The sequence below is a fragment of the Scyliorhinus canicula genome, chromosome 7 (assembly GCF_902713615.1).
Source record: "Scyliorhinus canicula chromosome 7, sScyCan1.1, whole genome shotgun sequence".
Taxonomy (NCBI): domain Eukaryota; kingdom Metazoa; phylum Chordata; class Chondrichthyes; order Carcharhiniformes; family Scyliorhinidae; genus Scyliorhinus; species Scyliorhinus canicula.
This window is the reverse complement of record NC_052152.1, coordinates 192646094-192718182: the sequence shown is the minus strand read 5'-3', so window position 1 is coordinate 192718182 and position 72089 is coordinate 192646094.

Sequence of the window (72089 nt, the reverse complement as noted above, 5' to 3'; positions counted from 1 at the left end):
ATCTGCTTAAAGTAACCACCAAGCGGCAGGAAGCCCATTGGTCCCTGACAGATTTTCTGTCATTTCTAAATAGTCTGCAGAGTCGCTTGCTCCATTCACAACAGCAGCAACGTGTTGATTTCACTCGGAAGTCAATGTCTCATTAGTGTACACTAAATCCATGTGGAACATCTTGACTCCAGGGGCATCATTCGCACTATCTGACAGACACAGCCCAATTCCAGAGGGTGTGGGGAACACAGACGCAGGCCATTCGGTCCAACTACTCTCGGTGTCAAGGTCCCCTTTCCTCCCCTTCCCATCTAACCCTGTCACAGTCTTTTATCCTTCTTCCCTCACGCTTTGACCTGGCGACCTCTCAAAGGTGTCCGTGCTGTTCGACTCAACTACATCCTGTGGGAACGAGCTCCACACTCTCTGGGGTAAGAGGTACCTCCTGAATTCCCTGCTGGATTTATTCATGACTGCTTTGTGTTCATGGCTTAGAAAAGCCAAAATAGAGCAAAAGCTGGAAATCTAAAATAAAATCATTAAAATGCTGAAAACACCCAGCAGGTCAGGTAGCATCCATGGTGAGAAACAGAGTAAACGGACAGGAATTTTCACGGCGATGGAGAGTCTCGCCACCTTTGCAAAACTGGTCGGGGGGGGCAGATTCAGAATCCCGCCCCCAATCCTGGCCTCTGCCATTTTCACAGTGGGGCGGGGTGGGGTGGGAGGGGGGTAATGTGGATCGATTCTAATGTGCACATCTGTGGTTCACGGAGGCAGCTACACGTATTAAAATGCAACTCATTTTGGCTAGTGGGACATCCAAAATGCAACTTGTGTACTTTAGACTTGATAGCAAATGTCAAAATCTGTGGAGAGTTGGGGTACCCTTGGGAGTGATAAGGTACCCTCTTGCATATGGTCTCAGACTATCTTTGGGAGAAGTCAAATGCCCTTTGGAAGTGGGACGTGCTTTGGGATTGTTGGAAGTAGACCTGAATGTGCATAAAAAGTGCATAAACCTGGGCAACACGGTGGCTCAGCTGGTAGTACTGCAGCCTCACGGTGGCGAGGTCCCAGGTACGATCCCGGCTCTGGGTCACTGTCCGTCTGGAGTTTGCACATTGTTTGTGTGAGTTTCGCCCCCACAACCCAAAGATGTGCAGGCTAGGTGGATTGGTCACGGTAAATTGCCCCTTAATTGGAAAAATGAATTGGGTACTCTAAATTTATATTTTAAAAACATTTAAAAGTACATAAACCCATGAGAACTCGTCACAAGACATATCAAAAGAACTGTCAAGCTGTCAAGACATTTAAATATCCTGCCGTTTAAATATTAGCAACAAATTGTCTGCAGTGTTAAAAAAGGTATTTGCTATTTTGCTCTGTGCTTTGACATAAGCCTTTATTACAGGATTAGTGTTGCAAAACTGATTACATAACCTATCATATCACAGTGGGTGCCTTTCAGTTCACATTTTGATTGACAGCTTCAAGTGTCTATGAACTCATTGCAGTGGAACTATGAAGACAAATTCTTGTTTTCAGAAGGGTTTAAAGGAAGTTAATATTGTGGGGGCAGCACGGTGGCACAGTGGGTTAGCCCAGCGTCCTCACGGTGCCGAGGTCCAGGTTCAATCCCGGCTCTGGGTCACTGTCCGTGTAGTTTTCACATTCTACCTGTATTTGCGTGGCTTTTGCCCCCACAACCCAAAAATGTACAAGCTAGGTGGATTGGACATGCTAAATCGCCCCCTAATTGGAAAAAATGAATTGAGTACTCTAAGTTTATAAAAATAAATAAATAAAAAATATTATAAATGGGATTTTATCAATGAGAGTGTTTTCTTTGACACTTGAGAACTTCAATTAATTTCAGGAAGGATCCTGAGGTCTGCCCATGGTGGATACTGTGTGAGTTGGCATAACAAGTGTATGGGGAAAGGGTGGAGCGTGGGAGACATGGGTTGGCAGGATTGAGTGCGGGGTCATTCGCACCGAGAAACACTCCACTATTCGTGCCGAAAATGGGATTCTGTTTTTTGGGCATTAAGTCGCGTTGATGGTCAAGTCACATTCTTCTTGACCCCTCCCTGGATCCTTGACTTCCTCACCAGCAGACCGAAATCTGTTAGGATAGGTAACAGCATCTCCTCCACAATAGTCCTCAACACCGGGTCCCGCAAGGATGTGCGCTCAATCCTCTACTGTACTCCCTATGCGCACACGACTGTGTGGCAGGATTTAACTACAATTCAATCTAGAAGTTTGCAGATGATCCGACTGTGGTGGGCGTATCTCAAACAACAACAAATCAGACTTCAGAAGGGAGATTGCACTTGGTTGCATAGTGTACCAAAAACAACTTCACACTAAATGTTGGAAAGACCAAGGAACTGATCATCGACTTCAGGAAGCATAGCACGACACCCCCACCCTCACCCGCATCTACATTAATGGCTCCGAAGTAGAGATGGTCGATAGCTTTAGGTTCCTGGGGGTCACCATCATCAACAGTCTGTCCTGGTCCACTCAAGTTGATACAACAAGTAAGCCCAACAACGTCTCTACTTCCTACGGTAGCTGAAGAAATTCGGCATATCTGCATCGACTCTCACAAACTTTGCCATAGAGTGCATCCTATCCGGCTTGATCACAGCCTGGTATGGCAACTGCTCTGACCAAGATCGCAAGAAACTACAGAGTGCGGTGAACTCAGCCCAATGCATCACACAAGCTTACCACCCCCACATTGATTCTGTCTACACCTCCCGCAGCCTCAGAAAGGCAGACAGCATTGTCAGACACCCCTCCCACCCAGGCTTTGCCCTCTTCCAGACCCTTCCATCAGGCAGAAGATTAAGAAGTCTGAAAACCCGCACATCCAGACATAGGAACAGCTTCTTTCCCACAGCTACTAGACTCCTCAACAACTCTCCCTTGGACTGATCTGTTCCCTATAAGAACACGACTCACAACGCCCTATGCTGCTCTTGTTTGCCCTTTGTCCCGCACTATTTGTTGATGTACCATTTGTCAATGTTCTCTGTCGATTATTCTTTTGTCTACTATGTGCGTACTATGTACGTTCCCTTGGCCACAGAAAAATAGTTTCACTGTACTTCAGTACATGTGACAATAAATATCAATCAATCAATCTCCACAGCAATCAAGACATTTATTAAAAAATAAACAGCTAAATAGCTGCAAAGCACCTGGGGAAATTCTAAGGTCATGAAAGGTGCAAGTCTTTCTTTTATTCCTTCCTGCCCCTCAGTGATTGCATCTAAGTGCAAACAGGATTCCAAGGGACTTGAAGGTGCTTTTGCACATTCCCCTACGGGTGCCAACCTTCGCAGATACCCCTGAGCACTCTGTGGTAAAAATCGGAGGAGAAATTTGTGGCCAGCAAGAATCACAACACACAAATTGATTCTAATCTCCTGAGGTCACTTCCTGAATGGTGCTGTCAATAAACCACACTGGGATGTGGAGCACAGAAAAAGTGCCACATTTATTTTTATTTCTTTGTTCAGTTGGAATGATTGCTTTTGGGGAATGTAACTGTGAAAGCGGGAGGAGTGGCTTCGGCTGGGTGCTGAAAAATCCCCTGGGGATCATATTTTTGATCACTCTCCAGTCACCGCTGTTGGAAAACGCATGCGCAAACACCAACTAATGATAGATCAGCTTTAGTTATGTGATGCCCTCTGCAGCTGAACAGCCTCCTGGCACTAATTATCAAGCCCCAAGCATCGCCACTTCAATGAAACGCCAGAGATTTTCTATGTTCCGGAATCAAATACAGCAGGAAACAACAACTTTGGTAGAGGATGTAAACTTATTTTTATACGTAAAAATTATTTATAACCTCTACATATTAAATCCAGAAAATAAGCATTATTAACTAATATCAGTGTTTACATGATGAAGCGCACACACTTGGACAGAGACTGATCATCAGGATTCGCACTTGTTCATTACACCTCCAAGATTACCACGACTGAAACATTTGCTCGCTGATTAATACTTGACTTTTTCTTTAATAGCCATTCATTTAGACCATCCATTATCCTCTGCAAATGGCTGTGGATTCCACCAATCATGACGAGCCTTTCTATCTCTCGGCTGGTGCTAAATCACAGGCTGCTGTGAGTGTTTTCAGAGGCTTACTTCACCCTGTACCTCTATCAAGCAATATATTGAAAGGAAGCCATTGAGCTTACTAATGGTTATTTCATGTTTTAATGGATCTTCCCCACAGATTGCTGTGATTCCATTGATCTATTTAGGGATGAAGGCAGGTCCGCTGTAAATGAGGGGCAGTGTCGGTCAACTGGGCCCAATTCCCTTTTGAAATCAGTACAGCCCAGCTCTTTTTTATACCAAACCTGCTTAGCAAAATTCAGATTCAACAGCATTTCTTCTCTCTCGTTGATACATGACAAAATGTATTGTTTGCATTTCATTCTGACACGTATCTCACCAATCACAGGGATTCCATTTCACTGCGTATAAGAAGCAATAGCAGACAAATATGTTAACATAAGAACATAAGAACTAGGAGCAGGAGTAGGCTCTCTGGCCCTTCGAGCCTGCTTCGCCATTCAATGAGATCATGGCCGATCTTTTGTGGACTCAGCTGCCCGAAAACCATAACCCTTTATTCGTTTATTCTGGCACTTTGCAGGGAATGCTGCAAAACAAGTCCCACTTTCTGGGCTGGATTGACGGGTTTGGAATCTCGGAATGTCATGGAATCCCGGGCTCTCTCAGAATGTCTCACAAACTTACAATCCATCCCTGAAGTCTGGTGTTAAATTGTTCATGAATGTTGCACTGGTGCAAATGTCACATGGCTGGGAATTGCAGTCAATGCTGTCATGGGAGATGCCACTCTGTCACAGATAACCTTTTAGTTTCGGTCAGTTTGGTAAGTTATGATAACCCCTCTATGAATCACTGGTTAAGTTTCAACTGGTATTTTCCGGCCCCTCCTTCCAGCAGGATCTTCCAGTCCTGCCGTAGTCCATGGACTTTGCGATGACCTGTGACAGCGGAGCCGGAAAGTTGCAGCCATTGTGTCCATTTCTGGGCTGCACAATTTTGGCCGCAGGCTAAGACCTCGAAGAGGATGTGAAGGAGATTTACTTGACTGTTCAGGGTCTTCTTTTATGTGGAAAGTGTGGAGAAACAATGATTGTTCTCCTTGGAGAAGATTCAGGGGCGATTATGAGAGGATTTGATAGAGTCGAAAGCGAGGGGGCAATTTTGAGCCTGCGTTAGCCATGAGAGTAAATAGCGGCACGCTATACAATCCCGTGAGAGTCGGAAAACGAGATCCCATTTTCCATTTTCCCATGCCCTTCGCCAGTGACATAATGAGGTTCCTGTCCAACAAGGATGGGAACCCAATTTCAATAAATTCAATAAATTTAAATATAATGAAATGCCTTCCCCGAAATATGCTCCCCCTCATTGAATATTCATGCCTCGCTGATGTGACCTCAAACTGGGGGTTGCCGGATGCTTGTGGGAGGGGTGGCGACACCCCAATGCTTGTGGGGTGGGGAAGGAGGGGCATCCTGATGTCTGTGTAGTGGGGGGGGGGTGCCCCGATAATTGTGGGGGGGGGGGGGAGCACGCTGATGCTTCTGGGGAAAGGGCAAACACCCTGATGCCTGTGTGGTGGGGGAGGGGGACACCCCAATGCTTGTGTGGGATTGGGAGATCGCCCCCATGCTTGAGGGTGGATTGCCCCAATATCTGTGGGCCTCCTCCCCCAATGCTAGTGTGGTGGGGGCTATACCCTGATGCTTTTGGGAAATGATTGTCCCCATTGCTTGTATTGGGGGGATTGGGAGGGGCTCCACCCCCCCCCCCTCATGCTTGTGGATGGGTTGCCCTGATGTCGGTGGTGGGGTGGGATGCCCCAATGCTATTGTGGAGGGGGGGGGGGGGGTTGCACTGATAATTATGGGCCTCAGCCTCAGGGTGGGAGTGGAGACCCCAATGCTAGTGTGGAGGGGGAGGTTGCCCCAATGATTGTCGTGGAGGGGGGGAGGTTCTACCCAGTGCCTCCAAGGTAGAGGGGGGTCGCCCCAATGCCTGTGAGGAGAGGTCGTCCCGTTCTTGTGGGTGGGGTCCTCCATGTCTGTGGGTGGGGAGCGTGGGGTGGGGGGGGGGGGGGGAGAGTATCAGTGGTGAGAAATTACTTCAGACGCAGGTCAGGGCACACTTTAAAAATGGTGCCCCAATCTCTGTGGGCTCCGCCCCGCCACACCGACGATGAAAACCACAACCCCAGATTCTCTGTGCACAAGAGTGCCAGAGGATCTGGCGAGGAAGCCTGGCTGAGCAGCTGGCGAGCTACACGTTGGTTTTCTCACAGAAACCGACGCTGAGAAAATATCAGATGATTCCGCCCCAAGCGATTACTTCCAATGGCTGGAGGACACAGGTTCAGATTATTGGCAAAAGATGAGATGAGAATTCATTTGACGCATTAAATTGTTTTGATCTGGACTGCACTGTCGGAAAGGAAGCATATTGAATATTACCTTAGAAATGGATACAGTTAACAAGATGCACATTGATACATGAAAGAGAGTACATCCATTTCAGGAATGAAAGCAGACTCCGATCAGGCCTGCGATATTTTGTCCCGTAATTCATCCTTTTTCCCTGCTTTTCCATATAAAGTACATGCACATCGAGGAACAATTTCTGCCCGACTGATTCAGGTCCAGGTACATCGAAATATAATGAACAAGACACTTCAGAATACAATTTACACTCCAATATAAAAACAGGATACATTGTGTCACACTAAACACAAGTACATCCTGATTTAGAAATGCGAATGTAGTAATAGTTGCAGACAGGTGCAGAATGGGAGATTACATTTCTCACAGCAAACAGTAAGATTGGATATAAAATTAGAATGCATCCTAGGGCTTTTGGTGACTTAACACATTTGCCTTGTATTACTCTTGTGAAGCACTCTGAGATTTTTTACAATGTTAAAGGCACTTTAAGCGGCACTTTAGGGGCACAGTGAGCTAAACTGCTGGTTTGTAATGCAGAACAAGGCCAGCAGCGTGGGTTCAATTCCCGTACCGGCCTCCCCGAACAGGTGCCAGAATGTGGCTACTAGGGGCTTTTCACAGTAACTTAATTGAAGCCTGCTTGTGACAATAAACGATTATTATTATTACTTTATAAACGCAACTTGCTGTTGTTACTGTAAAAAAGCTGTGAACTGAATGAAGAGGTTCTACTCAAATGCAAGGGGGGGTCAGTTAACTCAGTTGGCTGGACAGCTGGTTCATGATGAGGAACAGCGGCAACAGCGTGGGTTCAATTCCCGTACTGGCCGAGGTTATTCATAAAGGACTCCGCCTTCTCAACCTTGACTCTCACCTGAGATGGCGATCCTCAGGTTAAATCATCACCAGTCAGCCATCAAAGGGGAAAGCAGCCTCTGGGACTGTGTCGATGTTTACATTTACCCAAATAGAATACAGAGGCCAGACAGAGCAGAATTGATGCCCCACCAGCAATGGGGTTCGTGGCGGGGGGGGAGTGGACAATGTGATGGGAGCCAGAGGAACCATCATCCCTGCACTCAGTCTGCCCAGCCCTGTCTGGAGTCTATGCTTCAATGAGATCCTCTCCCAGTCTTCTAAATTCCAGTCAATACAGGCCCAGTCAACTCAACCTCTCCCTGTAGCAATCCTGCCATCCCGGGAATCAGTCTGATGAACATTTGCTGCACTCCCTCTTTCGCAAGTATATCCTTTCTTAGGTAAGGAGACCAAAACTGCACACAAGGCCCTGTACAGCTGCAGTAAGATATCCCTGATCCAGTGCTCCAGTCCTCTCTCAATGAAGAACAACATATCATTTGCCTTCCTAACTGCTTGTGCAGCTGCATGCTTGCTTTCAATGACTGCTGTACAAGGACAGAAAGGTCCAGGTGTGTCTATGTACATCAACATTTCCCAATCTATCACTATTTAAATAACACTCTGCCATTCTGCTTTTCTTACGGAAGTGGATAACTTCACATTTATCCATGTTGTACTCCATCGGCCATCAATTGCTACTCAACTTATGATGTAAATCGCTTTGAAGCCTCTTAACATCCTTCTTACCACTCGTTCCTACCCAGTTTTGTGTGATCACAGAATTCAAAACATAACATTTGGTTTCCTCGTCAAACTCATTGATGTATATTGTGAATAGCTGGGGCCCAAGCACTGATGCCTGAGGCACCCACTAAAGGCACTGGCCACTCCTAAAAAGACCCTTTTTTTCCTACTCTTTGTTTCCTTTGTCAATTCATGGCAATATATTATTCCCAATCTCATGTACTTTAATTTCGAGAACTGAATTCTTATGTGGGACTTTATCAAAAGCTTTCTGAAAATCTAAATACACCACATCCACTGGTTCTCCATTATCTATTCTACCAGTTACATCCTCAGAAAATTCCAGTAGGTTGGTCAAACATGATTTCCCTTTCACAAATCCACGTTGGTTTTGCCTAATCCTGTTGATATTTTCTAAGTTACCACATCCTTTATGACAGATTCTAGCATTTTCCCTGCCACTGATGTTCGACTAACTGGTCTGTAATTCCCTGTTTTCTCGTTCCGTCCTTTTTTAAATAAAAGCAAAATACTGGAGGTTCTGGAATCGGAAACAAAAACAGAAAACACAGGAAAAACTCAGCAGGCCAGGCAGTATCTGTGCAGAGAGAAAATACAGTTCTTGATTCAAGTCCATATGACTCTTATTCAGAGCTGCTGAATTCTAAACTGCTCCCATTCCTCAAGCTTGCAACTTTTTCTAGTAACTTTATATGACTCCTCTTTGGATCTAATATTATCTTTAAATCTTTTGTTAGCTATGGTTGGGCTACTTTTACTGTTTTGGTATTTTTGAACCAATGAACAATGTGTAACTGCAACAACGCATACATTTATTCCTTAAATATTAGCCTTTTATACCTTTTAATGAAGCCCCCGCTCTATCATAGCCAACCCAACACTCATACCCTTGTAATTTCCTTTGCTTAGATTTAGGATCTTAGGTTCAGACTGGACGACTGCCCTTTCCAGCACGTTATGGTTCCTATCCCTAAAGGACTCAGCACAGCAAGATTATTAATTAACCCTTTCTCATTGCACAATACTAATAGTGATGGTTCCTCGACATCTAAAAAAAACTCTTCTACATATACTTCATCAGGAAACTTAGGAACTTCGGCATGTCCACATTGACACTTACCAATTTTTACAGATGCACTATAGAAAGCATCCTATCTGGCTGCATCACAGCCTGGTTTGGCAACTGCTTGGCCCAAGACCGTAAGAAACTACAGAGAGTTGTGAATACAACCCAGTCCAACACGCAAACCTGCCTCCCGTCCAGTAACTCTGTCTACACTTCCCACTGCCTTGGGAAAGTGGGCCGCATAATCAAAGACCCCTCCCACCCGGGTTATTCTCTCTTCCAATTTCTCCCATCGGGCAGGAGAAACAAAAGTCTGAGAACACGCACTAACAGATTCAAAAACAGCTTCTTCCCCACTGTTACCAGGCTCCTGAATGACCCTCATATGGACTGAACTGATCTCTCCACGCATCTTCTCTACTGTGTAGCACTACACTCCTGTGTGTTCCTGATGTCTACGTATTTACATTGTGTATTTATCGTATGTCCTATGTTTTCCATGTATGGAACAATCTTCCTGGACTGTACGCAGAACAATACTTTTCACTGCACCTGGGTACACGTGACAATAAATCTAAATCAAATCAAATCCTGGAATTTCTCCATCTTATTATTATTGCTAATCGTCCTGTCAATATGCCCAGATTATAGTCACTCAAGATTACTGTCGCACCCTTGTTACATGCATTCCTAATTTCCTGTTTAATGCTGCCCCCCTACCTTATTACCCATGTCTGCGGGTCTATAGATAATGCCCACTAATGTTTTGTGTTCCTTGTTGTTCATTAGCTTCACCCAGACTGATGTTCTGAACCAATATCCTTTCTGACTATTGCACTTCATTATTTCTTTCCTAACAACGTGACTCCACCTTCTTATCCTTTTTATCTGCCCTTCCTAAATATCGAATACCCTTGAATTCATTTCTCAGCATTGGTTACCCTGCAGCCATGTCACCGTAATCACAATCATATTGAAGCCATTTATATCTATTAATGCTGTTAATCCATCTGTCTTATTGTGAGTGGCCCATGCCTTCATATACAGCTCCTTTAGATTTGTCTTTTTAACAACATCTTTACAATTCTTTTTTTGTACTATGGCTCTATTTCCTGCCAGCCTTTGTATCCTCTGCCTTCCACTTTTGTTTTTTATTTTCTGTCGTTCATTTGTATCTTTGTTTCCCTCTCTTGTGTCTCCCCATTCAGGTTTACAGCCCCCTGCCACTCTAGTTTAAACCCTCCCCAACATCACAAGCAGGTTTTCCTGGGAGGATATTGATCCCGGTCCTACTGGGGTGCAACCTGTCCAACTTGTGCAGGTCTCATCTTCCCCTAACCACCCCCCTGCATCGTGCAGTTGTGTCGCTCGTGATGCCAGGGACTTGGCTGTTCCTGCATTCCCTGGAAAAATCCATCTCCCCAGCTATCCAAAACTGAAAAATCCGAAAGACATGGACAGGGAAATGGACCCAAGGAAGTCTTGCACAGCCTGCCTGGTGGTCACCCATACCATTTTCGCCAATCCACTCTTTACCCGCGGTGTGATCTCCTCACTGTACATGCTGTCTACGAAGATCTCAGACTTGCAGATGTCCAACAGTGACTCCAGCCACAGCTCTTGCTCCAAATGGCGATTTTCAGTAGCTGCAGATGGAGGCACATTCTGTGCACTCAGTCGCCCTGGACACTTGATGTGACCCTGACATCCTGCATCGCATGGGATGGGGCATTTCCTATGTGGGATGGAGCCTGTGGACCTGCTGGTGCTGGGGCAGCCTGCGGTTGTCCTGGATCATCCAAAAGGGGATCGCCTATCTCGGGGCTCCTAACGTGAAGATGGTCGAGGTGCCTCTTCGATTCTCAGTCGTGCACTCATACCCGGTGTGAAGTCTGCCGAATGATAGTGCCAGGAACCCACGTGGCGCCATCTCTGATGTTGCGCACATGGACATTGTTGACTGATACAAATCATCTCGGTCGGCCATGCTCAACAGGGCAACGCCCTAGTTGGTCCTGTCTGCGTTGAACTTTTCCATCAATATCAGGCAATGCCAGGCTGGGGCGAGTTCAAAGCCAGTGTCCCAGAAGTTCCGCCGGTGCCACGCTGGTGGCGGCATGCATGGTGCAGCAGTAACAGAAAAGGAAGCATGGCAAACACATGTCAAGGGACCCTGAGCACTGCTTGAACGTTTATTCTGCTCTTTCGGCCAAATGTGTATGTTGCGCACTCCATTCTTCCACATGAAATTGTTGAACTCTGCAGCAGTAAACAGTTCTCCGTTGTCGATGATCAGTAACCCCGGGATGCCGTGTGTGCTAGAAGATAACCTAACCTTCTTGATCATCATTCTCAAAGTCGTTGATGACATCCTGGGAGTGCGTGTCGATGAGAAGGAGGAACATTGACCCCTGAAAAGGACCGGCAACATCAACATGGAGACGTACCCACGGTCGGCCCGGCTACCCCCAGGGATGGAGTGGTGCCACAGGTGGGAGCTTCTGCTGGTACTGGCACGTTCCAAACTGTTGGGCGAGCTGCTTAATTTCCGCATCCAATCTTGGCCACCACATGTAACTTTGGGTGAGCATCTTCATCATAGTCAGGCCGAAGTGTCCATTATGGAGATCAGCCAAGATGGGGCCTTGTGCGCAACCACCACCCGCGTTCTCCAAAGGAGTATACCGTCCTCCACGCTGAACTCAGCGATCTTCCAGGTAAAATTCTTCAGTTCACTGGGCCCCAAACAGCAAGATATGATGAACCCTGGATCACAGGGGGTCAGTCTGTGTCCATGCATGGATCCGGGTCTCCTTGGCTGGCAACGTATTCATAAAATGCATAGTAGCGACAACCTCGTTGGCTCTGGAGGTGTTGGTGGCCTCAGCGGTAGCGGAGCCTAATCAATGCGTCCGCATTCACAATCTGCATCCCGGAGCGGAGGGTGGATGTTCCAGCACGTATTCATACACCACCAACAAGAAAACCCATCGTCGAATTCTGGCTGACGCTATAGGTGGGATGGCCCTGTCCTCTTTAAATAACCCCACAGCAGCCTGTGATCAGTTAATACCGTAAAACAACGTCTGTGGACATACCGGTGAAACTTTTTTATAGCAAAGACCATGACCAGACCCTCCTTCTCTATCTGAGCATAATTGCGCTCAGCTGCAGCCAGCGTCCTCCAGGCGAAAACAATCGGATGCTCCTTGCTGCCACTCATTCCAATGAGACAACACGGCGCCGATGCCATGCGGCGAGGCATCGCAGGTGACCAAGAGCGGTTTAGCGGAATCAAAGTGGGTCAGCAGCCGAGAAGACGTGAGCTGCCTTTTAACCTCAGCAAATGCCACCTCCGGCGGCACCTTCCATGCCCACTCCTGCTTATTTTTGGCCAAACTGTGCAGGGGTGGCCAACGTGGTTGCAAGACCTGGGATAACATTTCCAAAATAATTTACAAGCCCCAGGAACAAATAGAGCTCTGATGTTTCCTTCGGTGCAGGGGTCTCTTGGATGGACCACACTTTGTCTTCAACCAGGTGGAGGTCCTCCCTGCCTATGGGATACCCAGGATAGGTCAATTTTAAGCTACCGAGCGCCTCATCCCGGCTATGCAGCTGGTCCTGTTCAGACGTTCCTATGACCAAGACGTCATCCAGGTAGACCGCTACGCAAGGTAACCCCCGCAGAATATTTTCCATCACGCACTGGAAAAGGGCACAGGCCGACGATACACCTAAAGGGGCAGCAAGGTAGCACAAGTGGCTAGCACTGTGGCTTCACAGCACCAGGCTCGCAGGTTGATTCCCCGTTGGGTCACTGTGCAGAGTCTGCACGTTCTCCCCGTGTCTGTGTGGGTTTCCTCTGGGTGCTCCGGTTTCCTCCCACAGTCCAAAGACGTGCAGGTTAGGTAAATTGGCCATGATAAACTGCCCTTAGTGACCAACAAGGTTAGGAGGGGTTATTGGGTTACGGGGATATGGTGGAAGTGAGGGCTTACGTGGGTCGGTGCAGACTCGATGGGTCGAAAGGCCTCCTTCTGCACTGTACGTTCTATGTTCTATGTAAAATGAAACTTCATGTATTCGTACAGCCCCTATGCATTTTCACCATCATGTACTGACGAGACTCTGGGTCCAGCACCAACAGGAGGTACGTGTGACTCATATCGGGATTGGTGAATGAGTGACTTCCAGCCAATTTGGCATACGGGTCCTAAATCTGCTACATTTGGATTCCGGTCCAGCTCGAAGGCCCTATTCACTGTCAATTTGTAATTGCCACAGAGGCAAATTGTACCACCAGGCTTCGTGACAGGAACCACAGATGCCGCCCAGTCCACAAATTTTACCAGCCGGATGATCCCCAGACCTTCGAGCCGACCAGGCTCCACATCTACCTTTGGCAATATCGCAAAGGGAACTGGACGAGCACAAAAATATCGCAGTTGCACCTCAGGGTCCATGTGGATCTTTGCCATGACACCACGTATCGTCCCCAGCCTGGTCCGGAAAATCTCTGGATGCTTTAACAACACTGCGTTTAGGCCTCCCGAGCCCATTCAGAAAACCCTCTGCCAGTCAATGCAGAGGCCTTTTAGCCAGTAATGTCCAAGCAAACTGGGGCAGTCACCTTTCACCATGATCAGGGGCAAACAAGCGGATTGCTGCTCACAGACCACTGGGGCCACCGTGGTCCCTGCTATGGCCAGTGGTTCTCCATTGTACGGTGTCCCGTAATGACAGGCGCTACACTCCCATCCAAAGCCTCTCAAAAGTGTGTCTTCCGACAACTGAGACGGCTGCACCCATGTCTAACTCCATTGCAATAGGTGGCCTTTGACTCGAACTGTGACCCGAATGGGGTGACTTTGGGCAATGCAATGCAGTTCAATTGAAAACAATCATCCTTGGGTTCTTCCACAAAATGTGCATGGGATTGGGGCGGGCAGCCAGTCCCAGCAGAGTGGCAGGCGGACGGACAATTCTGCGATCACCCCTCCATGCGGTCTCTCCGACCACACGTCCCATAACACCCGGGGCCTTCCTCGTCTGCATCAGGGGAGGGGGTCCCACCCTGTCGATGGGGTCCTAGGCCACTGGCCCAACCCCAGCGGGCTGGTGCCCAGGGCGGAGAATCAGGGTTCCCCGTCCGAGGGGGCACTGTGTTCCGAGGAGGGGCTCGACCCAAGCTAAGGAATTCCATTCCTTGCAAATCCTATACGTCGTGCTCTGCGCTTTCCTGCGACAGGGCAATTTCTACAACCGGGTTGATGCCCAGCACTGCGTACACAGGTTCCGGCAGTGACTACCGCACCTGCCTCACACTCAGACCGAACTTAAATACTCTGAACTCCTCTCCCACTGATAAGGAGGCCCACTCCTCGGCTGGGCAGCCTGTACTCCACGAGGCTCATGAGAGCCTAATCGGCCCTCCCCTATAGGTCCCTTGGGGATTACAACAGGAGTAAAGGAGTATTGTATTATACTCCAATTTTTCCATATTTAATTAATGTTTTTTTTTGTAGCTGAAACTTTACCAGTCCTGTGACTCTGCTCTTCCATGTTTTATTTAAAAAAGTAATTCCTGTCCAGTTATAAGATCAACTGGGATTGTAACACTGCTGTGAACCTGCTCAGTGACACTGAATCCAGATAGAGAGTGTGTTGTTCTCTGCCTTGCTCTATCCAGATGGCTTTGATGTGTAGTGTTCATTAGAGAACAACGAGTCTTGTAAACTTACAAAACTATTTTATTGAACACTAATAACTGGATTCGACACTTATCCCTAAGAAACAAACAGTTGATTGATCACACATAAACTACACTCACTATACTCATCTAACTTCTAACTTGACGTCTCTCTTGCTGCCTCACTGTCTTCAGTCCTTCTAGCCAGCACCTGCTCTTCCCACCTACCCCAACCCTCTGTCCCACAAGGCTGTGCCATTCCTTATATACTTCTCGGATTATCTCCTTCTAGTGGCTGTCTGTATCCATTTCATTAACCCTTACATTACCTTCACGTATGATAATATCACATAGAGATGCTGGATGTGAGTTGGGTCATTGGGTGGGCAGAGTTGCAGGTCAGTTCAACTGGACGATTTGGGAACCCCATCATGTAGTTATGACTGTGTGAAGACTTTTGGTTCTAAGAGGGAGTGAAGGGCAATGGACCAGCATGCCTGGGAGGCTTGGCTCACAACATAATGGGTGCGCACACACTTTAAAACTGACAGTCAAAATAAAAACATATCAGACCTCCTTAAAGTGTAATTGTACATATATCAACAACTGTGCATCAGCAGTGAACAATCAGTGTGCATCCCTGCTACCATAGTCAAATCAGAACTTCTTAAGTTTTGTTACCTGCCATTACATCTCGGTGCTTTCCCAATATAAGGGGTAGAGGCAGCCTGCTGAGCACTTTACCCTGTTGCCTTTTATGACTTTGGGGATGCACAAAGAAGAGAAAATGAGTAGCTACATGGCCTGCCTCCAACATAGCACCAAGCATGGTACTTAGGTTTCTTTGAGAAGATATTAAGCATGGTGCACACTTGTACACTGAACAGAATTAATTCATCAGCAATGCACCCTGATACAATAAATGGGAGGCACCTTTACACGAAGTATAACGAACTTTGGTACTATAAGAAAAGTTCATCCCTCTCCAGTACAGTACATTCTGGTACAAGAGGCAGAATATTGCTCGACCCACAGAGGCAGGTTTGAAGGTGGCAGTGGGAGGAAGGTGGAGCAGGAGGTGAGGCAGTGGGTTCCTGTACCTCTGCTCGATCGTGCCAGAGGAAGGGAGGTGGATCGAGCAGAGGTACGGGACCCCACTGCTGGTTGCTGGTGGATATCTGGGAACCCATAAGGCCTCCCAGGCTCACTCATTTTCCAGAGCTACAGGGGTCAGCAGGTCACAGATGTGTTGAAGAACTTCGCCTCCACAGTGGTGGTCTGACAGCCATGGCCACAGGGCATCTTAAGAAAGTTGAAAATTTGTCAGAGGACCCTTCACGATGGAAACTTCCTCACAGTCCTCCTCCTACAGTAGCAGCATCCATCCTTGCCAACATTGTTTCTTTGGAAATGGCAGGAATCTAACGTTAGCCTCTAACCTTCTGTTTGATAGTCAGCGCATGACGTCCAACACTTTTTGCATAATTTTAAAAAGGCTTGCATGAGGGATTTCTGAACCTGGTTTTAAGAGTTGGTCCAGCACTGCGAGGACTCTCAATCTATCTCGCCCTCCACAGCACAGCTTTAAGTCAGTCATACGCAGCCTCCCTCCACTTCAAGGCCTTTCATCCCATCTCCTGAGCTCGTTTAAGTAAGCGGGCAGAAGCTATTAGAACAAGTTGAACAAGAAATGGACAAAAAGCTTTCACCCACATCTCTCTTTACAACTAAAATAACTCACTGTCCATGGCTCCTTGACCAGTGGGGTTTGTTACTGTGGTAGTCGGTATTAGGGGTATTACGGTACCCTGGACAATGCTGTAAGACCATTGGTGTGGGAGGTACCTGAGACTGCTGTATCACTGGTGAAGCCTGCCTGCTGGTTCCGCCCAGTAAGGCGGAGTATAAGAGCCCGTGTCTCCCCAGCAGCTGCATTCTGTACCTGCGCTGCTGGGGGAAACATCTAGTACAATAAAGCCTTCAATTGTCGTCCAATCTTGCTTCTGGAGTCATTGATCGAGCATCAATTACAAAATGGATATCCAATGATGTTTTCTCTGCACTCTGTACTTCGGTACATGTGACAATAAATCGATCAATCAATAATGCACTGGCTGGTTTCAGCACATAATTGGAGACTTGGAAACAAAAAGTCCCCCTTTCTTCACTGAGCTCAGTTGTAGTTGCAAAGTGCTGCGACTTTGGCACAACATGCTGATCTGAAATGTTCTCTTTAAAAAGGCCTTTTTCTTTGTTGAGCTTTTCCTGGACACTCAAATGTGTAAAGGGAAATGAAATAAAAAGAAATCTGATATTCATGAAATAAGCTGCTAAATGTCCAAAGCAGCTGTGGTAACATTGCAAGCTTGGTGTTAACCAGCATATCATGGCAACAGGTCCGATATGATATAAGAATGGGAGTAAAGTAATATTTCATATAACCTTCCTTATCCTTTTACTGTGGTGCCCACATACTCGGCACCGAATCTGCTTAAAACTGGCAACGAACCAAGCGAAAATTAATGCTGACACTAAAAAATATATCAACCGTTTTGGAATTGAATGCATCGAAGTTAGCAATTTAAGCAAAATAAGGTGTTACCAGAGATTAGTAGCACCTGCAGGTTATGCAGTGGACTCCTTGGCTGACTGATGTCATCTCCCATTCGGTATCCTCCCCTCATGGTGGGCAGGGGGTGTGGGGTGCTGCAGCGGGGTGGGGGGAGGGGGTTGGAACAGTGAATTAAGTTTGCAAGTTCTCACAAACAGCAATGTGATAAACAACCAGGTAATCTGGGGCGGGATTCTCCGACCCCCCCGCCAGGTCGGAAAATCGTCAGGGGTCGGTGTCAATCCCGTCCCCACCGTGTCCCAAATTCTCCGCCACCAGAGATTCGGCGGGGGCAGGAATCGCGCCACGCCGGTCGGCGGGCCCCCCGTGGCGATTCTCTGGCCCGCGATGGACCGAAGTCCCACCGCTGTCAACCCTCTCCTGCCGGCGTGAATCAAACCACCTACCTTACCGGCGGGAGCAGGCGGCGTGGAAGGGCGCCGGGATCCTGGGGGGCGCGCGGGGCAATCTGACCCCGGGGGGTGCCCCCACAGTGGCCTGGCCCACGATCGGGGCCCACCGATCGGCGGGCGGGCCTGTGCCGTGGGGGCATTCTTTTTCTTCCGCCTTCACCATGGTCTTCACCATGGCGGAGGCGGAAGAGACCCCCTCCCCTGCACATGTGCCGGGATGACGTCAGCTGCCGCTGACGCTCCGGCGCACGCGCGGACTTACACCAGGCAGCGAAGTCCTTTCAGCCCCGGCTGGTGTGGTGCCAAAGGCCGTTCACGCCAGCCGGCGGAGCGGGAACCACTCCGGCGCGGGTCTAGCCCCTCAATGTGAGTGCTTGGCCCCTAAAAGTGCGGATACCTCTGCACATTTGGGGCGGCCCAACGCCAGAGTGGTTCACGCCACTCTAACATGCCGGAACCCCCCGCCCCGCCAGGTAGGGGAGAATCCCGGCTCAGATTTTCGTTTAATGATTGTGTTGGTTAGGGAGGAACGTTGACCAGGGCACGGAATGAAGTTGCCCAATAAAGGCCTTGGGTATTTAATAATACCTAAACGGGCAGCCAGGGCTTCATCACCCGAAGGCAAGTGTCTCCTGTGAAGTTGCACTCTTTCAGCACAGCAGTGGAGGAGTCGTTTGAAATACAGTGAGTGCTGTCACAAGGCCAACATATTGCCACATCGGCTGCTGCTGCCAACAGAATGTGGGATTTTTGTTTTTATTTCTGTAGCACCGAACACATCAGTGCTCTTTCTACGGAGTCCATTTTTACAATCGAAATGACCCTTAAGCTAAGACCTATCCGACTCAACTGCTACAGGGGTCCTCCAGCCTAGTAATACTACTCAGAATTATTTTTCGAAGCGGGGGGGCAGGGGGGGGGGGGGGGGGGGGGGGGGAGCATTACAAAGTAATCAATTTGCTTACATTTTTGTTTAATAAAATTTCATGAAGGATCGTTAGCTCTGCCCATAAGAAAGGCACAGGTTCATTCCGACTCCATCTGCCTGTGTCACTAGAGTGTAACGGCTGTATAGCATTATTGAACATTACTGTGAGTTAGTTTCACAGCAGCATGTTGAATATGCTTCAGTCGCCATCATTTTCAGACACTGTCACTAGCAGCAGTCAATACTGCATCTATCACATTAAGTAATGGCAAGGCAAAGAAAGCCTTAGTGCGTGGTATGACCTTGAATCACTGACTGCTCAGGAGAGCCAGTTCTGACGAGAAAAAAAAAACCCGTTTGGCAGCTCCACATCGCACACAGCTACAAACAGCTTTCTCCGAATATTCCCCCTCTCATGTTTTGGATTCTGGAGCTCTGCTTTCCACTGATCTACGTGGCACAAAATTTCCATAAATGTTATAACTATGAGCGGGGTTTTAAGTACATACCAGGGAGCGACATTCAAGGCGTATATTGTACAAAAGAGCCTGTGGTGTAGCTTTTCTAATGCCAGAGAGTGTTCTAGTGAAGTGTATGAGGTATATCAGAAATTATTAGCGGTAGTGCCTTGAGTTATTTCGTAAAGTACGAGAGTGAAAGGTAAGCAATATAACAGAGCATTATTGAGAGGAACATGCATATATCAGAGAGTTTTATAGTTGGAGGTACATCAGGATTTATTGTTTTTTTTATTTGTTCTCAGTCTATGGTGCACAAGCAAGGCTACATTTATTGTCCAGCTCTAAATGTCCTGTCAGGATAGTGAGCTTTCTCCTCAAACTGTGGTACAGCTTGTGATAGTTTAGTTCCCACAATGGTGTTAGGTAGGGAAGTGCAAAATATTGACTCCGTGCTGATGATAGCATGGTGACATATCCCCAAGTCAAGCCGGTTTGTGACTTGGCAGCGAACTTACATTTGATGGTCTTTCCCAGATCGTTCTCAGTGGTAAGCATCGCAGAGGGGGAAGGTGCTGACCGCGCTGACCAGTGGTTTAGCTCACTGGGCTAAATCGCTGGCTTTTAAAGCAGACCAAGCAGGCCAGCAGCACGGTTCGATTCCCGTACCAGCCTCCCCGGACAGGCGCCGGAATGTGGCGACTAGGGGCTTTTCACAGTAACTTCAATGAAGCCTACTCGTGACAATAAGCGGTTTTCATTTTCATTTTCATATAACCTTGTAGAGTTATAGATATAGCACAGAACAGGCCCTTCGGCCCTCAATGTTGTGCCGAGCCATGATCACCCTACTCAAACCCACGTATCCATCCTATACCCGTAACCCAACAACCCCCCCCCCCCCTTAACCTTACTTTTATTAGGACACTACGGGCAATTTAGCATGGCCAATCCACCTAACCCGCACATCTTTGGACTGTGGGAGGAAACCGGAGCACCCGGAGGAAACCCATGCACACAGGGGGAGGACGTGCAGACTCCACACAGACAGTGACCCAGCCGGGAATCGAACCTGGGACCCTGGAGCTGTGAAGCATTTATGCTAACCACCATGCTACCCTGCTGCCCCTAATTGTGCAGTTGATACACTGCATTCTGTAGGTAGCACACTTTGCAACCACACTACATCAGTGATGCAGCAATTGGATATTAAATCCACAGAAATGCATGGCGGCACGGTGGCATAATGGTTAGCACTGCTGCCTCACAGCGCCAGGGATCCGGGTTCAATTCCAGCCTTGGTCTGTGTGGGGTTTGTATGTTCTCCCCGTGTCTGCGTGTGTTTCCACCTGGTGTTCCAGTTTCCTCCCACAGTCCAAAGATGTGCAGGTTAGGTGGATTGCTCATGCTAAAATTACGCCTTAGTATCCAAAGATGTGTAGGTTAGGTGGGGTTACGTGGATAGGTGGGGTAGTGAGTCTAGGTGTGGTGCTCTTTTATAGGGTCAGTGCAGACCCGATGGACTGAATGGTCTCCTTCTGCACAGTAGGAATTCAATGTCTGCATTCCACCTCACACCCGAATTGAGCCTTGACGATCGATGGAGAGGATTTGTGGAGTCAGGGAATAGCCATTTGTTGCAGCCTCCATTATGCTCTTGTAGCCGTGCCATTAATATGGTTGACACAGTTAAGTTACTGGTTAGCGGCCACCCAATGTGATGGAAATTATGTTACAAAAATTGGTGGGTCTATCAAAGGATGTTTTAGCCAAGGTTATGGATTTATGAAAATGGTTAAGGTGGTGCAGTATATCAGATTGCATATTATTGATGGCCAAAAGATGTTAATAGCTGGACACAGCTATAGCAGTTCTGCTAAGGTCAAGGTGAAGATGTTGGGTTTTTGCTTATTGGATCTGGCCATTGCCAGACACTTATGTGGTATGAATGTTTTTTTTATTTAGTGTACTCAATTCATTTTATCCAATTAAACGGCAATTTAGCGTGGCCAATCCACCTTCCCTGCACATCTTTGGGTTGTGGGGGCGAAACCCACGCAAACATGGGGAGAATGTGCAAACTCCACACGGACAGTGACCCAGGGCTGGGATCGAACCTGGGACCTCGGCGCCCTGAGGCAGCAATGCTAACCACTGCGCCACCATGCTGCCCACATGTGGTATGAATGCTACCCTTCAGCCCAAGCTTGGATAGTGTTCCATTCCCTAGGCACCGACTCCATTCCCCTCCCTGGCAACTGTTTGACCTTTAACCAGGCCGGTTTTAATCCTCGGTATGGTATTTGCCCCTGAGATGGGCTTCTAACCACATAGCCACGGGCTCAGTTAGACTGCCTCCTTCCAAATCTCCATAACATCTCCTGACTCTGCCCTTGTCGCAGCGTGAGAGCAAGGTGGAGAATTAAAATGACAGAACACCAGAAGCTCAGGCGTCATGCTTACATTGAGAAAGGACACAGTGAAAAGTCTTACACCACCAGGTTAAAGTCCAACAGGTTTGTTTGGAATCACTAGCTTTCGGAGCACTGCTCCCTCCTCAGGTGAGATTCCAGATTAACGAGCTGCACTCCGAAAACTAGTGATTTCAAACAAGCCTGTTGGACTTTAACCTGGGGCCCAGCCCAGTCCGGCATCTCCATATCATTCAGAAAGGAGGTGTTCCAGAAAGCAGTCACCCAATGCAAATGTGGTAGGGATTATGACAAAAAACGTGGTGGGTATAGCAAAAGATGTTTGAGTAAAGGTCATGGGTATATGAAAGCATTATAGTGGTGGAGGAGATCATTGCCAGCGATGAGACACATTTGAAAATGAACAGGCATGGAGTATATCAGAAAGTGTATTATTCAGTACGAAGGAGACATTGCATTATATCTTAATATGTGCGCATGCCATGTTATATGCCAACCCAAATTACAGTAATGTGAAAATCTGGTCGGGATTGTGTGTAATAGTTGAATGAAGGACTGGGTTGATGTCAAATCAAGGGCACAGGAGACGCTGTACAGGCAGCACAACAACAATTAACAGCCCTTTGATTAACTGAAGAGCCACACAATCAGCAGCTTTGATTAACTGGCTACATATTAACTCTCTCTTCATTCAAAAGCCATTTACTGCTTTGAAATGTCTATGAGACTGCGGTGAGTCAGAATAGTGCATCCTCATTGGCTGCAAATCAGCTTCAAGGTTCTACTAATGTTTCATAGAATGAATCATAGAATGTTTACAGTACAGAAGGAAGCCCATTCAGCCCATTGTGTTTCTGATGGCCCTCTGAAAGAGCAATTCACCTCGCGCCACTCCTCTGCTTTTTCCCTGCAGCTCCGCAACTATTTCAGGGAATGATCCAGTTCTCTTTTCAAAGCCTTTCTTTCACCATACTTTTGTGCAGCGTATTCCAGATTCTAACCATTCGCCGCATGAAAAGATTTTTTTCTGCATTGTGTCACCATTGCTTCTTTTGCCAATTACCATAAATCTCTGTCCTCTGGTTCTCGACCCTTCCACCAATGGGAACAGGTTTGGCCTATCTCCTCTAACCAGAAGCCTCATGGTTTTGAATACCTCTATTGATTCTTCTCCCAACCTTCCCTTCTCGAAGAAGGACTATCCCAAATTCGCCAATCTTTCAAGGTAACTCAAGTTCCTCATCCTGGGACCATTCTCGTGCGTGTCATGTGCACTCTCTCCAATACCTTCTCACCCTTCCTAAAGTGGATGTCCAGAACTGAACGCAATACTCCGGTTGAGGTCAACCTAGTTTCTATACATAATTTCCTTACCCGTGTACTCTATGCTCCTATTGATAAATCCCAGAAGGCCAAATGCTTTATCAGCCGCACTCTCAATCTGTCCAACCACCTTCAGTGATTTATGAACATATACATCCAATTCCCTCTGTCCCTGCACCCCCTTGAGAATTGTATTCTTGGTTTCATATTGTTGTCCTGCATTTTTCTCATCATAACACTGTTGCTTCACAGCGCCAGGGTCCCAGGTTCGACTCCCGGCTTGGGTCACTGTCTGTGCGGAGTTTGCACGTTCTCCCTGTGTCTGCGTGGGTTTCCTCCGGATGCTCCGGTTTCCTCCCACAAGTCCCGAAAGACGTGCTGTTAGGTAATTTGGACATTCTGAATTCTCCCTCAGTGGACCTGAACAGGTGCCGGAATGTGGCGACAAGGGGCTTTTCACAGTAACCTCATTGCAGTGTTAGTGTAAACCTACTTGTGACAATAAAGATTATTAAAAGAAAAAATCGCATCACACTTCTCTGCATTAAATTCAATCTGCCACAGAGAGCCAACATATGTCCTTTTGAAGTTCTACACTATCCTCCTCATGGTTAACAATGCTTCCAAGTTTTGTATCATTCACAAATGTTGAAATTGTGCCCTGCGCACCGAGGTCTAGATCATTTATACATATCAGGAGGAACAGCCATCCTAACACGATGCCTGTGGAACTTCACTGTAAACATCCCGATAGACAACTGTTCATCACTACTTTCTGTTTCCTACCACTCATCCAATTTCGTATCCATGTTGTTTCTGATCCTTTTATTCCATGACCTCGAACTTTCCTCACAAGTCTGCCGTGCCTCACTTTGTCAAATGCCTTTTGGAAGTCCATGTACGCCACATCAATAGCATTACCCTCATCAACCCTTTCTGTTGCCTCATCAAAAAACTCAAACAAGTTAGTTAAACATGATTTTCCCTTAACAAATCCATGCTGGCTTTCCTTAGTTAACCCACATTTGCCCAAGTGGCTATTAATTTGTCTTGAATTATTGTTTTTAAAAGCTCCCCCACCACCGGTTTAAATTTACTTGCCTGTCATATACCCATTTTTGATTAAAAGTGCAACATTTACAATTCTTCATTCCTCTGACACCACTCCTGAGTCTGAAGAAGATTGAAAAACAGTGGTCAGTACCTCCACAATTTCCATTCTCACTCACTTCAGTGTCCTTGGATGTATCTGAACCGATCCTGGTGGCCAATCAACATTTAGTACAACAACCTATCCAATATCTCCTCCTTATCAATTTTAAATCCTTCAAATGTCTCAACTACCTCCTCTTTCACCATAATCTGGGCTGTATTCAAAGTATTCACTTAATACCTCAGCTATGCCCCCTGGTTCATGGGTCAATCCCCTCTTTTGATTCTTAATCAAATAACATGGGGCTAGTTTAGCACAGTGGGCTCAACAGCTGGCTTGTAATGCAGAACAATGCCAGCAGCGCGGGTTCAATTCCCGTACTGGCCTCCCCGAACAGACGCCGGAATGTGGCGACTAGCGGCTTTTCACAGTAACTTCAGTGAAGCCTACTTGCGACAATAAGCGATTATTATTATTGATTGGCCCCACTCTTCTCTTCATTATCTTCTTGCTATTTATATGCCGATAAAATATTTTTAGAGTCCCTTTTATGTTAGCTTCCAGTCTCTTCTCATACTCTCTGCTTCTTTTATTTGCCGTTACAATCTTTCTCTGAACCATCTATATTTGGCCTGGCTCTAAATTATCTTGTACCCCTGACATCTCTGGGAAACACACTTTTTCTGCTTCATTTGGATCTCTAACTCCTTCATCATCTATCAAGCTCTGGATTTGCTTCTCCTACTTTTCCCCTTTGTGGGAATATACCATGACTACACTCAAACTATTTCTTCTTTAAAAGGCAGCCCATTGTTCAATGTCCAATTTATCTGGGCCAGATGCACTTCAGCCCCATTGAAGATAACTTTTCCGCTTTTCTCTGGTTGCTATTTCTGGTGAAGACACTGACTAATATTTCCAGCCATCTGGTGTCTTTCTCGTTGTAAACCTAGACAGTGTGTGTCAGTAGGAAATTCCTTCATGGAGAGTATCATTAAAAAGAACTCAAACCCTGCTTTGCTGGTGTCCACACACACTGAGACAGTCACACCTCTGCAGGGTCTGTGACTCATTTTTCTCATCATGAGGGCAAACTACAGTTCCCAAATCTTAACTCCTTACAAAGAGATTCATAAACAAGATGATATGTTTAAGTTGTACACAGCTCTACACAAAGAAATCTAAGGAAAGCAAAACAGGAAAAAAATCTCACTCAGAGAGTGACATTGGCCAACTAACCATGGTTAGAAAAATATTCCCTGAACACGGGTGCAGTTTAACCTTAGATGTCTTTGTGTAGAGCTGTGTACAACTTAAACATATCATCTTGTGACTTGGTGTCGGGACAAGGCCATTGAAACACACGAAGGGGGGATCCCCCAGGTCATTAGAGACCCCTGGGTGATTGGGGACAGGGCAAGGTGGCACCCTGCCACTCCCTCTGGCACCTGCCCAGCTTGGCACTGCCAGGCTGGCACCCTGGCAGGGCCCAACTGGAAAGGGCACTGCCAGGGAGCCATGGTGGCAGTACTGGTGTGCCCGGGGTCCAGGTTGGCACTGCCAGGATCGGGCTCGGGAGGCCTTACCATGTTGGGGGGTTGGTATTCCCAGGATCCTCCCCCAAGGTTGAGGGGGGTGCAGTACGGGGGCGGGGGGGGGGGGGGGGGGGGGGGGGGGGGGGGGGAGAGATCAGGGTGACCAGACAAAATGGCTCCCTGATCTGCGACTAACCTTCCCTGCTGGGCTCGCCAGTACAAAATGACTGACTCAGTGGTGAGAAACTCCTCAAGGCCAAAACAATTGGCAAAGTGCTGTTGAATAGCGGGTGTTCCTCGGCGCTGCCGCCGCCAAGAAAATCCTGCAAAACGCATCCAAAACCAGACATAGATATTATTCCATTCAATTGCCCCCCCCCCCCCCCCACATCTTTCTCTTGTTAAAACCATTGTTTGTTTCAGAATGCTTCCTGTAAAAGTGTGAATCACAACAAATACGAACATTACCCTTCATTGTCACATCGTTAATGAATTAAAGATTGTAGCCCTGATGTGGAGATGCCGGCGTTGGACTGAGGTGAGCACAGTAAGAAGTCTTACAACACCAGGTCCAACAGGTTTCATTCACCTGAGGAAGGAGCAGGGCTCCGAAGGCTAGTGTTTGAAACAAACCTGTTGGACTTTAACCTGGTGTTGTAAGACTTCTTACTGAATTAAAGATTGGAGGGAACTTGGAGCAAACAGTCCATTTACTCACCAAACGGCAAAGAGAAGAATGTAGAGCCTGTTTGAACAGCGCACTGCAGCAGTCTGCAGAACATATTTTAAAGGGTCCCTGAACTTGGGAAAACACGACCAAAAATAAAAGGGGGAGTAATGGAGCCTGCAAAAGCGGGAACAATGACGTGTGGGGGGACTGAACTAGACAGGTTCAAAATCTCAATTGGCCAATGACAGGTTAAGATGCAGGATATAGGGTGTAATCGAACGAAAGGAAAGTAGAGACCATTCTGGTGGGGATTAGCAGCATCAGCATCGTTCCCCATGTTTTTCGTACCGGGAATGACCCCGCTATCTAACGGCATTCTTGTTTTCAGTTCCCTGCCGGGGGAGGGTGCCAGGCTGGTAGTGCCAAGGCAGGCACCAGCAGTGCCAGGGGGCCTTAGCCGGAGGTAGACCAACCGAGTGCCTCCGATTGGCTGGGATGCCCCCGGGGTACCGTTCCGCCTGATCCCCGTTAGTGGGAACCAGTACTGAATGGTGCCCAGCCGGGGTCTCGTCAGTGAGGTCGGTAGATGCTGTGTAGCCATTAGATCCGGCGGCGTCACACCTAAGTGGGTGCTTAAATTCACTCAGCTAAGCAAGACTGGGTTCCTCCCACTGTGGGAGGGACCCAGTCTCGCAAAATCTTGCGAGGCGGTATGGCCATCGGGAATCCCGAGGGAACCGCTCCCGGGATTTACAGCCACATCTTGCCCTAGTTCTGGCGGTGCACGGCCGGTAGATCGCGTCTATAGTTAACGGCGTGTTTGCAACGTTTCAAGCCTCATACCGGCCTGTGGCAGTTGCATGCCATGGATACTGAGTGGCATAAAACCTTTTCTCGAGGACAACCAACCTTCAGGGTATGTCAGCGATGCATGAAACTCTCTTGGTACCCATTTCACATTTGTTTATTGGCTCTGCGTAGTTGTGCATAAAGTCAGCAGTTTTCTTGATTTAACTCCATGGCACGACGATGGGGACCAGGAGAACAGCAGATTGCTTGGAGGGTTGAGTCCAGCATGGGGGCAGCGGGTGTGGAGCTGGGCTGGGGGCATAAAGGAGTGAAGCTCGAAGGGCTTGGGTGCTGTAGGGGGGTGGGGGCAGTTAGTTGGGGACATTCAATCAAGGTAAGTAAACAAGGGGGCTGAAGAGCGGATCTAAATGTGTTCCCCCCTCAGGATGTTGGCTGCAGAGTCATTATTGGGCTTTGAGTTCACCGACAATATTTCAATTATCCCCGCTGAGAGTGACATTGGACAATTTGTTTACAATGCATTGGGGGACCAGCTGAGCCTGCAAATTCAGCCATTCACACAGAGTGATGAGTACAACACTGGACACTAACATGTGTTGTAATATGCCTTTAAGGGATCGCAGCATAGAATCATCAGAGGGGTAAATTGTCATGTGACCCAGTCTCAGTTTCCCATTGGACTGTGAGCAGAACACATCACATACAACCCTGCTGTTGACGTCACCAAGCTTTCCGTCCATGTATATCTGTTCTCATGTGCTGAGACTTTATAAGTGAATCCACATTGTGTTTACACCATCCCAAATTACTGATTGCTGCTTTTATACCATTATAAAAGCATGGCAACATGAACATTGAGTAAAGCGTGAGCAAAAAAAAAATCACAGCTTCTTCCACGACAAAGTAAGTGTGCCTAACTCCCCAGTAAACATCAGTGTGTGCCAAGCATAAGATGTGCCAGTCTTTTGAGCTCTCTGACCGAGCTAGTCTCAACAAATGACTACGATGCACACACACTCTGCATACAAAGTATTATAACCCTACAGGAGGCCAGGAGACCTGAAACCTCAGAGCCCCTCGGGTCTCAGCTGAGTACGATCTACTCACCTTGGGGGGGGGGGGGGGGAGCTACCCCTTAATCCAGGGGCCTCTGCGACATAAATACCCCGGCCCAAGCATGGGCCGGGTGCGGGAGACCCTTTGGGAAGTAGGAGGTGTAATATAATGGATTTAATAATAATTTGAGTATCTTACAGTCATCATTTCCGAGTGGTGGCTTGCCTGGGACTTTACACAAGGCTGTGGGCAAGTGCTGGAAAATGGGATGAGACTAGTCATGTGCTTGATGTGCCGAAGGGCCTCTTTCCGTGCTGTAAAACACTATAACTCTCGAAAACTCTCTGTGACTCTGAATATAACAAAAATCATGTCATGTAAGGTGCTACAAACAGCACCGTGATAAAGGCCAGGCAATTTGTTTTTGAGTTGCTGAGGGCTTAGATATGGGCGGCACGGTAGCACAGCGGTTACCACTGTTGCTTCACAGCGCCACGGTCCCAGCTTGGGTCACTGTCTGTGCACAGTCTGCACATTCTCCCCATGTCTACGTGGGTTTCCTCCGGGTGCTCCGGTTTCCTCCGACAATTCCCGAAAGACGTGCTTGTTAGGTGAATTGAACATTCGGAATTCTCCCTCTGTGTACCCGAACAGGTGCCGGAATGTGGCGACTAGAAGATTTTCACAGTAACTTCATTCCAGTCCGAATGTAAGCCTACTTGTGACAATAAAGATTATTATTATCGTTATTATTAATTGGCCAGTTCACATGGAAAACTCAATTTTGTTCTTCAAAATAGTGCCGTGAGATCGGTAACGTCCGGCTGGGAGCGCAGTTTAATGTCTGGTCAGTGAGACATGCACTCTAACACTGCTAATCTCTCGATCGTACTGCACTGGAGTGTCAGTCGAGGTTTCGCACCCCGGCCTCCAGAGTGGGGATTGAACCCACAACCATCTGACTTGGAGGCAAGAAAGCTAGCAACCCAGCCAAGGCTGACACTACTGCAGAAGAATGTTTTGAAATTATTTGCGAAAACAGCCAAATGGTAATTGAGAAGGCCAGTTTGAGAACATTCCAGTACATTGATTTCGAAGACAATAATCCCTCTGCTGTTTCGCAGCTCGTACACAGCAGAGTCAATTGCAGTCAGCTTAATTGGCTGTGGGTTTAATTAATTGCCATGGTTGTTGCAATGAGTTTTAATGTTCACAGTTAGGGGATAAACACTGTCCCCAGAACATCAACCAGCCACTTCTGACATAATACAGGAGATGAGATAAAAAGCTCAGTACACACAAGGTCATGCACTATATCATATACAAGTGTTGGGATCTGTTACTTCACTAGTTTAAGATCACATAAAATGGTGCAATCTCTGGTTACCTCCTTCATTGGGAAACAAATGAAGAACTGCATTTATATAGTACCGTTCACATCCTCAGGACGTCCCAAAGCAATTGACAGCTGATGCAGTACTTTTGATCTGTGGTCACTGGAATAATGTCGGAAATGTGACAGCCAATATGCGTACAGTATGTTTGAAAGCAAATTATTGTTTTTTTTACTATTCTTTCAAGAGATGTGAGTGCCACAGGCAAAAGGCCAGCTTTGCTTGCTCATCCCTAATTGCCCTCAGGAAGGTGGTGTTGAGATGTCTTCTTGGACAGCTGCAGCCCATCTGGTGCAGGTACATTCACAGTGTTAGGGTTCACAGTGCTGAAGTTCCAGGGCTTTCGCCCAATAGTGAAGGAACAGTGATGTCATTCTAAGTCAGGATGTTTTTTTTTTGTATTCTTTCATGGGCGTGGAAGTATGTATTGCCCATCCCCAGTTAAGAGTCAACCACATTGCTGTGGGTCTGGAGTCACATGTAGGACAGACCAGGTAAGGATGGCAGATTTCCTTCCCGAAAGGACATGAATGAACCAGAATTTTTTTTTCCCGATAATCGGCAATGGTTTCATGATCATCATTAGACTTCTAATTCCAGATTTTTATTGAATTCAAATTTCACTACCAGCAGTGATGGGATGCGAACCCAGGTCCCGGAGCATTAACCTGGGTTACTGCTTTCCTAGTCCAGTGACAACACCACTATGCCGCCGCCTCTCGATTAGTTGTTGTGCGGGCTTGGAGGGGAACCTGCAGCTGGTGGTGTTCCCATACATTTGCTGCCCTTTCCTTCCAGGTATTAAAGGTGGCGGGTTTGGAAGGTGCTAGCGAAGAAGACTTAGCTAGTTGCTACCGCGCATCTTACAGATGGTGCACACTGCTGCCACTCTGCCTCAGTGGTACAGGGACTAAATGTGGAAGCTGATAGATGGGGTGCCAATCAAGCAAGCTGCCTTGACCTGGATCGTGTTGAGCTTCTTGAGTCTTGCGGGATTTGCCCAAAAGTTATCCACGTCTTGCTGATATGGACATGGACAACTCCAGTACTGCTTCTGATTCAGCAAAGGTAGTCAACATTCTGTCTATATTGCTGTGAGATTCCTGGGACAAGAAACAGCCAGAGGCACCTGGAATTAAAAGTGCATGAGCAATATGATTTATTTTATTCAAACAGCTTCTTAACACTCCCGGATTCTGTTTGCAGACTCTCTCTGCTGGTACAATTCCATGTGGTAGCCTCAAGGGAACAAAACATCTCGGGCGAAATTCTCCGACCCCACGCAGGGTCGGAGAATCGCCTCGGGCCCGCCGAAAATCCCGCCCCCGCCGTGCCAGAGATTCTCCGCCACCCGGGATGTGGCGGGGGCGGGAATCACGCCACTCCGATCGGCGAGACCCTTGCGGTGATTCTCCGGCCCGCGATGGGCCAAAGTCCCGCCGCTGGGAGGCCTCTCCCGCCGCCGAGGTTTGAACCACCTCTGCTGGCGGCGGGATCGGCGGCGCGACTGGGCCCCCAGGGTCCTGGGGGGGGGCCGCGGGGCGATCGGGGCCAGGCCCGCGATCGGGGCCCCCCGATCAGGGAACAAGCAGTGCCCTGGGGGCACTCTTTCTCCTCCGCCGCCGCCACGGCCTCCGCCATGGTGGAAGCGGAAGAGAAACCCACAGCGCGCATGCGCCGTTGGTGACGTCAGCGGCAGCTGGCCGCTGACGTCACCGCCGGCGCAAGCGCGAACCGGCGAAAGCCTTTCGGCCAGCCCCGCTGCCGGGCGGCGGGCCTGAAAGGCCGCTGGCTCCGGTTTTTTGCGCCAGTCTTCTGGTGCCACCCGCTCCGGCACGGGCCTAGCCCCTAAAGCTGCGGAGAATACAGCATCTTTGGGGGGCCCGACCCCGGAGTGGTTGGCGCCACTCCCCTACGCCGGGACCCCCTGTCCCGCCGGGTAGGGGAGAATCCCGCCCCTCAAATGGAATTTTCCATACTTGAGACTGAATATGATGGTGGGTGGAAAAGTCAGCGCCCTGTATTACAGTGATTAGCACTGTTGGTTCACAGCGGCAGGGACCTGAGTTCGAATCCCGGCTTGGGTCACTGTCTGCAGAGTCTGCACATTCTCCCCGTGGCTCCGTGGGTTTCCTCCGGGTACCGGCCCCACAGGTCCCGAAAGACGTGCTTGTGAGGTGAATTGGACATTCTGAATTCTCCCTCAGGAGCCAAACAGGCGCCGGAATGTGGCTACTAGGGGATTTTCATAGTAACTTCATTGCAGTGTTAATGTAAGCCTACTTGTGACACTATAGAGATTATTATTATTGCATCTCCCACTGGCCAGCGGGGCGGGTTGCGGCGCCAGATCATTCGCTTTTCACCTGTTTACTTTTATACATGCATAAACGAGCAGCAGATTGCATCTCTTGGCAGAGTGGGTTGCAATTTATCCTTCTCGCCGTTACCTCATCGGATCGCAGTTCTGGGCACCATATTTAAATAACATCCGCAACTCTCTTCCAAGCAGGACTGGAGGGAGGTCCTTTACAAGTGTGATGGGAGCCTCACAGCACCAAGAACCTGGGTTCAATGTCCGGCTTTGGCTGATTGTGTGGAGCTTGCACTTTCTGCCCGTGCCTGCGTGGGTCTCCTCCGGGTACTCCGCTTTCCTCTCCCAGTCCAAAGTTGTGAAGGTTAGTGGATTGGCCATGCTGAATTGCCCGTTAGTGTCCAACGATGTGCAAGTTAGGTGGATAGGCCGTGACCAATATGTGGGGTTACGGGGCTAGGGCGGAGGATTGTGCCAAGGTAGAGTGCTCTTTTGCAGGGTCAGTGCAGATTCGATGGGCCAAATGGCCTCCTTCTGCACTGTAGGGATTCTATTTTCTCTTCTTCAAAAAAATCTTTGGCATTACAGAGGAGGCCAACCAAGCTCATCGCAGACAACAGAGCATAGTAGTCAACAGGCTGTCTTCCACGGATGTCAGGGATGGATCTCAACATAAAGGTAGGGCAAGAAAAATTAAGAAATGCTTGAGAGCGCAATGGTGGTATATACTTTGCTCATCTGCAAACACACTTTGCTTTTCTGAAAGTCTCATCCAGTGGGTTCTCTTCTTTCTGATGCAATGTTCCAAGGTCATTCAAGTGTAACAGATGCCCCACCACCCTCACCACCAATGACCCCAACCCCAACACCCTCTCTCACCCATGTCTCTTTGTGTGCTCAGGTCTATGGTGTTCCACACAATCTCAGTACAGTGAGTCACCTTTCTGTCCACAGAAATGACATGCGCACAGCTTCTTTCTCCATTGACATGCTGGTTGGGTAATGTATATCTTTGACTTGCGTCAGAGGATCATATCGTGTGGCCTCATGGGGATGGATTTTGTAGTTTTGTCTATTCTCCTGATGCTGCTGCTTTGATGAGTCGATGTGGGCCTTACAGATTACAATGGCCAGCCACATTGGAGTCAAACTAACCCGGTGCATCTTTCAATGACCTCCATGCAATGTCTGTTCGGCTTGAGTGTGGCTTACATTCCAAATAATAGTTGGGGATCTTAGACTCACATGGTGGCCTGTCACGTGACATTGCAACTGCGTGTACAGGTAGACATCACCGCTTTGGCATTTCCCACTCTCCGCCTGCATGATGCAGAGTAATGGACCTAACCAGCACTTGCTGAATCCTGAAATGTCTGCTAGACAGCCATGACTATGCAAAATTAGAGGTATATCTCATCTAGCCTCATGGAACTGGTTTATTAAATGGAAGGGTGCTGGCTTGCGGCTACAGGTCTGGCTAGCATGGCTTGACATAGAACATAGAACAGTACAGCACAGAACAGGCCCTTCGGCCCTCGATGTTGTGCCGAGCAATGATCACCCTACTCAAACTCATGTATCCACCCTATACCCGTAACCCAACAACCCCCCCCTTAACCTTACTTTTTAGGACACTACGGGCAATTTAGCATGGTCAATCCACCTAATCCGCACATCTTTGGACTGTGGGAGGAAACCGGAGCACCCGGAGGAAACCCACGCTGACACGGGGAGGACGTGCAGACTCCGCACAGACAGTGACCCAGCCGGGAATCGAACCTGGGACCCTGGAGCTGTGAAGCATTTATGCTAACCACCATACTACCGTGCTGCCCAATAATTTAGTGCTGTCTCTCCAAAGGACAATCAACATGGTTACCCCATCATGACCATGCCAGTTGTGTCCCAGGATTCCGTGTGCACATCTGAACCTGCTTTATTATCAATGAAGTTACTGGGCACAATCCAACAATCTGCGCTCAAAAAGCTGCTCCACGGCGCAGCGTGGCCGTTGAAAGCCGGGAGACCCTACAGTGGGCGGGATTTAGCAAAATCTGCATATTAGATCAAGGAAGTAAGCCTCACTCTAATGTGCAGATTCCCAAGGCATCTGAGACTTTGGGATTCATCCCCTTTGCCTCAGTGACCTTGGGCAAGTGGTGTTCAGCACCGGTCCCTACAAAGTGGACCGGACGGATCGGCACTCTTGGGGATCTCCCAGGGCTTTGGAGGCCCCCAGCATGCCCTTTGGGTAGGGTGGTGCCCTGGCACTGCTGGTGCTACTCTGGCAATGTCAAGGTGCCCAGATGGCACTGCCAGCTGGTAGGGGCGGTGCTAGGTTGGCACTGCCAAGATGCCAAGCTAGCATTTTTGCATGTGCGATCGGACCAAGGTTACCAGGTGTGGGTGTTTCAATGGCATCCCGATCTCTCGCTACACTGTACAAATGGGACTATGTGCGGTCTTGACCACGTGTTCCCCATTCAGGCCCCTTATTCAACAAGTGTCCTGTTATATAGCCATGCATTTCTGGGCACTGCGAGTGCCAGTAAACACGCGACTAAACGCACTCGCTAGGGAACTTTGTTCCTTTTCGGAGAATTGTAAGTAATGCTTAACTGCTGTGTTGAGATTGATCACCTCATGGTGCACTGCTGTTCTTATCCCAAAACAAAATGGCCACATGCTCAAGACGTTGCCTGACCTTCCAAGGATGAGGCCGTCGAGCAAATCCCTTTTAACAAACACCCTGCTCATCGGAGATGTGCAGCTCCTCCATCTCTCCACGTGGTAACTAAAATCCCCCTTTGGAACGCCAAGTTGTGTAGAGTGCAGCAAACCACAATGATGTGGGACATCAAGTGAAGTGCATGTCAGTTGTATCCGGTCATGCTACACGCCGGTCTAAGTAGCCGCGAGTTAGATTTGGAATGGGAGCGTGATTCCGGGGAGCTGGGTTTTTAATCAGCATTCATGAGGTGCAAAGGAATGCAAATGAGCATCTCAACGTGATGAGTTGGGCAACCGGACCCTCCATGAAAGTCGGGGGGGGGAACTATTTTCACAACAGGGGAAAGTTGACCTTTAGCTGCCCTCTGAATATGCCGGTTCTGTCTGACAAGATGCCCAGAAAGTCTCGCCCATACGTTGCATTTTTCAAAAAAATTAATATGCTGCATTTATCCCCTTCTTAGTAAATGAGAGACATGGTTTCAATGATGTAACTCCAACGTGTAAACAATAAACTTAGACATAACTTGAACATTCAGTTCATTACATATTCTTAACTCCACCCAGTTATGTACAATGAGGTGAGAAATTTGTTCACCAACTGAAAATTGCTCATATAAAAATAGAAAACGCTTGAAAAAGCCAGCAGCTCCGGCAGTGTCTGCTGAGCGGGAGACAGAGTGGGCAGCACGGTAGCATAGTGGATAGCACTGTGGCTTCACAGCGCCAGGGTCCCAGGTTCGATTCCCCACTGGGTCACTGTCTGTGCGGAGTCTGTACGTTCTCCCTGTGTCTGCGTGGGCTTCCTCCGGGTGCTCCGGTTTCCTCCCACAGTCCAAAGACGTGCAGGTTAGATGGATTGGCCATGATAAATTGTCCTTAGTGTCCAAAAAAGGTTAGGAGGGGATATTGAGTCATGGGGATAGGGTAGAAGTGAGAGCTTAAATGGGTCGGTGCAGACGCGATGGGCCGAATGGCCTCCTTCTGCACTGTATGTTCTATGTTCTAAGAGTTGACGTGTCTAGTCCAATAGGACTCTTCTTTGAAATTGTCATCACATATGTTGGGATCGTCCGGTCCCACCAAAGCCGACCCCTCAGGGTGGGTTCCCCAGTGGCGGGACAGGTGAGCCACGCAAAAGCCCATAGACTTCGACGGAACTGGAAGATCACATTGGGTGCCAATGGCTTGCCTCATCCACTACAGCAAAACCCATCACAAGATGGTGGGGAGGGCAGTAAAAAATCCTGGCCATAGTCAATTAGATCTGGTAGACTCTCATGAATAGGTTATCGTCTGGCATCAGGTGTGATATCATTTAACTCATGTTCTTCATCTGAGATTTTTTTTTAATTTAGAGTACTCAATTATTTATTTTTTTTCCAATTAAGGGGCAATTTAGCGTGGCCAATCCACCTAACCTGCACATCTTTGGGTTGTGAGGGTGAAACCCACACAGACACGGGGAGAATGTGCAAACTCCTCACGGACAGTGACCCAGGGCCGGGATTCGAGCCCGGGCCCTCAGCGCCGCAGTCCCAGTGCTATCCACTGCACAACATGCCGCCCCTGTCATCTGAGATGTTGACGTCAGATTCAGATGCTGATGGATGGTGTTTTTTGTGTTTTGAGGAATGACATATTTCATGTGATGAGTCGTGAACCGTGCTCAGCAATAATCATTGATTCTTTTGTGTTGGTGGCAACAAACCGGCTTTCACTGGAGGGCCACTGCGCCACCTGTGGTTTGTCCTGTGCTGGAGATTTATGCCCTTTTTTTCCTGCAAGCAGAGTGTTGTGAGAGCGAGAAAAGGCTTGTGTGGAGAAGAGAGAGGGACAGCCTTTGTACAGGGTGACAGTGAAGCATGGTTTGAGATGCCAATAAAATAAGGATGAATGTGAATATTTGTTGTTCACTTGGGGATGTGAGGAGGTGCCTGGAGAGAGAGGAATGAGTGGAGTATTCAGTTGTGTTGGTCTGAGTGTTGCGCAGTTGGAAGCTGGGAAAATCAGAGTGTGGAATGTGGTGAATGAGATTCACACGGTATTATAAGTTACCAATGTCACTCTGTTCCCAGTATATATATGTACCGATATTGTAAGTGCAGTTGCACTACCTGACCACCAGGGGGAGTAGCTCTGGGAGTACTCGAGAGTTTGTACTGGGCTCCCCCTTGGCTCCGCCCAGAACTCCTCCCGCTGGAGCTGCTGTATAAAGATCCGTGCCACAGAGTCAGCCAGCCAGTTCACCGAAAGTTCAACGGCTAACAGGCTGGCTCTGTTGTAAGTATATTCAAACCGCTATTCTAATCCTACAAGCACGTGTCCGTAGAATTGATAGTTCCATCATGAGCTTGGCACCTGAACAAGTTATCCCACTCATCTTTCCTGCCACCGTGGAGGCCGGCAAAGTTCTTGGGGCACTATCTCTGTGTTCAAGGGACCTCTTCCATCACTGGCTGGTTGGTATGAGAGGTTGGCCTGTTCACCCCATCCTTGACAAACATCACCTTACTTTAATGCCTCAGATGCTACAGTCGGACCTGTAGCTAAGAGACCTGAGGGATTATATACAGTGGCTGGTCAAGAAGCTCAGAAGTGGGATACCAGTACTTCGGCTGGGTTAATGAGCCCTGGTGAAGCCCGCTGATAAAAAAAATATGTTCCTGAGCCACCATCAGCCTTTATACGGCATGTAGATCTGTTGTGATAAGGTTCCGTTCAAGGTGTTAAGCATAATGAGGAGTTTTGCTTAGAGTAAATATGAAGAAACTGCTTCCACGAGGTGGAAGGGAACCAGACCAGTGAACATAGGTTTACGGGTTATTGGCGAAAGAACCAGGAGGGAGAGGAGGAGAAAAATTGCACGGCAAGTTGCTATGATTTGGAGGACACAACATGAAAGCAGATGGAAGTAAATTCAATTGTTGCTTTCATGGGGTAATTGAAGGTGAAAATGTTGCAAGGCTATGGGTAGTGAAGGTGGGCGGGGGGGGGGGGGGGGGGGGGGAGGGGGGGGGGTCACTGGACATCCTTTCCAGATAGCCAACAAGGTTACAACTGTCTGAATGGTCTTTCTATAATAATCTATATTAACCTATTATTCCATACAGTCTACAATGTGACAGATACAAAAACAAGCAAATAAGTACACTGTATTAATATGGTCATGCTATCATATCTTGGTTCCCTTGTCAACAGGAGTGGAGCAATCCTGCTTATTCCTATTGACTTAAGCACTATTCTCAATGAACTAGTCCATTTATCATTACTTGGTGTCATGTGCCAACAGTAAAGGGAGTCAGAGGTGCGCAGACATGTGTTTTAGCACATTAGGAGCTGTTCTAACACAATCAGCTTTATTCCTCGCCAAGTAACACAAGGCATGTGTGTGAAAATGCTCTGTGAGAAAAACACCTCACAATTACCTCAACATTAATGAATTCTTGCAGGTTCATGCGCTTCATCTTTTCATTGTTCCCATGCGGCAAAAAATAAATGAAGCTGATCATTGAGGCACCTCATTCCTGGCGTGTTCCTCCTCCCCCATTCCCAGCACCGCACCAACAATTTATTCTGTTTACTCTCCTCTCCTGAAAGCTTTGATTCTTGCTGAGGCATTATTCAATGGAAGCTTTCAAAGCCGCAGGAACCTCGCTCAAGTAAGCACTTTACACATCGGTGACTCTCAGTGTTGAGGAGATTGATAGCAGGTTTCGAAATACAGCAGCTACCTTCCCCCGAGGGATTAATTAGTTATGATAGCAACAATTAAGACATCCAGATCAGAGAGAGATCCTGGTTTGCTTCATTGGCGGACCCTAGCCGAGGCAGTTGGGACACAGTGGTGGAGAGGGGTGTACACTGTACAATAAGAGCTTCAGTCCCATGGATTGGGGACGGGGCAAACAGCCAGGCTTCCTGCTCCTTTGACAAAGAGTCATCCAGACTCGAAACGTCAGCTCCCTTCTCTCTCCACAGATGTTGTCAGACCTGCTGAGATTGTCCAGTATTCTCTGTTTTTGTTTCAGATTCCAGCATCCGCAGTAATTTGCTTTTATCTTCTCGTTCCTGACTGCTATCTGGTAGTCCTTGTTAGGAGTGCGTCTGTGTGGACATGAGTTGTGGGCAGATTCAGGCATGGCTACGACACATCTCTTCATCGAGCAGCCTGTGAGCACTCTTTTGGGGAAAATGAAATCTTACTGAAAAAATTCTCAGTTGAATTAAACTTAATTATAAATTTTTAATTCTAAGAGAGTTATTCAAACTCTTACAAATTTTACCTCACAGTATAATAAAATCTGTATGTGCAAATCTTTTATTAAATGAAATTCTGCAGTGACCTGCACTAATTGGATGTGTTTCTCGTACAACTGAGTGAAAAAGAAAAAAAATGTTTACTTTCCCTATTTTTCACTCTGTTAATAGTCTCACAGCTTAAGGTTCCAAATGTTCCATGGAGCACTCTAGGTCAAGAGCAGCAAGGATTAATGCACTGTACACATTACTGAATGAGCATCAGCCCATATTCACCCTTCACACATTACTCGTCATGAAAATGACCAGTGGGAGTCAAAGAGTGTTGCCTCAGAAAGTTTTATCCAGCAAATGGCTGAGCTATGTATAGAACATAGAACATAGAACAGTACAGCACAGAACAGGCCCTTCGGCCCTCGATGTTGTGCCGAGCAATGATCACCCTACTCAAACTCACGTATCCACCCTATACCCGTAACCCAACAACTCCCCCTTAACCTTACTTTTTAGGACACTACGGGCAATTTAGCATGGCCAATCCACCTAACCCGCACATCTTTGGACTGTGGGAGGAAACCGGAGCACCCGGAGGAAACCCACGCACACACGGGGAGGACGTGCAGACTCCGCACAGACAGTGACCCAGCCGGGAACCGAGGAAGGTCACAGATTTGATCCCCAGTTGTTCCAATTGCTTGTGAGCCGCATCTTTTATCGATCCTGTCCGACGACCCAAGCTGACAAAGGACTACAGCCACATCCCACTCTGTGCGGGAGTTCCCTCTCCATAATAATGGACTTGGAAATGAGGCCACATTTATTTCTTTTACTGATTTTCTAATTCTTCAGAGGGCACCTCCAACTTTAGCTGTCTTGGCTGTCCCCTTCCTACACCAGCAGCGACCACCACTCCTCGGGGTGGGGGGGCTGTCTGCAGGTCACCCACAGGCTTGGCCAATCCATTTGGCATTCCTATCTCGGGAGCATTTCCCAATTGGACAGGGCTCCCAGAGACAGTGTTTTAATTGGCCGCCAGCAGGACGATTTCCCTGGCAGGCAGGACCTGCACACCATTGGGGTCAGGACTCACATATGTCTGGGAATTTTCTAAGGTCCTATAATTCTGACCACTGTCAGGTCTTGCACATGAATAATGACCAGGAGGAAGAGGTATCAGAATACAACCAGGCTCCCACATACCGAAGAATTAAGTCAATGTCCTCAAGAGAGAAGGAAGGGAAATAGTTGATTAAGAAAAACAAATATTCTTTACTTCATCGTGTGCAATCTCACTCAGTTTGGTAACACTAAGTTTTACACCCATGTCAATAATACCCTTCAATGTTATCATCGGCTGTTCAGTGACGAATTGCATCTTATCCTGTGATAATTCCCGAAACGTTTAGCAGTGGATGGTCCAGTTTATCAGCGCCACAATCACACACTGAAGAACCATGACAAGAAAATAAATTCTGTTGTGGCTGTGATATAAGAAATTTCATGCACTACAAGTAAGGGCCACTGATCAGTGTCAGACAAGACAGATTGGCAGATCCTTGAGGCTGCAATTCGTTCCTATCATTGTGCTGTTATGGTCGAAAGATTTGTTTGATTTTCCATCAGATGTGAACAGAACGATTCTTTAACAACTAAAAAACAACCAACTTAGTCGTCAGGATTGTGCTTTATGTTCTGAAGTGCTGAGTGTAACAAGAGGAAAGCAGAGACCTTAGCAGTTATCGCTTATGTGACTGCATCTCTGGAGCATTTGCACTTTATAGAGAGCAATGCCTGAAAGCATTAGGTGGAAATGTCAAACGCAAGCATAAATTGATACGACACAATCTGAGTTGGCTACCTCTTTGATTGTAATATTGAAAAAATCTCTCTGATGTAAATAGCAGACGTCCACATTCATCTCATTAGCAACAGTCACCTATGACATACAGCATAGGATTTTAATCTGGGCTCCTTGTCTCTCAGTACTCTGGAGAAGGAATATTAGAGACACGATCTGCAAGACGTATTCATGTTGACTTGCTAGCCTATTGTTTGTTGCCGAATGTCAATGAGGACCATTTTCTTGCATGAGAGCAACTTCCCTTTGGATAGCCAGGAGTCTTTCAGAAACTAGGAGATGGAATCTCTGTGGGTGGATGTGTATTGGTTGCTCCACACTACCAACTTAAGAGCAAGAAAACAGTTGTACAGATGGCTGAACGCTGAGGTCCAGGAATAAGCCCACCCCTGATGGTCAGAGAAAGTGCAGGAGATCCAGCAGTTAGCTATCAACCATGACACGCGAGGTTTCCTTAGCTCAGTCAAGACCACCTATGGCCCAAGCATCCAAGGGTCCACTCCACTGCTGGTCACGAATGGAGAGGTGCTCATCAAGAACAAAAAGGTAGTCAGCATCCATTGAAAGGAGCTCTTCGAAGACATCATCAGAGGAGACTCTGTCTTCAACGTGAGTTTCCTCCACTCCATCCTGCGGCACACTACCAGTCATCATCTCAGCACAACCCAAACCCGGCATGAGGTTAAAAAAAGAGGCCTTCTGACAGATAAAGATTAATTAAATGTTCATGTCGCTGTTTGCACCTATCCAGGTAATTTCAGGCTGATACACTCATTCCCTTTATCTGTAAGAGTGTATACATGAAAACCTATCCACAGTGAAATGGAATAGATCAGAAGAATGGATATATATGAAATGAGATGAAAATCGCTTATTGTCACAAGTAGGCTTCAAATGAAGTTACTGTGAAAAGCCCCTAGTCGCCACATTCCGGCGCCTGTTCGGGGAGGCTGGTACGGGAATTGAACCCGCACTGCTGGCCTGCCTTGGTCTGCTTTCAAAGCCAGCGATTTAGCCCTGTGTTAAACCAGCCCCTAACCTCTGTACATAATGTATATGTGAACATGTGTGAACCTTTGTACATAGTGTAACTGTTCCAAGTCCGAAGGAATTTTTTTATGCCCGTTTGTTGTTATTGTATATTTTCACCATTGCTTGTTCTGGGGATTCTGCCTGCTCCTCCCCTCCATCACACTGCATTCTGACACCAGACGGGGAAGCATTGTAGCTTTGCGACTCAACTAATAAGCCAGAGGCCTGGACTAATGATCTGCGACTTAAGTTCAAATCCCACCATAGCAGCTATGGAATTCAAATTCAATTAATCAGATAAGTGTAGAATTAAAAAACTAGTTCCAGTAACGGTACTGGATTGCCATTTGAACACTTGTACCCTTGTCTTTGTGTGGTGATCCGGTACGCATACTCTTCGACTTGAATTTAACTGGGTTTTGCTCTTGGATCGTGCTTCTGGGACACGTTGTGATGTTGTATGCATTTCAAAACAGACAGTAGTATGTACCATTAAGAAGCTTATACAGCTTCTTAAAGGTACATGCCATTGTCGCGTTGCCATGCATGCAATATCACACTACTAATCTCACAAGCAGAGCTCTGATACCAGACAGTAAATATTAAATATATTGAAAAATTGGTGGGATTTCTGCACTCCCAAAACATTTAGTACAACTTGTATACACTGTTGAAGCCCTCAGAAGGTCCAATGGACCCCGGAGCACAAAATAGGCTTGATGCCACGTTGGTGTTGTCTTCACTGTTGAAGTGTTGTGCGGCAGTCCCCTAAGCTTCATTGCAACCCAAAACAAAAGTCAGTATAATGTTCTTTCCATTTCTTACACCAGTTCAGGCATCCCATTTTCTGAATGGGTTTCGATTCCCTAAGTGGGATACAAAAAAATACTGGAAGGAATAATGGCGATAAAAATCCATCCATCATCAATCTGCAGTATTTGTTTATTTCTGGAAAACCCTGCAAATTGCCTCTGACAAGATCAATTTCTACCTGAGGCTGACGTTTCCCATCAATAAAGATGGAGGCAAGCCTATTGGGACCAGTCTGAATGATGAAAGGCAAGTCCAAAGAATCCAGTCCACTTCTTTTGAGGGAATTGAAGAGGACGGAAGACAGAGAAGGTGCATTATGGCTTATAATTCGAGCGACAGAACTCTAATGTAGGAAGTGTATCAACTCTCATTTGGCATCGATAACTGAAGCAAAATAAGTCATACGACCCACAGAGGAAAAGGCTGCAGGAAAGCCCCATCAGCTTTTGCATCCTGTTGCTGTCATTCCCAGGCAGATCCGTCATTTGCTCTATCGTATGCAGTATGTTCAATTGCCAGCCTATGCTTCTGAAAATAGGATAATGCACATCAGTTAAAATACCTGGCATGTTTGCTAAACTTTGTAACCTTTCCCAGCCTGTAACTTTTCCTAAAGTAAATGTTCAGCCATTCCCAAATTGGCAGTCAGTTCCAATGTTTGCTCTTGTGTTAGCAATCACTCCACACAGATCAGACTATAATCTGTCTCAACACCATTACTTAAAGAAACTGCATCCAAGGAACTCCAATATTCTGACAATAGAAACAAATTATTCAGCCTCTCACAGTTTTGTGCATTGCAAGTTTTGAAGATTTTCTCCAATCACAATTAAAATATTTCAGGGAAATAATTGGTTCAGAAGCAATTGCCAAACAACCAGGACTACCTTTTTCACCTATCTCAGAGCTCAGCACTATGATACGGGACGAGGGGCGGGGGGGGGGGGGGGGTGTTGGTGGTGGAAGGAGGGGGCGTGGGGAGTGGTGGTTTGCACCAGAATCGGCAGTCCACCAGCCATATTTAAATAGGTAATCAAGGGTCAATTAGACTATTGATAGCTTAGATGAGCTGCAAATTACTCCGGTTAAACATTGAACTGAAGCGGTTGTATGTTCTATGTTTATATCTCCACCACAAACATCAATTCTGTCTCCCTCTCCTTGCCATGTTCTCAGGCTGAACCAGACTATTGGCAACCTCACCACCCTTAAATCTGAATCTCAACTGGAAAGAATGCTAACAGCTTCTGAGAAGAGTTCCAGGCATTCATGAACAAACATTCAGGGAGTGCCGCTGATTTTTAAACTGTGCTCTGTGTAAACTCAAACATATCCCACATTATAAAATCCTTGCTTTCAGTAGCCAGTAACCAGATTCCAATTAAGCTCAGCTTTTGTCTACAATATACAGAACGGTTGTATGGATAGCCAGTGCCTGTTTAATGGATGCAGGATTTGTCTGATTGTACAGTAAACATGGTATTCTGAGATTAGTTTAACAGAGGAATCAGATTCTCCTTCATGGTGTGCCTTATCTAATCTGACAAATGTTTTTGTTCAAATCCTCTTTATCTCTTTAGTCCATGCATTCATGAGCAATAGCTTCCCTCCTTCTCAGAGGATTAGCAGTCCTTGACAAGTGAATAGAACTTATGTTGCAACCAACTCATGCTGACATGTTTGATAAATAACATACACTGGTATTAATTGGAGCAGTTGCTTCTTGTCTAACAGAATCATCAGAATTACAAAAATAAATTGAAGGGGAATGTAATTTCAGCTCACTCTTCTTTGATAGCATCTGAATGTTCTCTCCCTAAAGAGAAAGTAACTCAATCACAGGGAAGTGATAACTACATTATGTTGTTCTTTAGTCCAACTAAAATTGCTTTGTGTTCTATATTGTGAACATGGCTCTCAAGTGTTGCAGTGGGAGTTGAGAAACACAGTTTAGGGTTTTTTCATAAATAGCTTCCTGTATGGAAAACACTTCAGGTTGTGAGAAAGTGCCTCTTTTGTGTACTGACTGCCGGATCTGTTGTCAGGTAGAGATGTGCGGAGCACACAGAAAAGCACTAAGGAATTACTCACTGGGGGTTGCCAATGGATCGAAACTAAAGTACTCTCAACTAATTTGGTCACGCATGATGAGGAACAAAATGGGCTTTCAGGCATTGGCCCACATTATAGAACAGGATAGATTGAGATAGTCAGCTGCGTTGATCTATTTTGTAACATTGATTTGAATAGGATGACCCATTGCACTGGTCGACTTTACAGGGAAGCTGAAAGAGATTTTCTGTACATTATGCTGCTGTTCAGAACAGCAATTCCATGTTCGCACACGTGGCTAGCACTGTGGTTTCACAGAGCCAGGGTCCCAGGTTCGATTCCCTGCTGGATCACTGTCTGTGCAGTTCTCCCCGTGTCTGCGTGGGTTTCCTCCGGGTGCTCCGGTTTCCTCCCACAGTCCAAAAGATGTGCCGGTTAGGTGAGTTGGCCATGCTAAATTGCCCTTAGTGTCCAAAAAGGATAGGGGGGGGTTTTGGGTTATGGGGATAGGGTGGATAGGGGTCGGTGCAGACTCGATGGGCCAAATGGCCTCCTTCTGCACTATATGTTCTATGTTCATGTTCTTCTATGTTATTCCAATTTGCAGGATAGGATGAAAGAAAACAGCTTCTCATTTTGGCCCACTCTGTAGGACAGAACCGGGAGGAACTCGCAAGTATTGATCTGGAATGTGGAACAAGATAGGTCTCGTCTACATTGGTTTACTTTATTGGTCAGTGGGTGATAATCTCTGGGTTATTCTACTTCTATGGTATTTCTCTGAATTGTTACTGAGAACCTAAAGAATGTCTTCTTTTAAAGACATAGGTTCACTATAAACAATGGACACTCATAATGTAATGATCCTTGCTCACTGGAGCAGACAATATTTATTTGTAAAACTTACTGATTACCAGTTTATCTGGATAGGTGCATCCACTGGTAATGTACTCAGCCACACAGGAGTAGTAATAAAAGTTGAACAGTGACATGTATGTAGGTTGAGATGGTAGATGTAAAGAAAAAACAATCTGAATGTCCTGGTCAACATTCAGCCCTCATTCAACTTCACCAGAACAGAATAACCTATCATAAGCAATTCAAACCAGTTTTGCCATTGAACTAGATCATGGTTAACCTGCACCTTAACTCCATTTCCCCACATTTGTTCTATATTCCTTGATGCCCTTAAATAACAAAAATATAGGCTTACTCTGTTGCACAAAAAAAAGTAAAAAGTTTGAGGATTGGCAGTATTTTAGAATCTAGCAAAGGGTCACCAAAAAGTTGGTAAAAAGGAAAAAGATAGACTATTAGAAAATGAGCCAGTAATATAAAAGCAGATAGTAAAAGTTTTTAAAATGCATATAAAAGTAAGAGAGTAGCTAAAGTTAACCTTGGTCTATTAGAATCAGAGGCAGGAGAAATTATCATGGAGAACAAGGAAATGGCAAAGGCATTGAGCAAGTATTTTGTGTCTGTCTCCAGAGTAGAAGACACAATTTTGGAGAAACCCAGGGAACTAAACGGCAAGAAATCCCTGAGACCTGATGATCCACAGCCTAGGGTTCTAAAGGAGATAGCTACAGAGTTCATGTATGTGCTGGCTGTGATTTTCCAGAATTCATTGGATTCGGGAATGGTCCCATCAGATTGGAAGTGTAAAATTTTACTCCGGTTTTCAAGAAAGGAGGGGAGAGAAAACAAGGATCTTTAAAGTCTAGTTAGCTTTTCATCAGTTGATGGGAAAATGTTGGAATGTATCATTAAGGATGTGTTGACACTGCATTTAGAAAAACACAGTATAATTAGAAGAAGTCGACGTGATTTTATTGAGGGGAAATCCTGTTTAACAAATTTATTGGAGTTTTTGAGGATATAATTAGAAAGGTCAGTAAAGGAGAAGATGCAATTTACCTGGATTATCAAAAGGCTTTCAATAAGGTGCAACACAAAATTGACAAGATAAGTGTGCATGGAATTGCAGGTAATATATTAGCATGGGTAGAGGATTGGTTAACCCATAGGAAGCGGAGAATGGACATAATTGGGACTTTTGCAAGATGGCAGGTAGTGAAAGTGGAGTACCACAAGGATCCGTGCTGGGGCCTCAGCTATTTACAAGCTATCTGAATGATTTTGATGAAGGCACCGAGAGTGATGCGGTCAGGTTTGCTGATGATACAAAGACAGGTGTACAGGAAAGGTGCACAGGAACTCAAAAAAGTTAGCTTACAAGTACAGGAAGCAATTAGGAAGGCAAATTGCATGTTGACCTTTCTCGCAGGGGGATTGCAGTACAGGAATAAAGAAGCCTTGCTAGTGTTGTACAGGGATTTGGTGAGACCACATCAGGAGGACCGTATACAAGGATGAGGGTGTTGTCCTGAGATGAGAGGGAGAGCAAATTGGATCTATCGTCTCTGGAGTTTAAAAGAATAAGAGGTGATCCCATTGAATTGTACAAGATTCTGAGGAGCTGATATGGTAAGATGCTGAGCGATTTTCACAGTAACTTCATTGAAGCCTACTTGTGACAATAAGTGATTATTATGGTTGCCTCCACTGACCAGGGATTCTAAAATGCAAAGTCAAGTTGCAGGATAAGAGACCAATCATTTAGGACTGAGGTGAGGGGAAATTACTTCACTTAAAGGGTTGCGAATATCTGGAATTTTACAGCCCAGAGGGTTGTGGGATGACTGAATACATTTAAGGCTGGGATAGACAGATTTTTGATCTCTCAGTGAATCAAGGGATATGGGGAATAGGCCGGAAGTGGAGTTAAAGCCCAACATTAGGCATCATCATACTGAAAGTGGAGATGCTGGGGTTGGACTGGGGTGAGCACAGGAAGAAGTCTGACAGCACAAGGTTAATGTCCAACAGGTTTGTTTCAAATCATTAGCTTTCAGCACACTGCTCCTTCCTCAGGTGCACCTGAGGAAGGAGCAGCGGTCCGAAAGCTAGTGATTCGAAACAAACCTGTTGGACTTTAACCTGGTGTTGTAAGACTTCTTACTGTGATCATATGAAATGAAAAATGAAATGAAAATCGCTTATTGTCACAAGTAGGCTTCAAATGAAGTTACTGTGAAAAGCCCCTAGTCGCCACATTCCGGCGCCTGTTCGGGGAGGCTGTTACAGGAATCGAACCGTGCTGCTGGCTTGCCTTGGTGTGCTTTCAAAGCCAGCGATTTAGCCCTGTGAGCTAAACAGCCCCTGTTGAATGGCAGGGCAGGCTGCAAGGGCCATATGGTCTACTCCTGCTCCTATCGTTTCACTTCTCGTATCTATCAACCTCACTCTTGAACATTTCAATTGACGCAGCTGCTGCTGTCTTTTGGCGAACAGCGCTCCAAATGTTCAAAAATTGGTTGTTGTGTTTGCCGATGTAACAACACATCAAAAGTCGATAATTAGTTGTGAAACACTTTGCCCATCCTGAGGACACGAAAGACGCTATATAAGTGCAAAATTATACTTCCTTCCTCTGCAACCAACTTTATAAATTCATGCTTTGCAACTCTGCAAGAAGTGCACTATTTTGAGGTGATATTTGATTTTGTATTTTGACCAAAGAGACCACAACATGGTGGCAGTGGTGAAACCATCTTGTCGTACTGTGTTAGTATTTGTGTGGTTCTCTGTGACTGAAATAACACTTGTGTTTGGGTTAGTGTCAACCTGATCCACCTGTGGTTCAGCATATGCATTGGCCCACAGCAGATGGGAGAGGGCCCAGACGGGCAGCGGAGCGCCGGACATCAGAGTCTTCATGCCTACAAGGAATGGGGGCTGGAGGAGGTGGGGATGGCCGAGGTCAGATCTGTCAACGAAGTAGAGGTTTACCTGCGGTGCTGAGGTGAGCATCCACCGTCCCCGACCAGATGACTTGTCAGATGTAAGATTAATGCCATGCAGACCAGCCCATCCTTCCCACTGACCACGGCCGGTATTCTCCCCTACCCGGCGGGGTGGGGGACCTGGCGTGTTGGAGTGGCGTGAACCACTCCGCCGTTGGGCTGCCCCGGACGTCTCCGCACCTTTGGGGGCCAAGCCCTCACATTGAGGGGCGAGGCCCGCGCCAGAGTGGTTCCCACTCGGCCGGCTGGCATGAACGGCCTTTGGCTCCACGCCAGCCGGGGCCGAAAGGACTTCACCGGCCGGCATAAATCCGCGCATGCGCCAGAGCGTCAGCAGCTGCTGACGTCATCCCGCCGCATGCGCAGGGTAGGGGGTCTCTTCCACCTCCGCCATGGTGAAGACCATGGCGAAGGCAGAAGAAAAAGAGCACCCCCACGGCACAGGCCCGCCCGCCGATCCGTGGGCCCCAATCGCGGGCAGGCCACCATGGGGGCAGCTCCCGGGGTCAGATCGCCCCGCGCTCCCCCCCAGGACCCCGGCACCCGCCTGTGCCGCCTGCTCCCGCCGGTAAGGTAGGTGGTTTAATCCACGCCGTTGGGAGAGGGTTGACAGCGGTGGGACTTCAGCCCATCATGTGCCAGAGAATCACCGCGGGGGCCCGCCGACAGCCGTGGGGGGCCCGCCGACCGGCGCGGCACGATTCCCGCCCCCGCTGAATCTCTGGTGGCGGAGAATTCGGGACACGGCGAGGGCGGGATTGACGCCGGCCCCGGGCGATTCTCCAACCCAGCGGGGTTCGGAGAATCCCGCCCCACATGTCCATTCTCTCACAGGATCCTAATCCGACGGTGCCAGCCCATCCAGTGTGGTTTCCTAAACCCCCCCCCACCGCCTCGCAGGAGAACACCACCTGACACATACCTCAGTGGAAAGGTTTCTAGGGGAACATTCTGGTAAGCACCACACAGCTGCCAATGCACATCTGGTGGAGGTAGGAATACCCGGGCGAGACAGCAGTTGGAGGATTGATTCCCAGTCAGATGCTAAGCCTCTGGACCAGGTTTACCCGGAGCTGATGCAAGTGCGAGCGTGCAGCTGAGAGATTCAGAGGCGGATGTCAGCGACACTCGAGCAGTTCAACAGGAGAAGTCCCAGGGGTTATAGGTGCAGGAAATTGCAGCAGCAATGCATGCCACCAAGACCAACACTGCTAGGGTGACAACCGCAGTGGAGAGCCTGGTGCACAACATCGGCAGCATAGTTGGGGTATCCAGGGCATAGCTCAGTCAGTGACAGCCATGGCTGAGCGCCATAAAAGCATATCCCAGTTGCTGGGGACGTGACCCAGTACCAGGTGAACCTTGATGAAACACTGCAGGGCATGTCCCAGTCTCAGATGGGCATTGCCGAGGCCCCCCAGAGAATGTCCAACTCAGTGGAGAAGGTCTCCAGTTTTATGTGGGCAGAGACAAGGCTTTTCAGAGCTTGTCCCAGTCACAGGTGGGCATTGCCTAGGAGCTGCGTAGCATGTCCAGTCACTGAGGAGCATTGCCGAGGGCGTCGGCATTGCTGCCAACATTGGGGAGCCCCAGGACTGGCAGAACCAGATGACCCATGGGCAGCCGGGGCTCGATCCAGCTCCCTCTCCATCCCGAGGTGAACACCAGAGCCCGATGGGCCACCGACCAAGAGACGGTGGGTGCTGGGTGTCAACCAGGAGCCACACTACGGAGTGGCGACGGCACCAACCAGCTCCCCCGAGTCCCTCCCGCCCCTTGACGACGGCGCGTCTTGGAGTCAGCTGCCGGAACAGGGTGGCACGGTAGGGCATGTACCGCCAACAAGTGCACCAGGGCCCTCCGGCCCCAGGACTCCAGAGGACGCCCACCAGGGGCATCATAGGCCAATAGGACATGGTAGCCAGCAGTCTGCCTCCACCTCTGATGTCCATCCTGGGGACACACTGAGGCGCAGCGATAGAGCACGGAAGGCTAAGCAGCTCGAGGATCACTGAGAGGGCAGCAGGGGGTGTGGGGTGGAGGGGGTGTAAGGGGGGATTGAGTAGGAGAAGGGGTGAAGGGAGTGTTCGGCACCATCGGGGGATTGAGGCAGTTGGGGACACATGTGTACAGCATTAAAAAGAAGTTGACCTCGATCAATATGACGCCTCTGGCACTTTCCTTCGCAATGCAGGTCAAGCGGCGATCCCATTCACCAGCTCACTGACATGGAGGTTCGAGATGCCTCTTTCCCCCCCAGCGTCCCCTCTCCTCCCAGCCCCATCCTCCCCTTCTCCCCCTGACACATCGCGTATAGGTGATGGGTGTGAGCAAACACTCAGCAGACAGACAGGGTTCAGATTATGACATAGATTGAGGAGCACCAGCGCTCAGCTTTCAACAGGTTATCATCATCCCCTAACCTCAACAGTGACCTGCTGACAGCGGCAACACGCTCATATCACTGGGGAGCAGTTACACGGACCCTGTGAGGGTGGGACAGGGTTGTGGGGGGGAGGGGAGGTGGAAGGCTGATGGATGGCGGGAGGGACATGGGAAGGGGGTGGTAGGGAGGGGAAAAGCTGTTGGATATGGGGAGGGGGGCGGGAAGGGGGTTGGTGGAGAGGGGGGAATGACGGATGAGGCCACATCCTATGTGAAACGGGCGAGGATGAGGGCCTCCCTGGCCTCCGGGATTGCTGGACCCTTGCCGCTGTTGCCTGTCCTCCATCCACCAGCTGGTCCAGTGAGTCTTCCCCAAGCTCGTCCTCCAGCCCTTCCTTGTCCAGCGCTCCTTGTCCTCTTCTTCAGAAGTGGCCACATGTTCCTCCTCCACCACCTCCAGCACGTCACCCTGCTGCTGTGCCAAGTTATGGAGCACACAGCAGACCACCACAAAATGGACAACCCTCCGGGGCGTGTGCTGCAGGGCACCACCAGATCGGTCAAGGCATCGCAACTGCATCTTGAGGAATTCAACAGCCCAATCACAGCCTGGGTAGCCACATGGTACTCGTTGTACTGGATTTCCGCATCAGTCATAAGCCTCCTTACTGGCATCATTAGCCAGGTGCTCAGCAGGTACCCCTTATCCCACAAGAGCCAACCGGCCATCTTGGGGTGGTCCTCAAAGAGGCCGGGCCTGGCTGGCTGCCCCAGGGTGTAGCAGTTGTGCACATTCCCTGGGAAGTGTGCACACACGTGCATGATCTTCATGTGGTGATCGCACATGAGCTGGATGTTCAGGGAGTGGAGCCCCTTCTTGTTGATGTAGGGCACTCCCACATGACCCCGTGAGTGCAAAGCGATGTGCATGCCATCCACTACCCTGAACCTGGAGTAGTCAATGGACGTGAAGGGTTAAAGTCCTAAGGGATCTCATAGGCATCCCATCAGGAGTGAAAGGGTCCTAGATGTTTTCTCCTCCGCTTAAGGCGTCCTCTGTATGCTTGCTCTAAATAGCTATGCTATTATAATAGCAAGGTTGTGGAGTATGCAGCTGACCACAATAAACTTGACGACACACTCTACTGATTATTGTAGAGCTCTATCTAAACAGTCCGAGCAGCAGGACTGATGCTTCAGAGCACTGATAGTCTGTCTCACAATGTTCCTAGTGGCAGCATGACTCTTGTTGTATGCTCTTTGTTCTTGTGTGGCATAGCGGATTTATCATCCGTGTGTTAAGTGGGCATCCTTTGATTGTCTCCAAGTAGCCTGCCTCTGGTTCTTGGTGGTGGTACAAAGACGGTAGGAATGAGAGATTGTCGCAGCATGATGGCACCATGGTTGCTGGCCGGACAGTGAGCATTCACCAACATGATGGTTCGAACATGTTCACACCCCAACTGCATGTTAATCAAGTGGAATCCCTTGCGGTTCCTATACTACCGCCCCCCCCCCTCCCCCTTTGTGTATCCTGTAGAGATACGTCTGTGCAGCTGAAGGCTCCCATCATTGAGAGTGCTGTTACCCTGGCAAAGCCACATTTTCACTCCTCCTGCTTCCTTCTGATTAGAGAGAAAACGATAAACTTGCCTTTTCTTGCATCCGGAGGCCTCATTCACCTCTTGGATGTTGTGATGAATGGTGTAGTGCACTGATGGACAACCTGCGGCCCAGAGGTCAGTCACATTTTGTTGACCATTGCTCACGTGCAGGTTTGCCACATTGCGCTGACTTCCATCTACTGAGATTTTTTTCCTCCCAGTATGGCTGAAGAGATACGCACGTAAAACAGAGGCAAGCGAAGTGCCGATTGCTCACAACATTGAGAGAGCCGTGAGCTCCCTCTGCGTCCAAAGTGTAAATATTTATTTTGTTTTGACCATTTGAAGTTGATGACTGTTCTATTAATATATGGAAGATTACGTACTGTCCATAACCCATAATGAAATATTTGGTATGTGTTAAATACATTCAATCTTATTCATAGGGTTATGGGAAGTCAAAAGCCCGACTTCAATGAGATGATGGAGGCTCACTCACTTGCCTAGTTTTCCCATCACAAGTGCACTGGAAAGTCTTTGCAATACTGGCTGCCAGAGCCAGTCAAAGGCACGAGTCACTTTGATGTTTCGAGGAATGGTGACCTTGTGAGTCACTGGCAGTCATATTTGCATTGTGGTGTGAGGCTGCGGGTAATTTGGAAGGAAGCGGCATAGGCCTGTGACAGCATCCTTGGGGGATTGTTGGAAGCTTGGATATTTTCCTGGTGACATGGGGGTAGAGGAAAATCCGTGCTGGGTAGCGACCCCCGTGGAAAGCCTCGCTCCTCTCTCGATACGAAACCTCCCTTTCCACAGCCTCTGCTCTATTTGTGTCTCGTTTTACAGACCCAGACACAATATAGTCACGTCCCCAGTACTTGTTGCAACCTGTCAGTGGCCAGGCCACCAATCCTCTGCCTCACCCAACCAGCCTACAACAACCCTTCCAAATGCAGCCAACCACCAGAACACTTCCAAGAACATGATTCTCCATTATTGAGACCATGAACGGGATTCCCCCACACCCGGCGGGACGGGGGGAGTCCCGGCGGGACAGGGTGGCGTGAACCACTCCGGCGTCAGGCCGCCCCAAAGGTGCGGAATCGTCCGCACCTTCAGGGGCTAGGCCCGCCCCCGAGTGATTTGCACCCCGCCGGCTGGATGGAAAGTGGCTTGCCACCACGCCAAGCAGCGCCGAAGGGCCTCCGCCGGGCAACGCGAGTTGGCGCATGCATGGGAATGCTAGCGTGTGCTGGCATCATCCCCACGCATGCGCAGAGGGATTTGCTTCCGCACCGGGAATGGCGGACCGGTAAAGCCTCCAGTGCGGAAGGATAGAGTGCCCCCACGGCACAGGCCCGCTTGCGGATCAGGGGGCCCTGATCATGGGCCAGGCCACCGTGGGGGCACCTCCCGGGGCCAGATCACCCCGCTCCCCCCCCCAAGAACGCCGGAGGCCGCCCGTGGCGCCAGGTCCCGCCGGTAAGGGACCTACTCCAATTTACGCTGGCGGGACTGGCAAAGAACGGGCGGGACTTCGGCCCATCGCAGGCCTGAGAATTCGGGGAGCCCCGGGGCCCATTGAGTCGCCCGGTCCCCGCCATTCTCCGAGGCGGGAGAATTTGGAGGACGGCGGGGGTGATTCTCCAACCGGCGGGGAGTCGGAGAATCCAGCACAGTCCCTACACCAGCGTCAAAATGGTGGAGTTTTACTCCTGAAAATCCTGGATTAAAGGGACACAAATTCCCAGCCCTACAGGGGGCTATCAGGGACCCGGAGTAAATCTGAGTCCGCAGCTGCCACGCGAGTATCCCGACCGACTGGAGTACGTTAGTTCCACGCCGTCGGGACTTTGGCCGGTCAGGGGCAGAGGAGGCCGGAGCAGGCCTGTGGCAATGGCCCCAGGCGGCGCGGCGTGCTCCCCGGGTACACCGCTTTTCGGTGCCCAGACAGTCGGCGAACCGCCGCCGGTTCCGATCTCTGCGTCAAACTGGATTCTCCTCCCTGCCACCGGCCACGGGTTCGTCGTCGGGGTGCGGAGAATCCAGCCCATGGGGCATTATACAAACTTTGCATTCACAGAGGTAAGTCAAAAAACACCTCACCTGCAAGTTGGATGGCTGGACCTTTTAAATATTGCTGGCGTGGGGGGTCCCTCAGCTGAATACATGCACGAATGATGAGCACGGCCGCTCACTGGATCTGCACAGCTTCAAAAGTGTCCGCAAAAATCAACCGAATTGGCTGTTTGACGCCACAATCTGCCTGTATCGAAAGCCTCTGGCAGAAATGGAGCAAACCCATCCTAATTTGGGACGCCACACAAACTGAGTTGGAAATGGCTAAGAAGCACTCTGTGTCCTATCTCCTGGACCTTATAGCTGCCGGAGTACTGAAACCAGTGGCACTAAGAAGCCTGATAATTTGTAGCATCATGACCCAGCTTTGCTACATATTCATTTGTCGCTGATCCTGACACCTGGAATATCTGGTTGCCCACCGTTAAACCCAGTTTGCGCTCCCCAAAAGAAAAAGTGGAATCAATTTCTGTCACCAGGTTAACAATCCAATCACACACCAACTCTCTGGGGGGGTTTCACACATTCCACCAAGGCCGACTCTTATTTTACAAAGCATTCCCTGAAGAGTTTTTACCCTGGCACAAGCTGCAATGTAGCAAAATGCAGAGAACCAGAACACTGACTGTCCATGTTTAAATCCAATTTACATAAGGTATTATCACTACACTGCAGAATTATTCAAACTACTTTGCAAAGTTCACGCACAAATCTTATTTCATTCTGCCCAAGTCTGCACTTCCATCTGAGTTTTGAGAGAATAAATTCAACTATTGAGCCAATATCCTCAATGAAGATGTATGGGAGTTGTTTAAATGTTGCAGACTGCAGAACTGAGGTCTGTTTGGAAACAAAATCCAGGTAACCGGCTGTATTGACAGCAGAATTATGGAACACGGGACTACAGACAGATTAACCCTTCAGCTGCAATATTTCAACCAGCATTAACCGTAATAAGCACCAAGTACAATGAGCAGAATACTGCAAATGCTGGAACCTGAAGCAAGAACAGAGGACGCTAGAAAAACTCAGCAGGCCTGCCAGCATCTATAGGGAGACAAACAGAACTAACGTTTCAAGTCCTTCGAGTCTTTGTCAGAACTGAAGGGAGGGAGAATGCGTTGGGGCTGTAGAAACTGCAACAAAAAGTTGCAACTTTAAGAATAAAATGCATATGGCCTGGTGTGAGAGGAAAAGGGGCGGGGAGAGGGAGTTGCATTGAGGCAATTGGGGTGTTTGAAAAAAGAGATTTAAGATGGAGGAGAAAGGTCAAGATCTAAAGCTGGCAAACTCAATATTGAGTCCCGAAGGCTGCAACATGTCCACCCGGAAGATGAGATACAGCTCCTCCAGTTTGGGCCAGGTTTCACCGGAACATTGCAGCAAAAAATGGCACTCAACAGGAAGGCTGGGGTGATGCTTGCGGACTGAGCGATGGTGTCCCGCAAAGCGGGTGCCCAGTCTGTGTTTAGTCTCCCCAATGTAGAGGAAGCCAGATCGGGAGCAGGAATAAGTAAAGTTGGTTAGAGACTGTACAGGAGGAAAGTCCTGTTGGACCATGTACAACACAATCTGTTGAAAGCAGAATGGTGAAGATTTAACAATGTAGATTGTAATTTTAGATCGATCAGCGGTCTGGAATGTTTTCTATTTTAATGGCGCTATTAGAAACAGAAAGAAAATAAATTTGTATTTTTGTAATAACTTTCACAAAGACATCACAACCGATGATGTATTTTTTCAGGTTTAATCACTATTGTACTGTAGGCTATGTAGCAGCAAGTTTGTGCACAGCACATTCTCAGAAAGATCAATGACCAGGTAACGTGTTGCAAATCAAACCCCCCTGCTCTTCTTCAAAATGGCGCCATATGATCCTTTACAGCCATCTGAGAGGGAAAATTGGGATTTAGTTTAACATCTCACCCAAAAGCGAGCACCTCCGCCAGTACCGTGCTCCCACAGTCCTGCATTAGAGTGTCAGCCTTTACTTTGTGCCCAGTCACGATTAGGACCTAAACCCATCTCCTTCTGACTTAGGAGATATGAGTGTTACCACTGAAACATGGCAAATGTTGTTTATGGGTGATTAATCTAATGAATAACCAGGTTTTACCAACTTTACTTTGGAGTCACAGCTGGAGCCTGGTCACAGCAGGCACGCAATAATTTGGCTCATTCTCCGCACATCAGTCGGTTTCTTAATTTCAGCACCTGGTCAATGGACAGCTGGTAAGGTAGCAGTTCCACCCAGTTACCTGTGCGGGATGTAAACCTATTAAAGAAACAATATACATGAAATTCAAGCGGGAAACTGGAACACTTATATTTTTTTAAATGACCAAAAATAAGTGAAAGCCATAATCAAAATAAGAAATAAAATGGCAGCAGAGTAGGAAAACTCAGTTCAAAAATTACATAAAGAAAAGTTCAGAAGAAAGCTTAAGGCTGGATTATGCTGGGGGTGGTATCTCTGCACCCCATCGAACATTTCAGGGGTAAACCCGTCTCTGGTTGGCCAGCTCATCCCTTTTACGTTTTCAGACAACGGTGTTACATTACAGAGATGTAATATATATATTACTCATTTGTCTTGTCGAGTTGTATTTAATTTAATGATAAACAGTCGAAGTCTTCCAGTTGATGACAAATTATTTATTGAGTAACAAGATAATATACTTGTGAGTTCTTTTACTTTAATACTTTGAGTAGTAACAGAATTAACTAAGATTAGATTAAATTACCAATTAATATAAACGCTACACTCTGAACTGGTCACGTCTATCCTCTAGCTGCAATACACACACACTAACACTAAGAAAGAGTGGGAAACTCCTTATATAGTTCCTGTTAATGTTGCCATCTAGTGATCACCTGACTGTACTGACTGCACATTGACTACTCACGTATTAACATAGATCACTACAAACGGCTCTTTAATTAGCATGGAGCGCGCAGGACCATCGGCCGTCTCCAGGACGAAATCCTACCTCATAGAGCTGTCGGCAAACAGAGGTCTGCAACTTTGCACCACACCCAGGATCAATGGCAGTTGCTGGTATTGTGGGAGACCCAGGACGAAGCAGAACCATGAAAGCCATGAAAGGTGGATTGGCTATGCTAAATTGCCCTTAGTGTCCTAAAAAATAAGGGTAATGGGGGGGTTGTTGAGTTACTGGTATAGGGTGGATACGTTGACTTGAGTAGGGTGATCATTGCTCGGCACAACATCGAGGGCCGAAAGGCCTGTTCTGTGCTGTACTGTTCTATATCTGTAATATGGAACCTTTGAACTGAACCTAGCTAAGTCCAACATTTCTACAGGGCCAGCAAGGAACTTTGGGTGGGGGGGGGGGGGGCTTTGGATGTAAAGAAGCAAAATTGTGGGGAGAGCCTGCAATTGGCACAGAGGTCCAAGGAAGGATGTACACCTACCTTTCATCGACCAGTAGGCCATAGGTTAAACCTGCTGATCTACCAGACCTCTCCAGCCCAACCATTGGATGGGCTAATTGCGATTGAGTGATGGAAACTTCCACCTGGAGTTTCTTCCTTCCAGCAAAGCCTAAATGGCCGAAATAGTGTTAGTATGAGGAGAGAAATGGAAACTATTTACTCCTGAAACTTACTCAGCATGCCAGGAGACCTGTGGCGGGATTCTCCGTTAGCGGGATCGTCCGCTTCGCCGGTAACGCATTCACACCTGCGGGTTTCCAGACGGGGTGGGGGTGCCCACGATGGGAAACCCCATTCACCGGCTCCCAGGACGGAGGATCCAGCTGTCGGCAGGGGTGTACCGTGCTGGAAAACGGGCCTGGCGGGGTAGAGAATCCCACCCCTGCCCTTTGCTTTAGATTGGAATGTATTCTGTGCATGTTCCAGAGAGGGAGAGTGAACTCCTTTCACTGGTTCACTATTCAGTCCTTAGTTCTTTGTGGGCAGAATTAGTTTTTGGATCCAATTGGCCAGCTTTTGTATGGGCTGTCTGTAAATCTCAAAACTGGATGCCAAGTCAGGTTTTTTAAATAAAAAGCAGCACCCCCCCCCCCCCCCCCCTCCCAACCCCCTCCCCTCCCCACCCACTCCATCTTGCTTCTGCGTCTCGTGGTTCTGAAGCATTCATTACTCGGGTTTTTCACAAAAACCTGAATCAGGTCAAGAACAGTTCAGTGAAGGTTTAGCAGAGTGGCCATAAAAGTGTGCAGGCAACCTACAGGCACCAGAGAGAGGATTGGTCGTCAGCCATGAAAAACCTAACAACACATTGAAAATCACCATCAGCAAGAAATCAGACGGAAGCCACACCTTTAGTGAAAAAGGAGTCTGTGCACTGAGCCTTAGGTTAAAAGTAATTTTGTACCGTGAGGGGGAGAACAGGAAGTTTTGCACATCTAGCTGATTTTGGAGAATACGCACTACAGGAAAGATGCCAATTCCTTGAAATTCCGATCCAAACCTGCCTCTGAGTCAAAAGGTTCTGAGCCAATCCAGTTGTTCAATAGCTAATGTTAAGTCGCTCCTTCAGTGCAGTACAGGTCAAGATTAGTTTGTCCGTGAATAAGAAAACAAAATACATCCAAAAACCACGGGCTGGATTCTCTGTCCCGCCACGCTGCATTTCTCTTTCACCCCGCCGGCGGAATGCTCCGTTACGCCGGCAGGTCAATGGGGGATTATGAGGCAGCCCCACGCTGTCACAACGGAGCATCCTGCCGGCGGAGAATCCAGACCCACATTTTCTCAAAACTTTGTTGACCTTTATAGCTCGGAAAGTCTGTGACCAGACCCAACGCAAACCTTTCTGACGGCACCTGACCTTTGGCACAGAAAGCCTTGTTGCCTGTCTGCGCTGTTTATCTTGCAACCCTTCTGTCCCGAGGACCTCAGATAAAAAAGGAATTGTCGCCACAGTCCGCTCCCCCCTTTCAGAGCTGATTGGTGGTGATTTGACCTGAGAGTCACTGCACCTCAGGCGAGAGGCAAGGTTCATGAATATCCTCAGCTGGCACGCGAATTGAATCCGCACTGGTGGCATCACTCCGCATTACGAAGCAGACGTCCAGCCAACTGAGCTAACTGCCCCCCACCCTATTACAGATATAGATCAAGCCGTGCTGAAGAAATGCTACTCAATCACAAGTACCATCTAACGGACGATTTGGTTATCTGAGGTGGATGCAAAAGATCGCACTGTACTATTCACAGGAGGGTTCTCCTCGTGCCTGGCCAAAATTTATTACTCAACCACTACCTAAAACAGGCGATCTGTCCATTTATCTGAGCACTATACGTGGGAACTTGCTGTGTGCAAATTGATTGCTGTGTTTCCTACAACAGTGGCTACACTTCAGAAGTAATTTTATCTGATTCGGATCACGACGATCTACACAAGCAATTCTCTTCATCTTCTCTCTGGTTCCTTTTCGAGTAATCCTAATTATGAGCCATCTGACTGTCTTCCGAGTGGAAAGAGTTACTCCATATTTTCTCTATCAAAACCCCTTGCGATTTTGAACATCTGTACTAAATCTCCTTTCAACTATCTCTGTTTTAAGAAGAACACCTTTAGTATCTCTAGTCTCTCTGCGTAACTGAAGTCCCTCTTGCCTGAAAAAAAGACGACAGTTCCTTTTCCTATTTCTTTTATTCCTCGTTAAGCTCTGAAAATGGCTCTCATGACTGATAGTCACATTTCGAACTCGTAGGCACGGTCTCTCACCATAAGCAGTTATTGTGCCCTTCAGAAGGATACAGTTGTCACAAAATGGAACCAACCCCACATCTTGTGAACTGCAGCCTGGAATATATCGACATGAGTGAGTAATTGTGAAGACAGCAAGGGGCCAGATATACAAGAAGATCGAGCAGGCTATCCATATGAATACTATTGACCCACAGATATTGACCACAGGGTTGATGCCTGGACAGTTTATTCAAAGTTCAAACAAGGTGCCAGGAAACCATTTGACACAAAAATGAAACTAACACATTTTCCCTGCGTAACAACGGGGGATCATTTCAGCGTTATTCTTACATCATCTGTCATGTCCAGCAGCTGAGCAACACAGTGCAAACTCCTTGAAAAACGCAAAGCTTCCTTCTTTAAATTATTTCTGTATGGAAAAGGAAAGGAGAATGGTGGAAGTAAATCAATTTGTGCACCTCTTTATCCGTCATGTGTTCGAGTGGCTAGGCAATGTACAAAAATGAAACTTCGACAAAACACAAATGAGGGAGAATGAAAACACTGTAAAAAAAAAATGCATATCATCACAGAGCATGGTGCATAGTGGAAAATATAACACATAGGAAAAGAAATCTAAGCCCAGACGTTTCTGATAACTATGGACAAAGACTCACCACATTTAAGGCACTTCCTCGTCTGCTATTTTGTGGCAGGAATGTTAGCGTCTCCATTTAAGTAGGAGCCAGAGGAAAGTCATATAAACTATTGATCTACTAATATCACCAATATGGAAGCCCGAACAAGCAGCCAAACGCAGACCAACAATCACCAGAAACATGCATTCCCCAAGAGCAAAGGCAAACTGCCACAAGGCACATTACAACTCCTCAGAATCAGACAATGTTATATTACAAGAGGAGCGCTTTGGAAGAGTTATCCAATGGGGTGTCCCACACCCCATTACAGTGCAATTTATTCCATTTATTCAAAATGCTTTTGATAATTACTATTGTATCTGCTTCCGCCAAGTCACTGAGTGTCTTTAAGACAGAGATATATAGGTTCTTGATTAATAAGGGGATCTGGGGTTATGGGGGAATGGGGATGAAAAACATATCAGCCGTGATTGAATGGCGGAGCAGATTCGATCGGCCAAATGGCCTAATTCTGCTCCTATGTCTTGTAATCTAATGAGATGGGATTCTCCCCTAACCGGCAGGGCGGGCCGTTCTGGCGCCAAGGAGTGGCGTGAACCACTCCGGTGTCGGGCCGCCCGGAAGGTGCAGAATCCTCCGCACTTTCAGTGGCTAGGCGGGCGCCTCAGCCGGCCGGAGCGAGTTGGCGCATGCGCAGGAGCTCCAGCGTGTATGGCGTCATCCCAGTTCATGTGCAAGGGGGTTCTTCTCCACGCCGGCCATAGTGAGAGCATGTTACAGCGGCTGGCATGGAGGGAAAGAGTGCCCCCATGGCACAGGCCTGCCCGCAGATCGGTAGGCCCCGATCCAGGGCCAGGCCACCGTGGCCCCCGCCCCCCACCCCGGTCCAGATACCCCTGCGCCCTCCCGAGGACTCCGCAGGCTGACTGCAGAGCCAGGTCCCGCCAGTATATACCTGGTTGGATTTACGTCGGCGGGACTGGCTGAAAACAGGCAGCCATTACCGGGGGTAGGTGCCAACGGCTCCCGACCGGCGTGACGCGATTCCCTCCCCCGCCAAAAACCGGCTCCGGAGAATCCGGCAGCCAGCGTCGGGGCTGAATTCACGCCACACCCCGGCCATTCTCCAACCCGGCGTGGGGGGCGGGGGGGAGGGGGGGGGGGGGGGGAATCCCGCCCATCATCTTTCAAGCAGCACATTCCAAATCATAATAAGAGACAATGTTTGAAAATTCTCACCTCTGAATCTTTTACAATGAACTTAAATCTGCATTGGCCTGAATTTTCAGGAAAATGCAGGCTGAGGCCTGGGTCCATATTTCCTGCTCCCAAACCTAGCCTCTGCTATTTCCTAAGGTCTGGTGGGGGGGGGGAGGGGGGGGGTGGAGGTGGATATCGGAGGTGAGTTTGAAATTGCACATCCATGGTTCACAGAGACAGTTGCCCATATGAACCAGCATCTGCCTCCACTGATGTGTGATTTTAGTTAGGTATGCGCCTGAAAGTGGATTGAGTTATAAGGAGAGGTTGGATAGGCTAAGACTTTTTCCCTGAAGCGTAGGAGGCTTAGGGGTGATTTTATAGTGGTTTATAAAATAATGAGGACCAGAGGTAAGACAGATAGTCGACATCTTTTCTCAAAGGTAGAGCAGTCTAGAACTAGAGGGTACAGGTTTAAGGTGAGAGGGGAGAGATACAAAAGAGACCAGAGGGGAAATGTCTTCACACAGAGGGTGGTGAGCATCTGGAATGGGCTGCCAGAGGCAGAGGTGGATACAATTTTGACTTTTGAAAAGCAGTTAGATAGTTACATGGGCAGGGTGAGTAAAGATGGATATGGACCAAATGCGGGCAAGTGGGATTAGTTTAGTGATGGAAGCTGGGCGGCATGGACAAGATGGGCCGAAGGGCCTGTTTCCATGCTGTAAACATCAATAAGAACATAAGAATTAGGAGCAGGAGTTGGCCATCTGACCCCTCGAGCCTGCTCCACCAATCAATGAGATCGTGGCTGATCTTTTGTGGACTCAGCTCCACTTTCCGGCCCGAACACCATAACCCTTAATCCCTTTATTCTTCAAAAAACTATCTATCTTTACCTCAAAAACATTTAATGAAGGAGCCTCAACTGCTTCACTGGGCAAGGCATTCCCTAGATTCACAACCCTTTGGGTGAAGAAGTTCCTCCTAAACTCAGTCCTAAATCTACTTCCCCTTATTTTGAGGCTATGCCCCCTAGTTCTGCTTTCACCCGCCAGTGGAAACAACCTGTCCGCATCTATCCTATCTATTCCCTTCATAATTTTATATGTTTCTATAAGATCCCCCCTCATCCTTCTAAATTCCAACGAGTACAGCCCCAGTCTACTCAACCTCTCCTCATAGTCCAACACCTTCAGCTCTGGGATTAACCTCATGAATCTCCTCTGCACACCCTCCAGTGCCAGTACGTCCTTTCTCAGGTAAGGAGACCAAAACTGAACACAATACTCCAGGTGTAGCCTCACTAACACCTTATACAATTGCAGCATAACCTCCCTAGTCTTAAACTCCATCCCTCTAGTAATGAAGGACAAAATTCTATTTGCCTTCTTAATCACCTGTTGCACCTGCAAACCAACTTTTTGCGACTCATGCACTAGCACACCCTGGTCTCTCTGCACAGCAGCATGTTTTAATATTTTGCCATTTAAATAATAATCCCTTTTGCTGTTATTCCTACTAAAATGGATAACCTCACATTTTCCAACATTGTATTCCATCTGCCAGACCCTAGCCCATTCACTTAACCTATCCAAATCCCTCTGCAGACTTCCAGTATCCTCTGCACTTTTTGCTTTACCACTCATCTTAGTGTCATCTGCAAACTTGGACACATTGCCATTGGTCCCCAACTCCAAATCATCTATGTAGATTGTGAACAATTGTGGCCCAACACGGATCCCTGAGGGACACCACTATCTAATGATCGCCAACCAGAGAAACACCCATTAATCCCCACTCTTTGCTTTCTATTAATTAACCACTCCTCTATCCCTGCTACTACTTTCCCCTTAATGCCATGCATCTTTATTTTATGCAGCAACCTTTTGTGTGGCACCTTGTCAAAGGCTTTCTGGAAATCCAGATATACCACATCCATTGGCTCACCGTTATCTACCACACTGGTAATGTCCTCAAATAATTCCACTAAATTAGTTAGGCACGACCTGCCCTTTATGAACCCATGCTGCGTCTACCCAATGGGACAATTTCCATCCAGATGCCTCGCTATTTCTTCCTTGATGATAGATTCCAGCATCTTCCCTACTACCGATGTTAAGCTCACTGGCCTATAATTTCCTGCTCTCTGCCTACCTCCTTTTTTAAACAGTGGTATCACGTTTGCTACTTTCCAATCCACCGGGACCACCCCAGAGTCTAGTGAATTTTGGTAAATTATCACTAGTGCATTTGCAATTTCCATAGCCATCTCTTTTAGCACTCTGGGATGCATTCCATCAGGGCCAGGAGACTTGTCTACCTTTAGCCCCATTAGCTTGCCTATCACTACCTCCTTAGTGATAACAATCATCTCAGGTCCTCACCTGTCATAGCCTCATTTCTATCAGTCACTGGTATGTTATTTGTGTCTTCCACTGTGAAGACCGACCCAAAAAACCTGTTCAGTTCCTCAGCCATTTCCTCATCTCCCATTATTAAAACTCCCTTCTCATCCTCTAAAGGACCAATATTTACCTTAGCCACTCTCTTTTGTTTTATATATTTGTAGAAACTTTTACTATCTGTTTTTATATTCTGAGCACGTTTACTCTCATCATCTATCTTACTCTTCTTTATAGCTTTTTAGTAGCTTTCTGTTGCCCCCTACCAGTCCTCTAGTCTCCCACTAATCTTTGCCACTTTGTATGTTTTTTCCTTCAATTTGATACTCTCCCTTATTTCCTTAGATATCCACAGTCGATTCTCCCTCTTTCTACCATCCTTCCTTTTTGTTGGTATAAACCTTTGCTGAGCACTGTGAAAAATCACTTGGAAGGTTCTCCACTGTTCCTCAACTGTTTCACCATAAAGTCTTTGTTCCCAGTCTACCTTAGCTAGTTCTTCTCTCATCCCATTGTAATCTCCTTTGTTTAAGCACAAAACACTAGTGTTTGATTTTACCTTCTCACCCTCCATCTGTATTTTAAATTCCACCATATTGTGATCGCTCCTTCCGAGAGGATCCCAAACTATGAGATCATGAATCAATCCTGTCTCATTACATAGGACCAGATCTAGGACCGCTTGTTCCCTCGTAGGTTCCATTACATGCTGTTCTAGGAAACTATCGCGGATACATTCTATAAACCTCTCCTCAAGGCTGCCTTGACCGACTTGGTTAAACCAAACAACATGTAGATTAAAATCCCCCATGATAACTGCTGTACCATTTCTACATTCATCAGTTATTTCTTTGTTTATTGCCTGCCCCACCATAACGTTACTATTTGGTGGCCGATAGACTACTCTAATCAGTGACTTTTTCGCCTTACTATTCCTGATTTCCACACAAATGGATTCAGCCTTATCCTCCATAGCACCGATGTCATCCCTTACTATTGCCCGGATGTCATCCTTAAATAACAGAGCTACACCACCTCCCTTACCACCCACTCTGTCCTTCCGAATAGTTTGATACCCTCGGATATTTAACTCCCAGTCGTGACCATCCTTTAACCATGTTTCAGTAATGGCCACTAAATCATAGTCACTCACGATGATTTGCGCCATCAACTCAATTACTTTATTCCGAATACTACGAGCATTCAGGTAAAGTACACTTATGTTGGTTTTTTTACCTCTGTTTTGAATCTTAACACGTCGATCAGTAACCTTTCCTAAGTTATATTTCCTCTTAACCTTGCTCCTAATTTTCCTTGTCGTTGAACCCATATCTTCATGTAACAACCTGCCGCGTCGCTTACAATTTGTTTTTACTTCCCGTTTTATTCCTTTTAATATTACTGGGCCTATTCACTGAGCTCCCCTCAGTCACTGTACCTTGTACTGTCACCCTTTTTGATTTTTGACTATGTCATCTCTGCTTTACACTTTCCCCCTTACTGCCTTTTGTTTCTGTCCCTGTTTTACTATCTTCCGACTTCCTGCATTGGTTCCCATCCCCCTGCCACAATGACTCAATGACTCAATCTACAAGACCTGGTAGAAACAAATCTGAACATTGGAGATTTGTTTGGATAACCAGGGTATCCTTTTGGCGAGGTAAGGTATCCTTTTGTATCTAGTCCAGGGACAACTTTGGGAGAGGTGAGGTGCCCTTTGGGAGTGCTCAGATGTATTTTGGAATTGTTAAAAAGTCGACATGAATTTCCACAAAAGGTGCATAAATTGATTGGAACTATCAAGGCCTTCAAATAAATGACAAAGCTGCCAAATAACTGTCAAGTTGTCAAAGGTTGCCAAAGGTATCAAAGAACTGTCAAAATGTCAAAGAACTGTCAAAGCCCATTGGAAATCTCACACCTCATTGGAACAGTCAAAACTGTCATGAGATTTAACCCTGCTGGGTTTTAAACTTAAAGAAAACTGAGCGGAGTTTTAAAAAATAAGTGCTGCCTATTTCACTCTGTTGGATGCCATAATCCTGAGTGTTATCATTATAGGATTTGTGCAGCATGACTGATTTTACAACTTAACATTATCAAAGGAATATATGCAAACTGAGCAGTTTTATTGATCGCTCCAAGTGATTATGGAGTGAAGCTATTTATTTTCATAAAAGATCAAGTGAATTGTTTGTTTCCATAGATTAGTTGAAGGAATTTCAATGTGTTGAACGTCTTTTTTATCAATGAAAGTGTTTTTTTTTCAAATCATGACATCATCAATAGACGCAATTGTATATCAGCATGGCTCATGAGGTTTGCCGATCATGGATTAGACATTGAGGGGGTAAGGGCAAATAGTAATGGTTTGGGGGCATCAGGTGGCAGTAAGTTTGTATACAGCAATAATGAGCCATGCGGGTGAGTGGGGTGTCTGGAGGGGTCATGGGGGGTGGATACAAGGGCATAGGCTTGGCATGGAGGATTTGGGTATCCATGGGCTTGTGTACAGAAGCATAGGTTGGCGTTGAGGTATCAGCATCCATAGGGGTGGGTACAGAGGTATGGATCAGCATGGAGGGCATGGGGGTCAATGGGAGCTGGGTTATCATGAATGGGAGCTGGGGAGTATGTGGGGATAATGTGATGTGGGCAGTGAGGACTCAAAGTATGTTTTTGTTTCATTGTGCTTTTTACATCTTTCAAACAATGCTGTTGCATAGAGGCCTATCTTCCACCCAGCCTGGCTTTGCATCTAGTAGCTTCCTCCCCTCATTCTGGGGGCAGCATTTCCAACTTCTAATCCATCCCACATTCCTGAAAATCCCAACTCCCGTACCTCTTTTCCCTCAGTCAGGCTCACGACATTTCTCAACTCTGCACACCCGATCCGGGAGCAAAGGTCTTAGACCATTACATCTAAAAAAATGTGCGAAATCCAACATCAATTAAATGATAATGCAACAAACAATGCAAAATCATGATAGATGTCAAATTCAGCAGCGAATTTAAAATGCTGCTCCCAGAAGCAAACATAAATGGCAATATTGGAAAAATGTCTGCACAAAGAACTAGACTGCAATATAGCTCAAACAATTCCCATGTTCTTTTTGTTTAAAATGAGCTTTAGACCATAAGACCTTAAGACATAGGAGCAAAGGTAGGCCACTCGGCCCATCGAGTCTGCTCTGCCATTCAATGAGATCATGGCTGATCTGAGATAATCCTCAACTCCACTTTCCCACCTTATCCCCATAACTCTTGATTCCCTTGCGGATTAAATATCTCTCTATCTCAACCTTGAACATACACAACAGCCCAGCCTCTACAGCTCTCCGCAGTAAATAATTCCATAGATTCACTGCCCTCTGAGCGAAGAAATTCTTCTTCATCACTGTCGGAAGTGGGTGACCCCTTATTCTGAGCCTATGCCCTCTGGTCCTAGACTCTCCCACAAGGGAAACATCCTCTCAACATCTATCCTATCAAGCCCCCTGATTTTGTTCTTCTAAACACCAGTGAGTATAGGACCAACCTACAGGGCAGCACGGTAGCACAAGTGGATAGCACTGTGGCTTCACAGTGCCAGGGTCCCAGGTTCGATTCCCTCTGGGTCACTGTCTGTGCAGAGTCTGCCCGTTCTCCCCGTGTCTGTGTGGGTTTCCTCCGGGTGCTCTGGTTTCCTCCCACACTCCAAAGATGTGCAGGTTCGGAGGATTGGCCATGATAAATTGCCCTTAGTGTCCAAAAAGGTTAGGAGGGGTTATTTGGGTTACGGGGATAGGGTGGAGGTGAGGGCTTAAGTGGGTCTGTGCAGACTTGATGGGCCGAATGGCCTCCTTCTGCACTGTATGTTTTATGCTCTATCTACTCAACCTCTACTTGTAAGAAAATCCGTCCAAACCTGGGGTTAACTGGTGAACCTTCATTTGGCTCCCTCCAATGCCAGTCTATCTTTTCTTAGCTAAGGGGTTATGAAAAAGGTTTGTGACAAACCTTTGCAAGATTACTTGAAATAATTTGAGGTCATTTCAATGTATATCGAGCTCCATGTGTTGTTGAAATCATGTAATAATGATCAAGGGTATGCAAATGATCTTGTGTGTTTGTTTGCATGCATGTTTGGAAGTAAACACAATCACACATGTTAATTTTCACAATTATGAGAATTAAGTGGCAACCCTGATAATTATAGCTTTTTATTGTCACAATTACCACAAAATTATCACAAATACAAATGATCATTTATCACAATTATTCCATCGGAATCCAGTAATGTGATTACATTTACATGTGTGTGTATAAATATAGACCATTATCATCTAATTACATCTTCAGACTAAACTGAACAGTGCTGAGGAATTTTTTATTCTAATTTTTCTTAACCGGCTTTTTTAACATTTTGTTGTGAACAATTCACCACCTTAACAAAATTAAAAGTAACGTCCTCTTACATTGTAGGTTTAACATAACGAAGATTGTCAAAGATGGGGCAGAATGGCAGCATAGTGGTTCGCACAATTGCTTCAAAGCTCCAGGGTTCCCGGTTCGATTCCCGGCTGGGTCACTGTCTGTGTGGAATCTGCACGTTGTCAGCGTGGGTTTCCTCCAGGTGCTCCGGTTTCCTCCCACAGTCCAAAGAGATGCGGGTTAGGTGGATTGGCCATGCTAATTTGCCCTTAGCGTCCAAAAAGTTTACGAGTGGTTATTGGGTTAAGGAGATAGGGTGGAAGTTAGGGCTTAAATGCGTCGGTGCAGACTTGATGGGCCGAATGGCCTCCTTCTGCACTGTATGTTCTATGTCGGAAGTTTTCAAAGATAGATCAAAGGATCAGAACTTTTGCTTGAAATTTCTTGCTGATCCAGCGCAAACAATTTCCCCCGACCGAGTGTTACAGACTGGCACATTCCAAAGTCCAGGACTGCAAGCTGAGGAGTGCACTAAATCTTGGGGCAGCCGCCGCAGAAGCACAATGGGGGAATGCCGCAGTCTAAGACCTTTCAGCCATAGTGAACTGAGGGAAGTGGGACTGTATAGACACCCTTGGGCCGTATGATTCACATTGAACATATATAGTGAATATTACATGTATCTAATTTGTAGTGAAGCACCTCAGAGTGCAACATGATTTATGTAGACATCTTAAATATCTTTGCACCATTTGTAACGATCATTTTGAAATGCCAGTAATGTTTCTTTGACTGTATTGAAGCACCTCAAAGTACAACATGGTGAATGTAGAAAACCTGAACATTATTGCACTTTGTGTGATGGCCATTTTGAAATGTTTGTAATGTTCTATCAAATATTTGACAAATAAAATATATTTTTGAAAAACAAAAATCGGAGCTTTTGCAAGGAAATTGCAGTGATAGGTTGAAGCAAGGTCATAGGGGGATATATTTGTGAGGTTATCGATTTTGAAATTCATGCATGGGAGGAATGGGAACCAGTGTAGTTCAGCGATGGTAAGGGTAAGATCATAGTGCAGGACGGGATACATACATCAGAGTTTGGACACTGGGAATGGATGAGTCAGCATGAAGAGACTGAGCAAGCACAGGAGTATTTAAGACACATATTAGGATTGTAGCAGGACAGGAGTAACCTATAATAATAATAATAATCTTTATTGTCACAAGTATCATAGATCATAGAACATACAGTGCAGAAGGAGGCCATTCGGCCCATCGAGTGTGCACGGACCCACTTAAGCCCTCACTTCCACCCTATCCCCGTAACCCAATAACCCCATCTAACCTTTTTGGTCACAAAGGGCAATTTATCATGGTCAGTCCACCTAACCGGGAGCACCCGGAGGAAACCCACGTAGGCCTACATTATCACTGCAACGAAGTTACTGTGGAAAAACCCCTTGCCGCCACATTCCAGCACCTGTACAGGTACATGGTGAGAGAATTCAGAATGTCAAAATTATCTAACAACACATCTTTCGGGACTTGTGGGAGGAAACCGGAGCATCCGGAGGAAACCCATGTGGACAGGCAGTGCGCGCAGGCAGTGACCCAAGCCGGGAATCGAACCTGGGTCTCTGGCGCTGTGAAGCAACAGTGCTAACCACTGTGCTACCATGCCGCCCCCGAGGCAGACAATACTGAAATGGATAGTTGAAAGCCAGCAGTCTTAGGATGTTGCATTTGAAAGTCACCTCCAGATAAAAGATGACAATGCAAGTTCAAAATTGGCCCAGTTCAGTCAGAGGGAGGAAGATGAGATCAGAGGCAAGGGAAATAAGGTTGTCGCAGGCATGAAGGTGGTTTCTTCAAGTATTTCCAAAATTGAGTTGGAACAAGTTGAAACTCATCCGAGACAAACCAGTAAGAGGGTACTTTAGCCCAAAAGTGCAAGTTTGCCAGCAAGTACAGCTTCAGTCATAGTCTGCAACCCCTCCTATCCTATCTATAATATGAATCTGATGGGACACCAAATTGCTACAAGTGAAGCTCCTTTTAACAACCTTTGATCGTTTTTAATGATTTTTTTTTAAAGGACCAATTTTGTGAAAAACCAAACCTGCAGCCCAGCTCGTTAATATCTACTGCTTTGTCATAAAACCTGAGGTGAAATATTAAATTTAATCACACACAACACTTGTGCACTGTACAAATTAGCTGCCATTTTTATTTATAGGTCTCTAAAAAAATACATTTATAGGGTACAAATTAAATTTGGTAAGGTGATGCTCAGTATTTGTGCAGCTGGCCACAGCATTTTAACATTGATTTCAGATTTCATTCTCATGGAATGAAGTCAGGCTTCTGCCTCTATGCAGGAAGCACTCAAAACTACAAACAGTAGCATTTAAAAATTAACTATTTTCTGTCTAACAACGATAGGATACCCGTCGACGCAATTAGCTGCTGGGAGCTGAATGAAAGTTTCGGTCAATGCTCCAGTCAGGATACAAGACTGTCTACCATCTACATAGGCTGACACTTGACCAACAGAGGTGCTCACCAGGTGACAATACAGAATTTGGAGCATAAACTCCCAGGGTCCCAGGTTCGATTCCCGGCTGGGTCACTGTCTGTGCGGAGTCTGCACGTCCTCCCCCTGTGTGCGTGGGTTTCCTCCGGGTGCTCCGGTTTCCTCCCACAGTCCAAAGATGTGCGGGTTAGGTGGATTGGCCATGATAAATTGCCCTTAGTGTCCTAAAAAGTAAAGTTAAGGGGGGGGTTGTTGGGTTACGGGTATAGGGTGGATACGTGGGTTTGAGTAGGGTGATCATTGCTCGGCACAACATCAAGGGCCGAAGGGCCTGTTCTGTGCTGTACTGTTCTATGTTCTATGTTCTAAACTGACAGGATCACCCCGTCATGTGCACATGCATCCCCTCATGACGATAATAATAATCTTTATTGTCACAAGTGAAAAGCCCCTAGTCGCCACATTCCGGCGCATGTTCGGGTACACAG